The sequence below is a fragment of the Brienomyrus brachyistius genome, chromosome 22 (assembly GCF_023856365.1).
Source record: "Brienomyrus brachyistius isolate T26 chromosome 22, BBRACH_0.4, whole genome shotgun sequence".
NCBI classification, from domain to species: Eukaryota; Metazoa; Chordata; class Actinopteri; order Osteoglossiformes; family Mormyridae; genus Brienomyrus; species Brienomyrus brachyistius.
The window spans coordinates 8,536,527-8,591,648 of record NC_064554.1 but is presented as its reverse complement, the minus strand read 5'-3'; the positions used below and the strand labels follow the sequence as shown (position 1 = coordinate 8,591,648).

At 49.4% G+C, this 55,122-nt stretch overlaps 1 protein-coding gene across 1 annotated transcript; it reads left to right on the top strand.

Annotated features, from left to right (window-relative positions):
- The first annotated feature begins 5,516 nt into the window (after positions 1-5,516).
- On the top strand, positions 5,517-53,188 carry LOC125717464 (trinucleotide repeat-containing gene 18 protein-like). Its single transcript, XM_048990406.1, is given in 31 exon segments — positions 5,517-6,056; positions 7,267-7,604; positions 18,909-19,070; positions 21,484-21,612; positions 21,722-23,118; positions 23,120-23,189; positions 24,583-24,685; positions 26,282-26,487; positions 26,918-27,064; positions 27,140-27,327; positions 27,631-28,057; positions 28,606-29,436; positions 29,727-29,881; positions 30,462-30,595; positions 30,917-31,030; positions 31,164-31,338; positions 31,428-31,803; positions 32,394-32,651; positions 35,752-35,988; positions 36,641-37,029; positions 37,502-37,651; positions 37,733-37,877; positions 38,198-38,315; positions 43,291-43,366; positions 43,693-43,801; positions 44,792-44,908; positions 45,822-45,974; positions 46,194-47,485; positions 47,719-47,955; positions 48,107-48,181; positions 48,266-53,188. Coding segments are annotated over 30 exon segments (8,385 nt in total). The 5' UTR covers positions 5,517-6,056; positions 7,267-7,396; the 3' UTR covers positions 48,473-53,188.
- The last annotated feature ends 1,934 nt before the right edge of the window (positions 53,189-55,122 follow it).

The window sequence follows — 55,122 nt, the reverse complement described above, 5'->3', positions numbered from 1 at the left end:
AATTATGTTATAAGACACCAAAATTTAAATCGTTTAAAATAAATGATCATTTACGCTACATTATGCAGCTTGAATTCTATCTAATATTTTATTACAAGACAGTAAACATATGTTTCAGACAGAAAGAAGAACCTTCAATATGTATAATTCGAGTTTGATCTTGAAAGCTCCTATTCTCGTGGTTTGTGTAATAGGTTCTGTGTAGGAGACTGGGGATAACTTACTTTAAAAAATTAAAGTGAGCGATACAACACTTTACAGCAGACAGTTCATGACTTACGTTCATATTGAAATTTGTAATGTATAGGCCTACAACAAACAATGTTTACGTTATTGTACTCTATGGCCTTGAAAATGAAAAACAGATTTCATTTTACACTTGGGTGTATAATTAAATGTATTTTGTTCAGAAGAGATTTAATCATAATCCTAAATAGGTATAACGCCAAAACACGTCCGAATGTGCTGTTTGTCCTTTACGCACATACATGTGGACTGCATCGTGCGCGAGGCTTGTAACGTTTTCCACTTGCTATATCATTGGCCAATAGGAGTTTAAACAAAGTCTTGCAAAAGTCGCTGTAAAAAAAAATAACCACTGCTTTGCAAACAAGAATTAACTTGCTGGCCGATTCTTCGCGAAAACACTTGGTGTTGTGCATTTTAACACGTGCATATATAAATGCGGTATTGGCGTTCAGTTCATGATCGCGTAAACGTGGATGTAGTCTAACCTCCAAAAAGTGGTATAGTGACGAAAACAGGCGAAATAAACAAGATCGTTGAAAACCGAGCTGATTCAAACACATGCTGTTCTGAATTGCTCAGCCTCCCTTCGTTGGTAAAACATCTCGTTGTAGAGTTACGCAGCAACTCGACTTAATTCAATTTATGTCACGACATACTGCCAAGTAACCGTCAGCTGAAGTTTGACCGAAGTTCGACCGACCCTATACACTTTCTTTACACCAGCGCCTTCACTGGTTTTCTAGTGTTAATGGTCAGAATTACTGATGTACGTTAACACAGAATGCTTTACCAGGCAGTAATCAATCTATAACGAGTCCAGTTGTCAGTGCATGAAAACCGAGAATCATTGATGTTCAAAATCTGATTCTGATTTACATTTTTTTTTTGTTATAATTGCAGATATATGCTAAGGTGACATATGGAGTAATGGGTTAGGAGAGAGTTAAAATATTTTAGCATTCATTCGTACATGTCAGGCACGCTTAACTTTGATTTCCACTACATTTTTCAAACTGCTACAAAGTCGATTAATACTTTTCCATCTCTAAAATAGACACACATGCGTAATTTAGGCCTGGATATAGGCCTAATTTCGAATGTAAAAATCGCCGCAGTAAAAATGTTTCTAGCGAAAGCGACCATTAAAAACGTAGCATTTGATCAGAATTGCTTTGAAGGGCCGGTGTCTTGTCACCTCCTTTCCAAGTCGAGCGGTAATGTGCTGTATGACCAAACTGCTGTGTACATGCTGGTCTCATTCAATTACGTAGTGTAAAAAGCAGTGCATTCCAATAAGAATCCAATAAAATAGCTGTGTTTGTGCTTACGAATTTAAGCGCCTGTTCCGTCATATTTTTCTTATTAATACGAAATAGTCCAAATGCACCCTTTGAAATCAGTGAGCAAAGCTTAGAATTCATACCTACATGTGCTTGGAGTATAATATGCAACCAGAATGCATAGCATATCTATGCCTAACCAATTGTACCATGCGAGAGTAAACCACATCTATCATGCTTTCACGTTCCAGTAGGTTACAGAAAGAACAACTCGAGAATGTTTCATTAGAATGAATAAATTAAATGTAAATTTTCAAAAGTAACATTGCTATTCTAGAATGAAACGTAAGCTCCTAATATTACATCGGGAAAACAACAAATTGACCAATTAACAGTCTGCAGCGTACGTGGCTCAGATCGGTAAATATTGCTCTGTAATTTTTCAGTATCGGGGTCTGCCACGTGTCCTACAGTTTACACACGCTTAACAGAAGCGAACGGCGGACTGGGGGAAACTGGTTTCATCTCGATAACGTAATTTCCCTTTTTTCCCAAACACGTTAGACCTTATTTGTATGAGTTCTATCTAAATTTGTCCTATTTCGGTGATATGGTACTGTTGCACTGGAAACATTGTTGTTCATTGTGGATCTGAATTATATGGTAAATGTTGTGAGTGCGTTCTATTTAGGTTACTCTTGTACTTTTGGTGACGCGCTTAATGTGTGTGCTAATGCTTTCAGTTTGATGTAGTCCAATATTTCACACTGAGCAAACCAAAAAAGCCGTCACATCTTGGGGTTAATTCTTAAAGGGATTTTTAAAAATGCATGCCACGTTTTTCAGCTACAACGACGGTGTAATATGAAATTATATTTTATTTAATGCGGTTAGGTTATTCATACAGTACTCACTCCGATTATCTGTCAGGATAACTCACCACGGCCTGAATTTTTCGTCCGATTAAAGAAATATTTTCTTAGTTTTGGAGTCTTAGGTTTAACTTAGGTTATTACTTCCTAACCAGGGGAATTTCACTTCCACAAATAACCAAAAGCCGTTCTGTGTTCCTGTTCAAGTTAAGGAGGGCCGAATAGCATCTTATTTTATCAAGAAAAATATTGCGTTTAGATTTGTAGGTTAGCTCCTGATTTACCAGAATGCCAGGTAATCCTCACGGACTGATGCAATGTTAATTCCAACATGCACGTAGTTAATAAACCGGTTGTAAACTTTAACTTGGAAAAAGTGAAGCCATCACGGAATATTAAGATCATTCAGCGAATCAATACTAAATTAAAACGTGTTTGTCTGAGTATCTGCAGTGCCTTAGATTTTACACTGTCTTATAAAGATATTTTATTTGTTTTAATGAAGGTAATATCGTTTATTAAACGTATAATGTGCTTCTAAGGATCCCAAAACCTTCCCCCCATGTTGTGCTTTATACTTGAATGCTGAAACTATGAATTACGACATCTTTTCATGACGAGTGCTACGAAGGCATTCGGATTTATACGTATTGCCACACATAATTTATGTAGAATATTTATTGTTGTAAGGCTCTACTTTTCTGACGCAAATCCTGTCATTTAGAAACATCTAAACAATTCCTCCGCAGGTTAAATCAATACATAACCCCTCATACAAAAGCCTAGTTGTGCATAAACGGAATACGCAAAAGTCTGAAATGCAAGTCGTAAAAAGGTTTTCGCGCCACGCCCAAAAATGGCTTCACTTCATTTTTTACTACGTTTTAAATTTAATATACGTCTTTAATTAGGTACACTAGTATAACAGCAACACCGACACAGCTGTGAAGAAGCCAGGCTCTTATGTCATTTTGCGCGTATATGTGTGTGATGGATATCACACAATGCTTTTCAGATTAATTTATGTAAATAATGACTAAAATTTACTTAAAATGTATCTACCGTGAAACGCAAAGCAGATGAATACTACACAAGCGATCAACTCTTCCTTGAAATTCTCAATTCATAAAATGTCTAAATACTTTAGAAACCAGTAAAACTGGAAGTTTTGTCTAAGCTTTTGGTTCAATTTCCACGCAATCCGTTTAAACAAAGAAGATGTACGCATGTTGTTGCCAGGACATTTATTGTCATTGAAGCCATACATTTTATACATACCCATCTTAAACAGTGTCATCTGCGGGAAAAAGGCAATGCCCAGGTCGTGTTATGGATTCTGAAACCCGACGATATGAATCCAGTGTCTGGCTCCCCCGTAACGGCGCAGTCTTTGCGAAAAGGAAGGCGTCGGTGACGGCATAAATTTTTATTAAAAGCAACAAAAGGCATTTGTCACTTGCAGTGTTACGATAAAAACAACTGAAGTAAATAAAATATTCTTAAGAGAGGATGTCATTCAGTGCCGCTCCATTGATCATTCATATCTCCCCGCATTCTGCTCGGACAGCCATGGGCTTCACCGTTGCATTAATTTTCCTCAGCACAACAACCCACCCCCATCCTCGTATCTTTCTGTTCTTTCCCGCTGATCCTTTAGCCAAATTGGGAACAATCCAGCGTCCTCAAAAACCTACAATCCTTTCACCGAGGGTTGAAATGGCGCTCTGCTGATGTTCAGATGAGATCCACCTTTGCTATAACATTCAGATATTGCCTTTTTCCCTTGACTTGTTACTATTTTTGTCTGTTTTCCTTTTGCTTCCCGAAAGGGGCACCTTGAAACCGTTCAGCCAGGACTCGTGAAGGGTAGTTTGAAACCGCTCACGAAATGTTTTTTTTATGAACTATTTTTGTTAAATCGAAATATTTCACAAAGGGTTCAAAACATATGCATAGATTTAAAATATGCGTAGCTATAACTGCAAATCATTAATAAAACATCACAAATTTGTGTCTGTTCTTATTTTTGGTACAAACGTCACAGCCCAAGCAGGCCATTCCCAGCTTGTCTTCATTTTGGTAAAAAAAACACTTTTGCTTAATTTTATTCTATTAGACTTAATCTGAGGCCACTGTTTACGTAATGCATTTAATAGTATACGCTTGTAAATCGTGTTTATGGGAAGTTGATGATTGTCTTATAAGAATCATTTTCCTTATGAAATGTTTAGGAAATTTATTGAATTGCACGTATGAAAAAATGTAATAATGGCTATTAGATTATACGCGTCCAACACAGAGAGTGAGCCTTTTCAAGGAAATTTTTGAACGGCGTGAACACAGCAAGGAAATGCCTTTGGTGTAGGTTGGTAATCGAAATCGCGGAAAATCAACGCAGACATGTACGCCAATGAAAAATGCGACCATTCACTCCAGATGAAGACCGCAAATTCTAATATACGTTAGACTTGCATTTTTGCCGTTTTTGATATACAAAGAGCCTGCTTACTTATTTATAAACGTTTGGCCTACATTGGAATAAGAACATTCCTGCAAGATCGAGGCGTCTTCGTTTCAATTGTTTACTCGATAGTGTAGGTTGGCCACATACATTCTTGAAACGCTGTCAGGCGAAGCTTAATGTGATTAAACGAGTCTTTCAGAATGATAAGTACGTTTACCAAACATTTTGGTTAAATTATTCTCTTCTTGTGACGAATCATGTGTTACGGCTAATTATATGTTTCAGCAGCACGTCAGCGCTCTACGTTAAAAAATTAAAACATTTGTGAGTTTAAAAAAACAAGAAGCGACGACTGACAACAAAACCTTATTTAAAATGTACCCTCTATATATATATATATATATATATTTTTTTTTTTTTGATTAATCAAGTTTTTTGTCCGCTCGGAACAGCATCGAGAAGCGTAGCACTGAACTATGCCCAGGTTCGTATTCCTCTGTTTTGATCAGCCAAGCTTGAATAGAAGAGCTGCCTTGAAACTGTCTTCCTAAAATTTCTCACTGCTTGTTTTGCTCCCTCGGTCTATAAGGAAGGGTGCCTTGAAACAGTACAGCCTCCTTGGTCCATAATTGGTTTTATAGGGCTGGCGAGGAGCCAAAGTGTTTACATTGAAATGATCGGCACTTGAATTGGCCAATCGCCGGCGCTGTTGCAGAATTTGTCTGGCTGGGCTGAAAGAGGCGGAGCTTGTAAAACAATGCTTGTTTCATTGCCTAACAGTTTACCGAGATCTACAGAGAGGGACTTGCAAGGGTCTTTTTTATACTCAGTGCTGGGCTACATGTTATCTGCGGATGGTCTGTAAATGGAGTATCCAATTTTTTTCTTGCAGACTTGTGGATTTAACATAAGCAGTAGTTTTTTTTTGAAAAAGTGTGACTCGCCTCTTCAAGGAAGAACTCGGTGTTTTACGACAGTAAAACGCTCTCGTTTTGTGAAACAAAACCCTTGGATTAACCATTACTATAAATGCTTCACAGTATCTTAAAAAGGCGGGCAACTGTTTACAAAATGGAACGTGACTCTAAGAATCGTTTGCAAATTGCAAAATATATCATCAATATTCTTTGAGAAACAGGCCCTTTCAAGATGGGACGGCTCTTTTGAAGTTTTTTTTCCGTATATTCTTAGGTAAGTTTTAAAAGTTTCAAACAAGTCGCATACGAGCCGGCGTACTTGGGAGAACTGGGGTTTGGGATTCGCTTTGATTTGCAGTTTTTTATCGCTAGGTCGCGTTGATAGATCTTTAATAAGGGAAACCTTGAAAAAACAGTCACGTTTTGTGGTTAACTAGTTACTTTTAATTGTATCGAAATGTATCAATGAACCATTGCGAATTGTCTAAAAATGGACATCGATGAGTAGGAGGGAGTTTTTTTAGCGTGTATTTTGGGGAAAATACTAAACATTGATCTAGGATATTTTCTCTGTATTGCTTATTGGAAAGCACTAAAAGCTGACTATATGTCTAATAACAGCAGTATTTGACCGCTTATGTCCCGTTTTAATAAAAAGTAAAGCGAAATATTGGGTTTATTTCTGGCAAATATATCTGATTAGTTCTTTTGAACTGTTACGTATTTTAGTGCGTTTTGAGGAACTCCGCGCAGTTATCTTAACATAATAAATACCGCCTTCGGCGCTTTCTAAACAACTATACTGCTTAATTTATTGTATGCATGTGCTTTAGTCTCTCAGAATCATCAGTTAGCTATTTTGTTTGTGTGTCCGGAGGGGGGGGGGGTGCTTACAAAACACCGAAAAATACGAACTGGCGTAAACTGTAGTCCCCGAAATCTGCATTTACTAGCAGAGAATCCGGTTTCAAAATGCAGGGTTTCAAAATACATTTTATTTATACACAATATTATGTAATGTCGATTGCAGACGAACTGAGATCCCACCTTCTCATTGGAAAAAACAATTCGCGTGTACTTTAATGATGAAAACTCCACCATATATAATTTGCTTTTAAAATAGATTCTTGCTGCAGGTTTGGATTATATAAAACAAACGAATTCTCAATAGGTGAATTAAGCCTAGACTGGGTAAAAGGGAAAGGATCGCGTTATACGCGAAGCGCTTATTCTGTAACATTTAAAGGCTGGACCTTGGTTGAGAATATAGATTGCATAGTGTAAACATTTTGTTTTTGGGGGGGAAAATAATCCGCTTTCCATACATGACTCTTAATGCCGACGCTGACACGTATATTAAAATACTTAAAAATGTGTCTACCTACGCCTATTACGACTGTCGTGTTATATAACTGGAAATGCTTTTGTCGTCGTTTTTCGTTTATTGTGGAAAAATGTTAATTAGTTTTTCTTTTCTTTTTTAGGGCAGCAAAATGCCGGATACAGAGAGTGATGTACCGGGATATGTCGGGACTGTTTAACGGTGGATTTTTTTCTCTCTTGGGGAAATTCTGATCGGAATATTTCTTTTATCACGTTAGTCTGCTCTGTATAATGGATGGCCGAGATTTCGGACCCCCCAGATCAGTTCACGAACCCCCTCCTTTGCTCTCGGGGCTGGCTATGGAGTCGCATCGGCTCGGTGCGGCTGCTGGAGCCGGCAGAATACCTCCGTCCTCCGGCCACTTAGGCGCGGGGCACCCGGCGAATCTATATACTGGAAAATATTTGCCAACTGCCATTAACCTCCACTCTCATCACGGTAAGTATTTCTTTTTATTACTTATAATATACCAGCATACAACGCATTTTGATAAATTAAAGTATATCTACGGAATTGAAAGAGGAATCGATTGATAACTGCTTTTTCACAGTCACTAAAGAGAACGATATGTCTGGACTTCTTTTATGACCGTATATTTACTTTTGGTTGTATAGTTTACTGAATGGTGCGAAAGCATTTTATTTATAGCGAGCAAAACAAGTGGATTGGTGTAGAACTTATGTTTCTGCGCATTAAGTTAAAATGCAGGTATCTGCGTATTTGATTTTCCAGTTTTGTAGCCGACTTCCAGTGCTGTAAATTGCAATAAGTAATTAATTGTGAATTCTTTAATTTTTGTGTACTTAAAGGGAGGCTGACAGGGAGTATTATTTCCTTTAGTGAATCATTTTATGAATTGCATAATCCGCAACCCCAACCGAACTTGTGCGTCTGTGCTACATATGCAAAGAATAGAATTTATTCTGTTTGTATTCAAATCTTTTGAGAAACGAAAAGAAAATGTGGATGATTTGAAAAATGTCATCTATTTGTTAACGCGCACAGTTTTGTAATACAAATGTCTGTTGCGGCCGCATTTATTATAGTGTATCGTGGACAGTAGGTGCGATGTAAGTGCGGTTACGCGTACATATTCGAGGAAATGGCATAACGCATATCTTATTTGTTTTATCAGGAATACTTTCCCCGTCGTAGTCGATTGCGGTCATCTTTAAAATATAATTTAGAGAAAATCACTCTGGATACAGGGCAAACAGTTTGGCGTTTAAGTGATAAGCGTGGGCGTTATTGTAAGCACCATCTAAAATGGTCTGAAGTAATCTGACAGCCTTAATGCTGTGTTCCCGTCAGAAGAACCATGGATCGTTTAAGGGTCCGTGTTAAACATTTAGGAACAGTTAGTTTGGGCTATTCGAAGTTTCAAGCGGCCCACTGTGTCCCAAATCTGTCACTGCCGCTGATATATCTGCTTGAGAGTATCTCCAACCCCCTACCCCCCCCAAATGCCTGGTTTACGGGCAATCTCGTTTATATGGCTTTTAGCGTAAACCATCTGTTGGCTGGTGTTTAGAAATTTGTGTTACGCTATTCGGTCCAAAATTCACTGTTTAATGTTTGTTCGCTGCTGCCATGTGGATGGACTCTCCTGCTGCCACTTCTCCCGTACTTTTAGCTCAGGCTTTTTAAAATGCATTTAAAGGATGTTATAAGAAAAAGTGTGAAAATGACCCCAGTTGAATCTACGGTCAATAAAGGTTAAAATAGTGGCCGTATATTCAGCAGAGTCTGGGGGACAGGGGATATTAATGATAAACCTTTCCGGTATCCGATATATTTCTGTATATGTTTTTGGCCTGTATGGATACGACAGGGTAGCGCTTTAAGCTCTGCAGGAAGTTTAAGCGCTTATCTTTTCGGTATGTTTTGGGTTATTTGGAGATCGGAGACCTGGCTTTCAGAACTGATATGATTGCAATTGACTGTCACTAATTGGTGTGAAATTTCGGTTCCGGTAGTTCGTGCGTCACATGGCTGATTCTTTACCGTGGTTTTATTCTATATTAATACCGTTGGCGTTTCCACTAGTAGTATAGCTTCAAACGGCGTCGTCGACGTTTCATACTCCAGCCCATAAGTGTAAAGGAAAGGCTGCGGCTCCATAGAGGAGGGCGGTAATGGAGGAATACATAGTAATTTGTATTGAATGTTTCGTTGTGGGGAGAGAAAAAAAAACGAAAATAACCACGTAAGAGAATGTGGAAAAAATTGTTCTCACCCCAGTAGAAGCTTGTTCCATCAGGGGAAGAATGATGACCCGGTGTTTTGCTCTGGGGATATTTGTTTGCCTTTTAAAACCGCAGATTGACGCCTCTGAGCCGTGGTGACTGAGGTAACTCCACCGAGGAGTTGTGTAATTCTCAAAACTTAAAAAAATCGCAGTAACCGGGTCGCTCGCGCTGCCTAAGAGCGGGAAATGCTGCAGTAGAGTCCCGCTGCCGGGACACCTGGGGGGGGGGCTCCGCTCTGTGGATCGACCACAGCCACTCTGTCCACATGCAGTAATATACTATCTGTCCCCCAACCCCAGCTTCACGAAGTAATATACTATCGTGAAAACAGTTATTTATAGCTGTCACTGATGGAGAAGTTCAGAGTTCAGCATGTTACAGAGGTGGGCTCTACACTGCATGTTGGCCAATAAAAAAAAACGGATTTCCACTGAAGTAAGAGGGTCTGTGATGCTTCGGGAGGGGAGGGGGTGTATGGCTGGGGTGTGAGGCATGTCATTAACCTCACTGTTATTCCCTCACACCAGTAATACCACCCCACCCCCCATCACGTTTCACCCCGTCTGTTCGTACTGGTGTGGTTATAAGTCCCTATGAAGGGGTTGGGCTTCTTGCTTGAGGGTGTAAACCAGCATTTTTGTGACCCTTGTGGTTCCCTAGGACCCTGTGGTGCTTCATGCAGCCACGTGTAGACTGAACTTTCAAGACGGGCCTATGCAGGTTTCATCTCTGGTTCTGATGCTGCTTGATAGGGCGGCGGTCCCCTGTACTGTGCGAGGGGCTCTAGATTGCGGTGAGGATGTGGACCATCAGAAGTGCTTGTAGGTTATGCTCGATAAATAACTTTCCAGGTGTTTCTGACTGAAGTCTGCAGACGATCCGGAAAGCATGGTCAGAGTGATTAATCAAAATTGTACGGGACAGGTTGTGTTGGCATGGGTGCAGTGGTGGTGTCGTCAGTGCTGGTTCTTAGGCCTGTGTTGGGATTCATTGCAGTGTCGGACGCACTGGCCGCTCCCTTTAATGCAGGGGTCCCAGTACTGCTGCACAGACCCAACTCATGCCAAAGCTCCCTCTGTGCCTAATGCCCGCTTAGGATCAGCCATGCAATCTGCTGAAATTCCACTGCTAATCCGGTCTTTTTTTCCACTCTGAGTGCGTGTTGCAGACTCGGACCTTTGTTTCCAAGCCCGTTTGTGCACAAAGAACGTGTCTTTGAGTCGAACGGGCCGTTTTGAGATGGAAATAGAAGCAGGCGGAGTTACACGGTGAAAGAGTGAATCTCACTTTGATTTGGTTGTGTGAGGTGAGGGGAGCAGGTTGGGAATGGAAAGATGATTGCAGGTTTTTACTTTCCTTTAGGCTTAAAACGGGACCCGCCGATTAAAGCGGCAGGAGGAAGGGGGCTTCTGTAACTTAACATTTTTGTGCTGCCTTTAGTGTGATTTATTGTAGAATACCGTGGTAAACAGCAATACCTGACTTTCTCATGATGGAACTAAAACAAGATCAGTTGTCTTCATGTGCCAGGGGTGGTCTTTAGCGCGGCGCTGTCGTTGAATCACCACGCCTCACCGCGGTCCCAGGGCACGCGTTTGCTGAGCGCGTCCCGCAGTGCCGTCTTAATATGTTGCTGCGGCTGATTTAATTCCTGCACGGAGGAGAGGCTTAAACAGGCAAGCAGACACCCAGGGCTTGGGACGCGGCAAATAATCATGCCGCTCATGCGTCTGCCTGGCTGCCTTTCGGCGAAACGAGGCTCCAGGTTTAATGAATACGTTCCTAATTTGTCCCTTGTGCAACAGTGGTCAGTTTGAATAATTGTTTTTACTTAGAGAACCAGCCTCCTTTTTAAGTCTATGCCAGTGGATGACTGACTAATTTTCATATATATAATTAGGTCTCTCTTCACTTAGTAATGCCATTCCTATTTCTGTTTGAGCTTGCCCATTTTCTTTGTCATAAATACATTATCATTCTTATGTTCCCCCCCTTTTCTGGGTGGCTTTTACTCCTGACTGCATCTGCCCCCCCCCCCCCCCCCCCCAACACACATGATGGTTAACGTTCATCCAGAGGCCTTAAATGGTTGTTTTAGCATCCATGTTCTTATTGGCAGATGCCCCTGCTGTTATTGTGCTAAATGTGCGTTTGAGCATGTGTGTGTGTGTCCACACAGGCGTATCTGAAGCTCTGCATTGGGGAAGTGGACTTCATGCCCTGTAGGGTAGCTGCTGTGAATGGTTACCTGGCTGCTTGCTGATTTCAAAGGGAATAACACTATTTAATTAATTTTCCTTCAGATTTTCCAAAAACATGCTCCCCCTCCCCCCCGTTGCACTATAATGAATGGGACTACAAGTATTCCCCTCTGCGTACATGGGAAGGGTAAAGGTGGGGCTTGGTGCAGTGCATCCCGTAGGTGCGCTGCCCCCTGCTGGCTGTGCTCTGATGCGCACAGCAGCCTGATGATCAGAGGACACCTCTACAGACTGCCCCTTTGTCTGTGGAGATTGTGGCTTTCAGTTGTGGTTTGGCAAATCATTTAGGTGCTTTTTTTTTTAAAAACCTTTAGGTGGTTGCGGAGGGGCTGAAGAAAGTCCCCCACCCTCAGACCGCCATGCAAACTTGAGGTTTTATTGTTATTGCCCCCCCCCCGGAAGTTTTATCACACCACCTCATCCTCACAGCTGAGCCCCGCCCTCCCAGTGGGTGACGGATGCAGTTGCTGCCGCATGGCAGGCGACTGCTGTCGTAACCAGAGAGTTTTACCCCAGCTCACCCGCTCCACGCTTCTGCCAGAGAGGGGTGACCTGTAACTTGACGTCCCAACACAAAAAATTTCCAACCTGCACGTGTACAAATGTGTTCGCCCCTCCAAGAGAGAATTTAATAAAGGTGGTGGGGTTGGGTGTTTCTCTCAGTTCTGCCCTTTTTGGCCGGGAGTTGTGTCGGTGTAGCTTTCTCTGCGCCGTGTTCCTTCACGCTGCAGCTGGTGGTGAAACCCGCCCCCCTTTATGGGAGAGGAGAGATCAGCCTGTGAGGTAACTAGGTGAGGCTTGGACTCAGTGTCAAGGGCTCTGTCACGGTCTTCAGCTGCAAGCGATGACATCTCAAAAGAGCCACAATTAAAGGCTGACAATGGCTTTACCGTCCGGCGAGGATCACTGAACCACCCCCCACCCCACGCCACCCCACCCCGAGATATTTCCCTTGCGTGTTGTCCTAATTCGGCCCCCCTCCACCCACCCTACAGGCTCTATTATTGATGAGGACCTCAGGAGGCTGACTGTATTACTCATGCTGTTGCCTTTCTCAATGGCACACGGGTGTCTCGACCTTCCCGACGAGGGGGCCAGGCCTGGGCCCGCAGAACGGGGAGGGGGCTGTAAAGTGAACCCACAAGTTCTGTGGCTTGGTGGGGGAATGGGGGTGAGGCTTGGGGGGAAATACCCTGCCTGAATGGGGCATTGCGGTCGTGGCTGCTGGGGTGGGCGGTCGGTGGAAATGGTGATGGAGCGGCCTGGGAGGTAGAGGTAGGTAGGAAGGATGGACTCACCGGAGTGGATGCACAACGTGCACAGACACACACACACAGACACACACACACACACACACACACAGACACACACATAGACACCTCAGGCAGATTTCTTTCCTTCCTAATAGCTGATACTGCAATGCTGTGAGCTTTGCATGTTTTCCACTGACCTCACAGCATTTCACCGTGTGGGAAACGCTGGGGTTACTTCCCGAGACACTCCGGGCGTCATGTTGTGTACGCTGACACTGAGGCGGTGGCAGGGGGTTGTGGCGAAGTACCTCGCCAAGAGGCTGCCTGTGCCGCTGCCTAAGGGGCCTGCTTTAACTGCTCTGGCTGTGTGTGCTTTACTGACTGCTGCCTTTTTGAGAGGCTCTGTTTGGGGGTTAGGGAGGGACCTGCATACCAAACCCCCCCCCCCAACTACCGAACGGCAGTGCCCGTGGGCCTGTGCTGAAAGCTGGGCAGCTTCGATAAGCAGCTTTTAATGTGCTTCCCTTCATTTGCTTGTTATTATGCTAATTCTCTCTGGCCGCCCTGGTTGTGTCCTGCTCTGGGGGGGGGGGGGGGGTCACCGGTCTCGGCTTGCCAGATGTGACACACTGATTTAAATGTCGATTTTGATGGCTTGACAGTTGTTGGGGGTGCGGCTTGGCTTTATGCCGGAAAGGAGGCCTTGATCCTGATATCTCTCACGTCTGGAAGTACCCGCTTCGGGGTCCCCTCGAGGTCATTGAGTTATCTGTGGTGAGCTGGGGGCAGATGTAGCCCCTCCTATTGTCTGTGAGTGAGGATGCACTGTGACTACACCAGGGGTGGGGAGACAGGCCAGGGGTGGGGTTGGGGACAGTCCCTCCCACTGAATAAACATCCTACCAGGCAGGTTTCCGCTCAGAGCACCCTGCCAATAAACGCATTTTCCAGTACATATATATATATATATTTGTAATTGAATAATTGTTTAAGGTTTGCCCCCAATTTGGCGTTAATTGGGGACATCCCTGTCTTGTCACAGCTCGTTGCCGTGGTTTTGCTAATTGCCGTCTCCACTGTTGGTCATTAATGGCGAACATAAGTTGTGTTTCTGTGTGTCTGTCTGTCTGTGGTCTGCGTGTGTGAAACAGCCACAGCAGACAGACCCTCTCATCAGTAATTGCGGCATGGAGTGGATTAAATGGTGCACCTTGGTCCATCTGCTGGAAGAAGCTCACACACACACAGGCTTGTTGCACTGTAATTTCGCACCAAGCGTTTTAGGAAGCGTGAGTGTGGCAGGGCCTGGCGGGACAGTATCCTGCTGATGCCTCCTGAAGGCTTTGGGAGGTGTGTGCCTATGGGCTGGGATGTGGTTTGCGTCTGGAATCGGCACGGCAGCTGGCCGGCACCTGTCTGTGCGGGAGCTGTCTCACTGAACCACTCCTTTTTGGAGAAACTGCCTTGGCTCCCACACCGCCTCCCTCAGGCCGCTGTCTCTAGTGACAGCGTGGACCCCACGGCCTCTGATTGGGTGAGGGAGGCCGAGACTTATTAGTGCTTGTGGTTTTGCAGAACACGTGATCCATTTAATTATTGGGAAGCGGCGGCTGTGACATCGCACAGGTCTTTGTTAGGGTTTGTGACACTGGGATGTGGTGGGGGGGGCGTCCTTATTGTCCCCGGATGCTGATGTGATGTGACTGGTGTTGTGGGTGGTTGCCGCTTATAGAAAAGTGACTCTCTTATGGCTTTTGATGCATATTTAGGAAGCTGCGAACTGGGGACTAGCTGCCGGTGTGTTTAGGTCCCGATGCCATTGGCTGGTTTGTTTCTGGGCTTTTCAAAATGCCCCCCTATATACTTATAAAAAAGATCTCACTATGCATTGTTTAAATCTGCTGAAAATGCACCAAACGCATGCTTAGGATCCCTCTGGTATTTGAGAGAGAGTTTGTGCAAGTGTGTGTGTGTGTCGGGGGTGGGGGGGGTGTATGTATATATTACATTGTGGGGACTAAATGTCACAACACTGTGATAAAAGCCTGTTGTTTTAACATGGGGACATTTTCTTGTGTGGACTGAAACTTCATTTTATAAAAACCTCTGACTGCAATAAAAAAATCTAAAAATTATTAAAAAGTATTGTATTGTAATTGTATTTTGTTTGGTTACTTGCGTTTAAGGTTAGGGCTCGGTAGGGGTTACGGTGTTCATTGCTGGGTTTAAGGGTATGGCCATAGAAATGAATGGATGGATGGTTTCCACAGATATATATCTATATATAATGCCTGATTTGCATGTGTGTGTCTGTGAACCTGTGACTGAAATAAACTCGAGACACGACCTCACAGGCACTTAATCTAAAAGGAAAGGTGGTGGAGCCCCACCCCCCTGCAAGGCAAGAGGCTCTCTCCTGTGATGTAGGCACTCCTCCTAGGCTTGGGGGCGGAGAGGGGGGGCGTGTCGTGTTACGGGCTGGGTGCGCTGCCCGTGTCAAACTCGCTGACCACCGGGCTGAATCTGAGCCGTGACCAGCTGCATCTGAAGGCCGGCCTGCTGTTTTAGAGCTGGACCTTTCTGCTGGAACGCCGACTGCTCCGAGGCGGTCCTGACTCAGGCGCCATAGATGTGCAGCGTCATTTAGAAATCGCATTTCTACTAGAAAGGAAAGGCTCGGTGCCTGGAGAGGGTAGGATCCCACGGGCCCGCGGTAACACGTGCACTGAGGACGTGGGATTACCTGATGATCTGTGTGTGTGTGTGTGTGTGTGTGTGTGTGTGTGTGTGTGTGTGTGTGTGTGTGTGTGTGTGTGAGTAAGCATGCACGCGCTTTCTTTCCCTTTGCCTGCGGGGGGGGCTCGCAGGTTTCCCTATGACACGCTTTGTTTGTTATGATCCAGTATGTGAAGGATTTCCTCCTGTGGGATTTCCCCCGAATGGGGGGGGGGGGTGCATCATGGAAGGCGTAAGGGGACATCACATCTGACAGAATTGCTCGGCTCAAGCTGCAGCCCCTGCCCCCCGCCCCCCCCCCCCCGCCATGCAAGCCAGCCGTTTGCTTCAGCGAGAGCAATGAGAATTATTAGCTCCCTCTGACTCAACGCCTGATGGGAAGCAAATGTTTCTCTTCTTGGCTGTAACTTATTTTTCCCCGCCCCCCCCTTAAGGCGACCTAAGATGCTGTAAATCGAGGTTCCCCAGTTCTGGTGCTAGAGAGCCAGTCTGCAACACAGATTTCCCTACTCAGACACACCTTCCTGAGCTCACCACCCAATTAGGAGGCAGGGATTTCTGCAAACTGCAAGTTGCAGGGTGGTCCTCCCGGACTGGATTTGGGGAACTGATATGGACCTTTAAGTGTGAACGTAAACGAGCAGAGCAGGGGTGGCCACAGGAGAGCCCTTTCAGCAGGTGGCACCTCTGAGTGTCACCGCAAGTCCAGCCCCGCCCCTCCTGGCTTTGATTGCCGTCTCCAGCCATCGAGGAAAAGGCAATTGGATACATCCTGGACCTTAATCCCAGTTATAAGTGCGAGAAGCCGAGTGCCTGAGAGGGATGCGGCCTGCGCTCCCGGTTAATCCCCGCTCTGCTCACTGTCATCTGCAGAGCAGCTGCCACCCCATAATGTGACCCACCCCTCCTGCCTGCGTGACCCTGGAGATGCTGTACTTCAGCCGGAGCTGGACCGCGGTCCTACGCCACGCAGAGGATCGCACATTTTGGGTTACATGCACACGTATACATCAAACTATTGCGTTAGTCTGACTAAAACTGACTAGACTTTTACAGTACATGTAAACATGGTGGTCCGACTGAAATTGGACTTTAACCGAGTCAGGACGAAGACTCCCTGAATACTGCGATTGGGGGTCGATTTTACTCCTGCCTGAACACGTTCAAACTGGCCTAGGCGCTCTGCGAATGCTCCACAGTTTCCCCCCTTGGCTTTGACCTGGAAGTAACAGAAGAAGCACGGAGCATGGGGGGAGGGCCATGCAGTTCTGTAAAGCAGTCCAATTCACCGCTTGACTAAATGGTGCTTTTCCACTGCACAAGGTTCCGTACTTTTGGTACTTCAAGAAGTTAGGCGTGCGTGTAAATGTACTGACTGTGGGCCTTTTCTGACAGCGGGTGTCTGTGTGGGGACGGGGGATGGTCTTCCTGATGGGCCACTGATGGGTTACAGTGTGACCTGGGCACACATCCTGTGTTTTTAAGCAGGGGCAGAGGACACTCTACCTCCTGGATGGAGCGGATCATTCCACATCTCTGGGGTGTGAGGTTTCCTGCAGTGGGGGAATCGCCTCGCCCACATACTCGCACCATTCTCACTGGAACACCTCGTTCCAGTCTCGAAGACCTTGCTTGGTTAATTGCCTTAGACTGGTTAATTAGGTAAATGGCACATACAGGATGGGGGATCGGACATCTTCCGATCTTCGGAGGGCTGGCTCGGGTGGGATGACCAGGAACAGCAGAGCACCCATCTCTGATGGCCTGTAGATGTTATCGGGTTACGTGGTGCTCTAAGCGCCCTGCAGATGGGCTCGTCGGCGCCGAAAGCCAGAACAATGTTGTGGATTTGCTAGCAGTCGGCCTGTCTGCTTACAGCCTTTCAAAGAAAGCCTTCAGACGTTGTGCCGCATCGCGGCCGTTTGCGGAGCTCGCTGGGGGCGGCATTTGGGATTCGGGGCCCGCGCTGGCTGTCTGCATTTTCCATACAGATGAAGCCTGGTATCTCGTAGGCGTCTCGCCGCGGGGGGGGGTGGAGGGAGGGAGGACCCTGCCACCAGCGCCGCCTTATAAGGTTGTTTTTTTTTTTTTTTTGGATGGGAGGAGTGGGGTGGGGGCAGGCAAAAACCAAACTGTGTTAATAGGATTATGGGCGTGGGGGGGTTCATTGGTATTAGCAGTTTAGCATCTCAAAGCAGCCTGTGAGCCGACGTGATAAAAGCCCGCAAATCGCCGCGGTTCGTGTTTATTTTAAAGCCTGTTTGCTTTGAGTCTGCCTGAATCCGTCTGGACTCCATGATCTGCGTGCAGGGCTGCCCTCTGCCCTCCCGTGGCATTTCCTCCCACCCCAGCTTGTTTTATGAAGTGTACAGAGTCCTCTGCATCTGATTTTTAAATGCTGATGCTTCTGTGATGTCACAATGCTTCTCAAGGCTGTCTTTTTGACTGTGCCTTTCATTCTCTGGAATGTTCAGGTGGGGTGTAAATGCCCCCCCCCCCCGTGGGGAAATTATTGCACTGGCAGATTAGTTCAGCCCACAGTACCTGGGTGTGTTTAGTCACGCTCTCTCCGTTGTCGTGCTAATGCACCTTTTACGCATGCTAATGCCCTCCCTCCTTACCAGACTCTGGATTAGCCCATTTCGGGGGGGGCATGATGAAATGCTTTACATGTAGATGGTGGGGGGGGGATTTATCTGTGATGATGGGTAATGTCTAATAGATGGATTTTGTGGGATCCCTGTCATTGCCTGGGCCCTGTTACAGGGAGAGGTCGCGTTTCAAACGGAGAGTCACACAAGTTTATGACTCACCAAATACAGACGGAGAGACTGAACCTAATACTGCCCCCCCCCACTCGCACAGAAATGTCAAGGCCGCTGCATGGAGGAGCTGCTTTATTTAGCCTCTTGTTCCCGGACGGCCCATCTGGTGCCCATTGTCACGCCGGCCAGCATAACATTTAGCTTGGGCGGCAACCATTCGTGACTTGTTTACAAGTGGGGGGGGGATCCCCAAGTGTGAGTGGCCCCTTTGGCATAAGCGGTCCGCTTTGGAGCAGCCCAGACAGATGTGTGATTGGTGCTGATTACAGTCACTGGGGGGTTGGGGGTGCGATGTGATGTCATGTTTTTGTAGATGCGCCTGCTGTCATGAAAACACCACGTTTCTGAGCTTTTCCTCAACTCAATACTGGCTTACTATCCCCCCCCACCCCCACCCCCACCCCCCAATTGCCTCCAGGTGATGCCTTTCCAGGTGGCTCCACCTCTTTCCTCGGTGGCTATGTAAGCTCCACCCACCCACATGGGGCCCCCACCCCCTTGGCGTCAGAGTCCTCCTTCAGAGCCCCCAACCCCGCCGGTCTACCAATGACGCAGCTCTGGCCGTCCCACCCCCACGAAGGTAAGACCCCCCACCTTTATCCCGTTTGCTGTGAGCGTGCTGTCCCCCCGGGCACAGCACTGTTACTCCGGCCGAGAGCCAGGCTGTGGCTTGTCCCTTCTGATAGGCAGCTAACAAAATACAGATTGGGGGGGGGGGCAGCCCCTGAGTATTATGGGCTATACATGTGCAGTTGTGCAGCCTGTCGTGTGAATTCTGATTCAAGTCAAATTCGCACGTAAAGCCCTGCCGTAACAAAGCTCATGGGTTTACATCCCAGGGAGCCCCCCCCCCCCCCCCCCCAATGAATTGTAATCTTTCCCACTTCTGTAACTTGCTTTGGATGAAAGTCAGTCGAATGAATAAAATGTAAAACGAGTTCCTGAAAATGAGCTTTGTGTATTCCTGTTTTGGCCCCAGATGCTGGTTGTTAATTTTGATTTAATTTCTGCTGTTGTCATGTTTTGGCATGAACCTGAAGCCCCCCCCCCCACACACACACGCCGGTTGTGGGATTAAGCTAAGTGGATGCCAGGCGGCCCAGTCTCGGGGGTGGGAGGGGCTGGTTCCTGCAGCCTGTGCAGGTGCCCGTTGGGGAGTTCACTCGGCTGGCTCGTTCTGTCTGACGTCCAGCCTGCAGTGTGGAGCAGGAACTGGGTGACCGTCACTGCGTCACGCCCAGGGATCGGGACGCCCGCGTAATCTGACACGCCTGGATTGCCCGGGGGCAGAGTGTGCGGTGACCTGTCAGGGCCGCGGGGGCTCATGACACGTGTTTCTGGCCAGCAGTAGGGGTCCGTACACCCCCAGAAGACGCGGGGTGTCGTGTTGCTGTCGGGTCTCTGCCCTGAATAATGTCGTGAGCATGACAATGATCCAAAGGCCCATGGAGTCACTCTGGCTCTTTTTTTATAATTAGCAGACAATAATCATCTCTGGTCTGACGGTGTCTCCGGTCGGCGTGCGACCTGTGAACATGTTGCGGGGCTCAGACTTGCCCCCACTGAGGCAGATTTATGTCGTCGTTTGCATGCCTGCACTGAATGTTTCTCATCAGTGGGTAGAAGCTGGACCCAGGTGCTGGCTGAAGGGGGGGGGGGGGGTGGGGAGTGACCCTGCGGTCCAATCAGAGAGCTGAGCTGCAGCTGGCTTAGCAATTGGCCCAGGGGCCTGTTCAGTGGGTTGTTAAAGCTGTGCGGCTCTCCATCCCCTCCATTGCTTTGCTCCCGGGGGATATATCCCCAGTGCTGATCCAGGATCAGTGGGCTACTGCATTCCTCCCATCTTTTGGGAGCGGAGCAGTTGCATGTGGCAACGTGATGAGGCTCGCCCCCCCCTCTGCTTTTAACCTCCCAGACACAGAAAGCAGAGCCCCATCTGGAGCAGTTATACATTTGCTATGGTCCCCCCTAATTTTCAGTGGTTTCTCTATTAAATGAAGTCCAAATGTTCAAACCCTTTAAAGGTAATTGTCCCACTTGGAGAAGACTCTGGTACAGCCCCCTGCCTTATTGAAACCCTATTGTGCCCTCCTCAATTGCCCCCTGGGGAATTAACCGGTTAACTTGCCATCGTATATGCTGAGTTGGCCTCTGCCCAGTTCACAATCGCTGCTCTAGACTGTTAATCCATTTGATGGATTGCCCCCCCCCCCCTCCATTTTTCTTTGGGAGCTTCTTTTTCGGCCTGGCCTGTGACCGAAGCTCTGCCTCCTCGTCAGCAGACACCCCCGAGTCCTGGGTGCCGTGAGCTGAACGTCTCAGTCACACTGGTAGGGGTGTTTTTAGGAAGCCAGTGGCCAGACGACACAGCTCTGTCGGCCCCGCCTGCCCCTCTCTCCCCAGATCTCATTCTGACAGTTTATGGTTTATTCCTGCTGTTTAAAGCTATGGTGTAACTGCAGTGACGGGAAGCCGACCGTTTTGAAACACGTGCTCTTTACGCCTGCAGTCCGTGCGAAAACAACTTTTTCTTAGTAGTAATGTTCTTTAGATGTCACTGTTCGGCTTGAGTGCAGATCCCCTTCCCCCATCTCCGTGTCATGTCCCACTCCATTCAGGCCGACGGATGCATGTCCTCAATGTGACGAGTTGGTTGTGCCCCCCGCTCCACCCCCCAGCCATAGCACATTTCAGATGAGGAAGGCAGGCCTCAGTATGAGGCCCGCCAGCTTTAGGGATCCGTATCTCTGCTGCTCTGCTTATGGCTGTGTGTGTGTGTGTGTGTGTGTGTGTGTGTGTGTGTGTGTGTGTGTGTGTGTGTGTGTGTGTGTGTGTGTGTGTGTGTGTGTGTGTGTGTGTGTGTGTGTGTGTGTGTGTGTGTGTGTGTGTGTGTGCTTGCTTTGTAGCTTTTTGTGCAAGGAGGTGACTGTTTTGATCTCCAGTTGTTCCCTGCTGGCTGAATAAATGTTCAGTGATCTTCGTCCCCCTTGCAGGCTTCCCCCCCCTACCCAGTGGCCTCTACCCCAGTCCCTATCTCCCCCTGGCCCCCCTGGAGGCCCCTGGTAGCGTCAGCGTCCTGCACGCCCAACTGGGACCGCACATGCTCTTTGAATCGCAGAAAGGTGAGTGGTCCACCGGGGTGCATCAAGAGAGAATTTCTTGCCATGCAGGACTTTCCACCTGCTCTTGACTGGCAGCAGTTGAGGAAATGTCTGTTGTCTCTCCTTGCAGATGGCTTCTACCTGCCTGGGCACAGCACGCCGGCCACCCTGCACTCCCAGCCCTCCCTGTCCCGGACCCCTGCAGTACCCCTGTCCACATCGCTGTCCCGGGAGAAGGACGTCATCCTCCCAGGCAAAGGCTCCAAGGACGCAGGCAGGGAGAAGTCGCACAAGGGTGAGACGGGTGGGACTCTGCCACGCCGGGACAGGGAGAAGCCACGGGATGAGGGCCGGCCACTCAGCGTGGTGGACCTGACCCAGGACCGGCCCGAGGAGGAGCGCCGGCCCCCTCACTCCTCACCATTCTTCCCCGAGCCTGCCATTGAGCCCAAGCCCAGGATCCCCGCTCCACCACCTCCTTTGGTCGCCTGCAGGACTATTGTCCCCCCCTCCAAGTACCTGGGACCTGAGCCTGAGCGGTGTTCCAGGACCGCAGGTTCCGACGAAGATGACAAGCTGCGGAAATGCGAACTGGCAACACGCGTGCCCTGTGTCTGCCCCTCCCCCCACGGCACGCCTGCCCCGCCCCCTCCCCGGCTGCCGCCACCCGGCCTCTTCCCCCTACATGGCACCGCCAAAGAGCACAGAATCATCGCCCCCACGTTCGTGCCTTCTGTTGAGGTTTACGATGAGAGGAGTGGCCCCATTCAGATCGCCTCCCAGGCCCGGGACCGGTCCGGGGAGCGGGAGTGCAGCCGGTACGAGCTAGGGCGGCACCCCCATGCACCCGAGCCGCTGCGTGAGGAGGGCTCCGTCATCAGGGCCAACACTGCCGCCTTGAAGAGATTGGCAGCGCCGGAGGCGTACCCGAAGAAAGCAGGCCACAGCCCTGAAGGCAGTTTCAAGGAGGCGAGTAGAGTAGGGCCAGAGTCGGAGCCTTGGAACCCAGAGCGGGAGTGGCCACAGAGGGCACCGACGAGGGAGGCCAACAAGGTTGCCCATGGCGCGGAGCCGTCCCAGCAGAAGCCTTTCACCTCACCGGACCTCAAGTGGAAGCCCTTCGAGATGGGCAATTTCGCCTCAAGCCAGATGGCAGCGCTAATCGCCCAGCATGGGCATTCGGGACGGCCAGAGGAGGATGGAAAGAAGACCTACCTGGACCCTCCTGCGACGTCTCGGCCGGCCGGGTCCGGCTCCGAGGGCGAGGTGTCCGCCATGCAAAGCCTGATCAAGTACAGCGGCAGCTTCTCGCGGGACCCGGCCCGCCTGACCTCCGACTCCAAGAACCCCTTCGGGGGCCTGGGCAGCGTGAAGGTGGAGGCAGGGGCCCTGGGCTCCTCCAGGGTGCAGCACCTGCCACCCCAGCAGCCCGCCAAGCAGCTGCGCCGGGACCCTGAGCGCCCCGACAGCGCCAAGTCCTTTGGCCGCGAGAGCATCGGCCCCCAGGGTGAGGTGGAAGTGCGGCACCCCCCCCGTGGGCATCGCTGTGGCAGTGGCTCGGCAGAGAGACAGCAGCGGAAAGCCCGGCAGCATCAAAGGTGCACACTCGCCCTGTACCTCCACCCCGCCCATCCTCCTTCTAGATGTTTCCAGTGCCGGCATGCCCGTAGCCATGTAGTGATGGGCTCCAGTCCCGTAGCCATGTAGTGATGGGCTCCAGTCCCGTAGCCATGTAGTGATGGGCTCCAGTCCCGTAGCCATGTAGTGATGGGCTCCAGTCCCGTAGCCATGTAGTGATGGGCTCCAGTCCCGTAGCCATGTAGTGATGGGCTCTTTTCATTCCCAGTTTCCTAGCTCCTACCTGCCGCCTCTACAGCAGTGTCATGTGAATGCTCGTCTCCCACTGAGCATGCCCCGGATAGGCTGACCTGCTTGCCTGTCCAGTCTGGGTTTAATGCAGTGCAGGGGGCTGGGGGGGGAGAGAGAGAGAGAATCGGCCTCTGCCTGGGCTTCCCCAGCCTTGCAGGGCAGGCTGTTTTCATTCAGCCTTTTTTTTTTTTTTTTTCCCCAGACCGCGAAGCCGCTGTTCTGTGTTTAAATGAAATTTACTGAGCAGAACTAAAAGCTGAAAACAAGCCCCCGCATTGTGATAGGCCTTCGGGCTTGTTGCTAGGCGATGGACCCAGAGCGAGGAGAAAATCATTAATTTATTTCCTGCCCCGTGCCAGGGGATTGTAGTAATAACATTAGTCCGCTCGCATTGAGAGGAGAATGTTTGAATTTCGAGTATTTAAAAAAAAAAAAAAAAAAAAAAAAAAAAAAAAAGCAGAAAGCTGGTTTTTCAGTTCACTAATCTGTAGTGTTTGTGGGTTAAAAACAGTCCAGCGTTTGGCCTTTTGTAGCCTAGGGAACGGCCTGGAAGCCTGATCTTCTAAGAGCCTGAGATGCATAGCTCCATCTCTGGGGCACAGAATTTGATCGTTTAGTCAGTGAGAGGGAAGAACGGAGCATTTTATGACATTTCTGAAAGGTTAAATACACAAATGTAAACCCGTCTCCTCCACCGGCGTTTCTGTGGTTATTTGGTGAACCTTGAAGGAGTTTCCTGTGCCCCCAGTGAACAGGCATGGCTGTAAGTGTTTACGGTGTCTGAACTACACTGATGATTATGATGACGATAAGGTCATATTGTTTCTCCTCGTCGTCCATAGAGGGACCATTTCAGTTTCCAGAAAATCATATTACTTTGTAGGAGCAGCTGTCCCTCAGGGTCCTGGTGCAGTGCTGGGTTACCGTTTCGATTTGTGGGCACGGGGGCTCTGGGGGTTCAGTCAGCCATCCCATGCTTATCCAGATGTTCGGGAGTGCTCTGCGAATAGTCTTCCTCTCAGGCCGTGCTCTTCATCCTTAAGCTGCTGGTTGTTCTTCAAAATCGGTTTTTTGTGAAATTAATTTTAAAATACTCTGTATAAACCCCCCCCCCCCACCCAGCCTCGGGCCGCACGGAGGACGACAGGGCTGACGAGCGTGCCCGTCACCGTGACGACCGACTGCTGGCCGGCCGCCTGGAGAGAGAGCAGGAAAAGTTGCTACGGTAAAGGGTCCGCGGGGGGGGGGGTCACAGGCCGTATGTGTGCGCACCCCACATGTGGGTGCATAAACCGGAACGGAAGGAGGAGAAATATTTACACGGTTGGGATGCAAAATAGCTTTTGCCCAAAAATATGTCCTGAATTTCGCATGAGGGTGACTGGGATATAAGCATTAAACCAAAAACACAGATATGTGTTTATGGGACAAGAAACGACGCCGCGAGAACAAAAGAAAACGATCTTCTGCCTGTTAAGCTGAGTTATTGTTTGTGTTCAGCCCCCATCTGTTTTGTTACTATTGATTCTAATAATAACGGACCCCCCCCCCCCCCCCCACCGGGCCCAGAGAGGTGATGGAACAGTGAGGATGGCAGAAAACAGGAAGGAAAAGCCTTCCTGAGACAGTCTGATGGATTTTTGTCCTGCACCTGCAAGAGGGACAAAGGCGTGAAATGCGCGTTCCCTCGGTGGGAAAGATGCGGGGGGGCAGGATGCTGCCGGGATTGATGTCCACCCGCCGCCTCCTCCGTGCCGCATGCAAGCCGGCGATAAGGACTGATAAAAGTCGGGGGCGCGTCTGTCTTTTGAAGGTTACTTGTTAAAGGAGCGGCGTTTCAAAGTGCCTGATCAGGTCTGGGAGTGTCGACGTCCGGCTTTTCATTCCCAGGACGGAACGCTGGGCCTGGGAATGCCAGGAGAGGCTGGGCAGAGCTATCTGTTGGCATTAAGATGTATAATGACAAGGAGAAGCTGAGGTTGCCCAGCGAGGAGAACCCAGGCTGCTCGGTTTGTTCTAGTGGTAAAAATGGCCCTGATTATTGGAAGGGGGGGGGGGGGGTCGCCTGTGTGTGTTTTTTGCAGGCCAACTGGATTCTGCTCATGTCCTGCTTTTCCATCACCCTCTGCCTCCCTGGCTTGTAGACACATCTGTTCAAATTGTTGCACTAAAGGCATAGGAGAGTGGAGTGGGGGTGTATTTTGGGGGTGGAGGGCTTGGAAATCGCCCACTGCGGACAATCGCTTTTCTTTCAGGCTTTATGATCTTGTGCTGAGGCCAGTTTCCAAAGCTACCGCAGGCGTTTCTGATGTCTGGCAGTCGGTATGTGGTAGCGGCCGCACGGCAGTCTGCTAGACAGCCACGTTAGCGTAAAACGCAGGCTGTAGCCCTCTGTTAGCTGGGCGCAGCGTAGCCTGTCTGACAGCTGTATTGCTGCTTACACATGCACCAGGAGGGTAAGGCTGCCAGCGTTTGCAGACTCAGTCACAGAGCTGTGTCTCATAATCAGGCTCTGAAGCCTGGTCCTGTGGTTCTTGATCCCAAAGCAGAGCTCAGGCCCAGATCTGCCTTGACAGGGGCCCAAGGTAAAGCTCTACTTGGGAGGCCCCCCAGGTAGGAAAGCCGATGATGATGGTTTCACTTCCTCTGAAATAGAGGAGCCAGTGGCAAGTGCCTATTCTGCCTCTAGCTAAAGCCGGCCGCGTATATAATAATATTATATATGTAATATATATATTGACTTCACTCTTTCTGCCGCCGTGGGCCGACCCGATCGGTCCCAGAGACCCACCACTCACAGGCCCCTGCCTCTGGTCCACAGGGAGAGTAAGGAGCTTGCAGAATATACGCAGATGCCCCCCCCAGTGGCCTCTGCCAGCTCCCTGAACCCCAACCTCATGGTGACTGGCGGCCCAGCCCTCGTTGGTGCCGGCCGCTGGCCCGCGGACCCCTCCTCCCACTTGGCCACTCACCCCTGGGTGCCCCGTGCTGGCGCTCCCCCCATGTGGCTCCCCGGATCACACTACGGTAAGCACCACCATGCCTCATTTCCAGTGGGCCCTACAGAAAGGAAGCTGACCCAAACAGTGTCTATTAAACGTTACTTTTTCCTTTTCTGATACAGCGAAATTCGATCAACCCCATGCACACAGGCGGCTTCTAATAGAATCTCCCTCTTGGGTGTGGCGCCCCCCACCCCAGCCCCCTTTAGCCTGCCTCCAGGTTTTATCCTTGACCACAAGTGGATCGTGCTCCACCGGCCGTGCAAATCCAGCGTCCAAAAATAACCGCAAATGAGACCCGGCCATGTCCGACTGTAACCCCCACTTCCTTCCTGTCAGGCTGAAATCCCTGTCTAGACACTAGACAGAACTCTCCTCCCCAGCCCCTCCTCATTTGGGTGTTTGTTGGGATTGTTGACGGAGAGTTTAAGTGTGTGTTCCCTCTGCCTGGACAGGTCTGGGACCCCACTCCCTGCACCAGGGCCTGCCCCCCGCCTACTCACCCACCCTACCTGGCTCCATCCCGCCCCCGTACCAGTTCACCCGGGACCCCCAGTCGGGCCAGCTACTGGTCATCCCCACCGAACACCTGCCTCACTACGGTACCTCTCCACCTCCTGCCAATCGCCGCCCTCTGATTGGCCGCCGCCTCGCTCACCGGCTCCCATTCTCTGCAGCGGCCGAGCTTATGGAGCGGGCTCCCCCACTCTGGTCTGCCATGTACCCCCCGGCGGGCGGCGCCCTGCAGCACGCGCACCAGCTGCAGCTCCTCTCACAGCAGCAGCTGTTGCGGCAGCAGGAGCTCTACATGATGCAGCAGCAGGCGGCGCAGGTCATGCAGATGCAGCACAGCGCACACTTTGCGGTGGGTGCCCCCCCCCGGCTTTAATGGAAGCTGCCGCCGCAGATCCCGTTGCTGTTAACGTGATCCCTGTACTGCCACACAATCCGCGCTGGCACATGCCACCCGGCGCTTCAAAGGGGTCCGGGGCCTCTTTTAGGGGCGCTAAGCCACGCCTTTAGCACCTAAGACATTGCATCTCCAGGGTCTCCCTGAAGGGCCCCCGTGGGATTGGCTTGCATGTGCATCTGTGGGAGGGTTGCTGGCTGAAATGTCCTAACCCCCCCCCCCCCCCCCCCCCCCACCCTGATGTCTGTTCACCAACAGGAGAGATTAAAACCAAGTGAGCAGCAGGCTGACCTGGAAGACAAGCCAGCCAAGCGGAGCAGCGACGGGCCCAAGCAGGGTCTGGGTGCAGCCGCGGCGCCGGCCCTGAGCTCCCGGAAGCCTCCAGCCCCCCCCTGCTCCCCAACAGCCTCCACCTCGTATGCCAAGGCCCTGCTGCCACTGCCCGCCCTCCCCTCACCCATCTCCAGCCTCAAATCGGAGAGCCGGCCCAAAACGGAGAAACTCCTCCACCACCAAATGTACTCGCACGGCCCCACACCGGTCCCACACCCCCCCAGCCCCGGCTCCGCCTCACCCCCACCTGCTCCCCCCATACCCCCCAAGGAGGAGTCTGTGGAGGAGGCTGATAAAAAGGAGCTGGACCTTCAGAAACAAGCGTCAGCCCCATTCCAGACCCTCTACTCCGGTGAGCACCCCCCCCCCCCCCAAGCTATAGCCGAAGTCACAGGGACAATGAACACAGCACATATCACACAGTAATATCAGAGTTGGGTGCCTTTTATACATGTTAGTCGTCTTAACTGCTAATGCACTGAATTACTGTTTTTTTTTTCTCGTGTTGGAGCTCAGTTCGGTGGGTAATCGCCCCGTTATTCCTGTCTGGGTTTTAACGCCACCCTCACACTGGTCAGATCTTGATGATTTATGCAGATCTGTTTAGAGCGCCATGTTCAGGCCGCTCGCTGCTCGACGCCGCCCGTCAAATGGTTGTTAATGGTGGCTTCGGTCTGACATTGGCGTGTTTCCTTTGTTAATGTTTGGTTCGCTGCTCGAGGCGACTGGGGGAAAAGCGGATGTGGTGATGAATCCTGAGGTACAGCTCGGCTCTGCAGGAAGCCTCTGGAGCCTGGATGGAGTCGTGGGTTCAGCCTGCTTATGGCCCAAGGACTAATGAAGCCCTTTTCCTCTCTCCCTCTATCCCTCCCTTCTTCGTGTTGCTGTTTTTCCCCCCAGAAATCCGTCCCAGCTACCCCTACCAGCCCATAACCCCCCCATTTGGCAGCCATTACCCGTATGTGCTTCAGCCGGCTGCGGCCGCCGAGGCCGACGGCCTGGCCCCTGATGTGCCGCTGCAGGCCGGCGATGATGTCAAGCCCGCGAGGCTCTGCTCTCCGCAGATGGTGGAGCCCCGGCCGGCATCCCGGTGTGAGCCGGAGGAGGAGGAGCACGCAGCCCTCAAGCAGGAGCCGGGTATGGAGGACAGCGAGGAAGGGCTGGCCCAAGGGGCACTGGTGTCGCACTGTGACAGGACAGCCTCTCCGCCTGCTGATCGGGACATCTCGCCCTGCCTCGAGGGACTCCCCGTGGCTCCCATGATGCCAGACTGCGAGGAGGACCTGGGGAATGGGGGTGACATGAAGGTGGAGGATGTGGCCATCCTAAGTTGCAAGGCTCCAGCCTGCTCTTCCCCCCTGGACACCCCCCAGGGAGATGAATTGTTAGGCTGCTATACCAAGTCCCCGGCCTGCAGCCCCGCACTGCACATGCCAGCCCAGGTGGGCTCTCTTACCGAGGAGGCCAGTCTTGGGACCCTTGACGTGAACGCCCCCTTCTGTGACGGCCCACTCTCCCTGCACCACCAGCCATCCTCCGCTCCTCCTCTCGACATCACGGCCGAGGACCCAATGGCAGGCATGATCGCACTGGTGGCAGCCAGTGAGCTGCCCCAGGCGATGTCCTCCCAGGCTGGCGCCGCCCTGCTGGAGCCCGGTGCCCTGCAGGGGATGGCCCTCCTAAGCGACTTGGCTGCGCTGGAGCTGGAACGGCAGCGGGGAGATGACCTGGGTGAGGTTCACCTCCGCAGGGGTAGAGCTTAGAGGTTGGGGGTGTGGTTGGTGTGTGTGTGTGTGATGCATGTTGACGTGGTCACCAGGGGGCAAAATGAGCAGGCCTGAGCTACGGAAATCCAAATGGATGTTGTATCTCTTGTGTTCACACTAATTAGTGTGACCTTGGTGAGATGGATTAGAGCTGAGGTTGACGGCGATTCCCCCCCTGGTCCGAGTTCTGTGATTGTGGTGCTAGTGGCCTGTCTGCGTCCTGCTCTGTGTTGATTTATGGGCGTATCTGCGCAGGCATGACGGCACCCTCTGCTCTAGAGAGCCTCCTGGCGGCCAGCAGGCAGGTGCTGCTAGAGGCATTGGAGATGCCCCCTCCAGTGAGCCTCCGCCTCCCAAGAGAGCTTGACCCCAACAAGAAATACAGCTGGATGCAGAAAAAGGACGAGCCGGTAAGTCGCTGGTGGATCGGCCGGCTCCAGGCACCTGATCTCACCCTGATCTCGCTCTGTGTGTTAGTTTGGCTGATTTATGCCGTGTTGCAGGGCTTGCTCCCCGCCCATGGTGCCATGCTTGTTGGCGTGTGACGGGCTTTTCGGAGACACCTTTCCTAAAGCAAAATGTTTTCTGTTTGGCCTTTTTTTTTAGAGGTGTCAAAAATGCATTTGCTTTCAGGAAATGGGAAGAGGGATGGGCCATGGATTACTGGAGGAGTGTGGGGCCGCGAAAAAGGCGCCCTTATGCGGCCAGACCTCGTGTTTGTGCTGCTCTCGCTTTACATAAATATCGGTTTGCCTCAAAGTAGGCTTGGAGATTGCAGTCAAAATCCCACAGCAGGGCTGTGGAGGCCACAGAGCTTGCATTCAAATTGAAATGTATGGCTCCCAAATGCCCCCCCCCCAGGGCAGGAGAGGTGCCAGGACACATTTTACTGCAGTTGATGAAAGGTTCTTAAAGTTCTTTAAAGCCTTGTGTGTGATGCTTGCCCCCACCGTTCTGTTCATGTCATACCTACCCCTCCCCTCCCCAAAGCTGTTTTCCAAGTCTGGCTTGGAGGGCATAGATGCCATGGAGGTGGACTTCCGCATGAAGCTGGCCGAGCTGCAGAGGAGGTACAAGGACAAGCAGAGGGAGCTGGGGAAGCTGCAGAGACGCCGTGACAGCGAGTGAGTCCCCCCCTCCCCCAGCCCCCCACCTCAACCAGCGTCTCTTAGCACTCTGCTACTTAGTATTTCAGACACAGAGACTTCCTCAAAGAGCCGTCACCCGCCGATCCCCCGGTTGTCCCCCTGACCTTTTTCTTGGAAGGCTTTACCACCCCCCCTCACCGCCACTGCTGCTGGCTTATTTGTTATTCAATCCAGTAATTTTCATGGCCCATATTACCACACTGGAATGTGTCCATACAGTAACCGTGCTGCACATGGCGATGGGGTTGGGAGTTTCTGGGGGGTGTTTGACTCCCCGTTGGTGGGTGTCTGCCGCAGGGAGAAGCCGGATGAGAGGAGCAGGTGCCTGGCCAGGAGGGGCCCAGGGAGGCCCCGAAAGAGGAAACGCAGCCTGTCGTCATCCACTGGAAAGCCGGATGGCAAGTGTGGAAAGTGAGTGTGTCCTTCTCGGCCCTGTTGTTCCGTCTCGTTTTTCTCGTGCCCTGAGCTGCCGACCAAAACCCTCTTATGCAGACCCAGTCCGCAGACACCGGCAGTAAGGTGGGTGTCCCTTTCGTCCCCCCAGCTTTGGCCGTACCTCCCTCTTGTCTGAAGATTCGGAGACGGGGGAGATCCTGAGGAAACGCTTCCAGGGCACAGGTCGTGAGGAGGATGAGGAGCTGGAAGGTGGAGTCTTGAAGACGAAGAGGAAGAACAGGAGCTGGAATGATCCGGAGGTTTTGTTGAGCTGTTCTCAGGAGGTTGGTGTCGCCTGTGCCTGAAACGTGCCGTTGTCAGAAACGACGTGGCTGAGGTGCCTAATGACCCCAAAACATCTGTTCCCTGATAGATGCAGAGTAAAAGCTCAAAGAAAAGGAGACTTAGCGAGCAGGAGTTGGCGACCAAGCTGGACAAGGCCTTGTCACTGACCAAGCTCAGCAAGATCAACAAGCATCCGTTTAAGTTTCTTGAGTGCCCCTCAGGGAAACCCCGCATGAGCTCCAGTAGTTGTGGCAGGCTGCCTTCGCTCCAAGAAATGGACATGAAAGCGAGGGTGGGCAAGCAGGCGCTCTCAAAAGGCCTGGGCATCTACGAGAAGCCTTCCAAGGGAGGTAAAAACAAAATGGCTGCCAAAAGGAAGCACATTGGTGAAAGCCACAAGCTGAAAGGTCAGAGTAAAGCATCCTTCTCTCCGGCTCGCTCCGAAGTTAGCAGCTACTCCAACAGTAAGTAAACATTTGCATTTATTTATTTGGCGGGTGCCAAGTGTTCCACATTGTAAGCCTTTCGGGGAGCATTTAACCAGAGGTGGAAAGTTCTGGTCCACAAAGTACCAAACTTTTGTATCAACCAACCAGTTTAGTACTCGTATACCAAACTGGTTTGGGTGAAACAAAATCATCTTTTGGATTTTTACTTTCTGAGCCTGAACGTTCCATTTCCCAAACCCACAAATGAGCTTGATGTGAGTATGTCAAGTGTGCATCCAGTTGGCAAATGGTAGATTTGGGAAATGCAGCTTTTGCAGATGGGTAAAGTGGGTGTTGTGGGTATGAGTTTCAGTGGGGTCCTGGTTCTGCATTGATTTGCCTAAGCTCCTCCTGTCCTACTGAAGGCTAACAGATGGCGTTTATTTTCTGAACATGATTGAACCAAAGGCGTTGAATTCATTGTTCCCCTCGGTGTTCAAATTATAACGTTTTAAGACGGAGTCTGGTTCTGATCTTTCCCTCTAAAAATTCCCCTTTCGCCCCTCCCCCCCCGTGCCCCCCTCCCTCGAAACATGCACAAACACAGTCCGGTTTTCCCCCCACAGACACGGACTCGGAAGAAGAGGACAAGTCTATAAAAGCCGGGTGGCTGTCCCGGTCCGTTTTGGGCCGGCCTAACTCTCTGGCCCGGGGGTCCAGCCTGAGCAGCTCCGGGTCCCGCAAGAGTCACACGTCATGGAAGAGGGGCACATCGTCGGGGACTGTGAAGCCAAAACGGGAGTTGGGCAAGACGAAACACAAGCACTTTGCTTTGCTCCTGCGGGAGGCTGAGGCGTACTCCTCCGAGGACTCGTTCGACCAAGGTTACTAGAGCCGTCCTCTGTACAGAATTCAGATGGTAGCTCTCAGCCCTTCCCTGGCCAGCAAGGGAGCCCCCCCTCGTTTGGCCTGTTCCCGGCAGCAAAGCCTGCCTCCTGCGCTCTGACTGTGTGATTTATATTGGCTCTTTTTCGAGTCTCCCCTCACCCCCTCTTTTAATGACTTGATTTTTAATTTTTGTCGCGTTTTTAGAACTGTAATGGGAGTTTGTGTGGGAACTTTTTGCCTGATGATTGTACTGCAGTTTGGTACCCAAGCTTATTAAACATGCTGCTCTCGTTTTCATGGAAAGAAGTGAACTGTGTGCCTTTGTGTCCTGCCTCACCTCCATGTAGATGACTAGGCTGCTGCTTCACGCCATTCCTAAATACTGCTCTGTTCTTCAAATATCCCTTTCTGCACAACTGTAACCGAGGCTTACCAAAGAGAACATCTTATTTCTCCCCAAAAAGGCAAAACCGTCCCCAGATCTGACACTTGGGTTGGCTGCAAGGGGGGGAGGTTACCTGGAACAGGAGTATTGGGGGTTGGGCTGGTCAAACCAGTTTCAGTATCTCAGCAGGAGACCAGCATGGACATTTTTTACTGAATGAGAAAATACCCTAAGTGATTCATCGATCATAGGGCCACTAATACATTTTTTTTGGTTTTGTAAAGGGAAACGTAAATGATTTAACAAAGCACGATTTCTTTTTTTTTTTTTAGTGTAGATATGTAAACACCTATTTCATGCAGGTTTTTCTCTCTCTCTCTTTATGTGCACAAAAAAAGCCAAATTTGTTCTCGCTTGGTTTCATTCGCTGCTGACTTGGGGCCGCGGTTTCTCCAGCCAGCTCCGGCGGCTTTAGCTGCGTCTTTGCTCCGCCGCTTCTTGGCTGTCTCTGAGGGATATTTGGAAAATGGGGCGCGCCATGTGAACTAAACTACGAATAACCTAGCTGTGTTAGAATGCCTGCTTTCTCCCCGCAGCTGTCCAGCCATCTTTTCCCTCCTCTGACCCCCCCTCTCCTACCCATGATGCTTTTCACTGTCTTATCGGTCTTATGCGTTTGCTTGTCCCGCTACGCAAAAAAGAAGCGAAGCGATTGGCTGGGAGTAGGGCAGGCAGCTGGGCTGCGCGAGGTCACTTTCCATGTCACCTGAGCCATGAACATTGTCCTGTAAGTAGGAACGGCAGCCTTCTAATCTTATTTCTTTAATATAAAATATGGTCCTTTTGATTTGAGTTTCGACTAATCACTTGTCCTACATTTCAGCGAAGAACAAAGCTCAAACAAATCTGAAAAATCACCATTTGGAGGTTGATCCTGTTCAGATGTGACTTGAACACAGCAGAGTCTGTGCCCCAAAGCTGTGGTTATGCTTGACCTGGAGCATCCAAGACCACAACCCTTCTTTGAGGCAGATATTTCCTGACAGCACAGTTTGAGGTTTTAGTGCGTAAGGGGTTGATGCTGAAGTGAAGGGTAGAAGGTGGTATAGAAAACCAAGGATATAATTTCCTTAGAATTTATAGGGTAAGTTTAAATAGGTTGAACGTAGTGTGTCTGTTGCTTTAGTGTACATTCATATGGGAGGTTCTGGAATTTTTTTTGATAAGTAAGCTGGTGGTTGTTAAAAGTGGTCCTCAGAGAGATGGGCAGGGGCTTGGACCCACCTCAGTTATGCAGCAGATTATGGGTTTGCTATGGACATTTTATCCATAGGATGTAGTAACGATAATGATGATCATCATCATCATTATTACAGAACCAAGATGTTCTTTTGTACGTCACTATAGTTGCAGTGGGTTATAGGGGTAGGTGAGGTCATGAGGAAGACGATGCTGGACCAGGTTAAGCATAACCAAGGCTGGTGAGGCCCCCCTTTGACAGACGGGCCCCTGGGGCCTGTGAGCCATACAGGCCTGCCCACGCAATGCTCTTCATGTGCCCCCCAGGCTTGCTTCTTCTGCTCTCTGTTTAATTTTGATTGCTCAGGGTTACCCTGCCTTGTCTCTGTGTGTTATACCTGCATTCAGGGCCAAAGATGCACACTTTGGCTGCTTCAGAACCAGTGTTTCTCAACCTGGTCCATGAGGACCCCCCCTGGCAATCCACGTTTGGGAAAGGGAGGGAGCAGAAATGTGGACCCGGTTGGGAAACACTGTTCTAAACCCCTGCCTCCCTTTAACCCCTTCCTGCGTTTTTATATATAATTGTATGTGTTTGTGCCGACCTGGCTGACACGCAATGTCTCGTGTCCTCGTCCTTCTGTAACATCTGCCTGGTTTTTGAGAGCAGGGTTCCTGCTGTCTGATTAGACCTTTTTCCAGTCTCCTCCTTTCAGTTCCCGCCCTCAAACGCATCAAACACATGCAACTAACAAGTCTGTATTAGTAACCTTAAAAGAAAGCGGCATGCATGTCATAAAGCCCCCCAACCCATTTCCTTCTGGGAGTTCTGACTTCCCCGGTTAGATGTGTCTGGATTTGCCCGGCCCTCCAGCCTCAAGCTGGCTGGATCAATCTTCATTCTTTTTTAAATTTGGATGTGTGCAGATGCGGCGCCCCGGCCCGCTCAGGACGGCCCCGTTAAATCGGGCTTTGTTCCCCCGCTTAGTCTCGGGCCGCTGTGTCGTCACGGCAACACTCCCTCCTTGGTAAATTTAGGCCCCCAGACATCCGATCTTCGGTGGCAGTTGGTGACACGCTGCACGGTGCCGCCTCTGCGGGGGGACAGCAGATGCGTCCCAGAGGCTCAGTGGGGTGTCTTCGTTTACTTGCCCCCCCCTATTCCCCCCCCCAAGTCAAAATGAGGGAATGCCTCAGCAGATAGTGATCGTGTCATACACGCATGTGACTGTTTTACAGCAGCTGCTGTTGTAGACAGAGATGTGAGATCTGGATTTATCTATCCATCTTTTGCATGGTGAGCTCTGAAGGATTTTAGCTGCTTGATAGTCATGAGGTGTTTTGAGTGTAAAGTTGTTTTTGTGTATTGTGTTGAGGAGACATTTCAGACATTTGATCTGACTTCTCTTGGGTCTCCTTGCTGGGAAATCCAAATTTTGTTTTTTTTTTTTTTTTAATTTATTTTTTCTCAGATTACTTCTCGGATAAGGAGGACTATGACGAGGAAGAGGACGAGGAGGAGGATGAGTTTGGGCTGGACGGGAGCGATGGGCTCTGCTCGTCCTCGCTGGAGGAGAGCGGCCTGGGTATGCTCGCTCGCTTCGCTGCCAGTGCCATCCCCAGCCCTGTCACGCCCACGCCGCTCTCCATTATTCAGCTGGAGGCCAAGCAGAAGGCAAGGAAGAAGGAAGCAAGGCAGAGCCTTCTGGGTAATCCACAACACTGGGGCTGGTGGGATGGATGAAAGAATGTTATAGTCACGTATTGGGTGGGACAGCAACCTTGGGTTATTGAGGGACATTTCGTTGGGTGGAAAGCCGGCCAGTTCCATCGTCCAATCATGTGTGAGTAGTGAGCTCCTGACCATTCAGGTTAGGTGGAAACATTATGTCTGTGGCTTGCCATTGGTTACTTGTTTGGTGGTCACTAGGCAGGGAATGCCAGCGCGTCGTGCAGACCTTTGACCTTTTCTGCTCAGGTGTTTCTTGGGAAGGTTTACCAAAGTTGAACCGTCCTTAGGTGCCCTGCTTTGTTTGGTAGTCAGTGCCAGCTTCCTCTCACAATCTGATGACATAAAGGCATTTTCAGATACTTGCATGATACTAGCATTTCAGCCTAGGTTAGCAGTGGGCTAGCACAGTAACAGACAGGCCACAGGGCCCACGTGTCCCACGGGTGCAGTCGGGGAGCTGGAGAGCGTGTCGGCCATCGTGGATTAGCTCTGCTTTTGAAGTGCTTTCGGAAGCTTCTGGGCTTTTCTGTTGTCAGGCTTCTGCCCAGAAAGGGCCTGAAGGACCTACAGGCAACAGCGGTTAGTCAGCAGAATAATAAAGAGGTACCTGCCATGCGTCTTATCTTCAGGTACGGAGTTTGAGTACACAGACTCAGACAGCGATGTCAAGATCCGTAAGAACTTCCCCTCACTGCTTCACGGGAAGAGGGCACCCCCTGAGCTGCCCCTCCTGCCCCCTGCCAGCGCCCGGCGTGAGGATGCCAGCCCCTTCAGGCTGAAGGCGATCGGGGGGCGGGGCCGGCGGCCCAAGAGGCTGCGCTCGCCGCGGGAGTCCAGCCTGGAGCTGGGGCCGGACGCCAGCGACGAGGACCCCTGGGCGCGCCGGCGCAGCGAGCGCATCTTCCTCCACGATGCCACCTCCCCCCCGGCCAAAAGCCCCCCACCTCTTCTCCCCAAAGCCATGCGCTGTCCAAGGAAGGAGGCCGCCACGTCCCGTGAGCTCAAGGATGCAGGAAAGGTGCTTTCCTCCCCCGGCGCCCTTCCCTATAATATGACAGACCCGCCTCAGGTTGCAATCACAGAGAAGGGATTGTGGGTAATGCCAGAATGTGTCTTTGATACTTTTCATTGTATTTGAGCCAGTATGACCACTGGGAGTGTTTTGCTTTGTACGTATCCTTGCTTTCCTGTGAGACTGCCGGGGTCAGTGCGATGGCCTGACCATTTATCCAACAGCCCTGCAGCAGCTTTAAGGGTTAAGGGTCTCGCTCATGAGCCTGGCAGTGATGTAATCTCTCTGCTGGTCACGGGATTCAAACCAATGACCTTCCAGACACAGACCCAGACCCCTACCCTGCAGAGCTGCATTCCACGTTTACCACGTTGATGCAGTCATTCACATAAATTTCATTTGGGGTTGGGGGGGGGTGGTTCTCGTTTTCTGGACATGGTTTCCATGCTGAATCTATTCATCATTGTCTGTCTTTCAGAAAAAAAAGGACCCGGAGCGCCCCCTGAGCATGTCCCCCCCGCCGTTGAGCAGCACCCCCGTGGAACCCCTCCCTGCCACGCCTGGATCCCCCGTCTGCCTGGGTCGTAAGGGCAGGACCAAGTCCAAGCAGGGGGAGATCAAGAAGGAGGTGGGCAACACCCTTTGGTGAGCTTGGGGGGGGTGGGGGGCTATGGGTGAGACTAAAGCTCTGATTTCCTTCGTTTCCCAGCAGCCTCGGGGGAAAGGCGGGGCCGTCAGCAAGCTGATGGAGAGCATGGCTGCCGACGAGGACTTCGAACCCAGCCAGGACAGCAGCTTCTCAGAGGATGAGAACCTTCCGCAGGGGGCACCCTTGGACCGGCCTAGCACCCCCGGTGAGCCCTGTCACCATCAGGCAAATCAGCCAGCATCCGGCCAGTCTCATGGCATTGTGCCGACCCCCTTTACTGGTGACTCGGGATGGCCGGCCTCTCGCAATGGCCTGCAGTACAGTTTGCAAAAATCAGCTGCAAAGTGGCCTCTTGGTTATTGTCACGAAGGTTAGTGTTTTAATATGCGGGGAGCAGACCGACACGTACACATCCAGCGAATCAGAGCCGACCGGCCGATCAGACACTCGTGGTGCCTCAGCTGCCTGCCCCGCCTATGCTCCCTCCCTCTGAAGTGTGCATGTGTGTGTGCGTATGCCTTACAGCCCCCCAGAACTGCGTGATCGATAAGGATGGTCTAAAGGACGGCCTGAGGGTGCTCATCCCCATGGACGACAAGCTGTTGTACGCCGGCCACGTCAGCACTGTGCACTCACCAGACATGTGAGTGCACCCCCGGTCTGGAAAGCAGTGACACCTCCCCCCCATCATACTCTCTCTCTCTCTCTCTCTCTCTGTTTCTCTCTCTCTCTCTCTCTCTCTCTCTCTGTTTCTCTCTCTCTTCACGTTCCTGCAGCTGTGATTCACTAGCTTTTCCGCAGCATTGACAATGTAACAATAAGGTCGTTTACGTGGGACGTTGTCTGGGGGGGGGAGGGGGTGCCGGTTTTTGTTCATTTGCTAAATGGCCAGGCTGAGTGCTCGGATGCGTGTCTCCCTGCCCCCCCGCTTACCCCAGACGTCTCATATGGGATTAATTGTTTACGTCTCAGCCAGGGAGGTGTCTGCTCACAGTCCCCCCTTTTCAGGTCCTCCTCCCAGCCTGTACTGCGTCCATCATCAGAGAGGGTGGCTCCCTGTGTGCCCCCCCCTCCATGGGGATAGTTTTAAGGAACCTTAACCATCGCGGCTCGCTCGCTCGGGAAGCACTTTATTGCGCAGCGTGCTGCTGAGTTACTGCTCGCGTAAAACGGAATTCGTGCTTCGGATATAAACACAAACCCCAGGCCGTAAAACTGACAGATGCGTCTGAGCGCCGGCAGATCCCGTTTTATGACTCCGGGGTTTTTTTCCAAACTACCCGGAATGCTTCTGCGAGCACGAAGCGAGGGCGGCTTCTGCGGGATCCGGCCCCTCGAATGTTTCTCTCCCTTCACCGCGATGCAAATGAAATGACCCATAATTTAATTTCCCCGTAAGTGCAAAATGAGGCTTGTTATTCACTGGGAGAAGTCGCCATGCATTTATGTGGGGGGGGGAAGTATATTCTGAAATACGACCCCCCAGTAACACAGTGAACTCCTCCACTCTCTCACTTTCGACGGCTGGTTATGAGTGTTTGCTTTGTATATCGTGTGTAAGCCCGGAGGCTGCGATCCAGCCTGTAGTATTTATTTAGTCATGAACCGCTATGCAGGTCTGTGCTCGGATGTTCTTGTGTTTTTTCCTTTGCCTGTATGGGTCCAGCACTCCCAGTCGCTTTGACCGTACCTCTCCATGGCGGCTCAGCGGCAGAGGAGTAGGATGTACCGGCTGGGATTCCTGTCGACTGACTTTCCGCCCTGCGGGGCACTCTCATTTGCACTTAATTGCAATTCGACTGCGCGTGTGCCCGCCTTTGTCTGCGACGGGCCGAGTTATTGTTCTGTTTTGTGGAGAGATTAATGCATCCAGGGCTGGAAAGTGAATGTCTAAAAACCAGTTCCTGTGCCGACTCTAAAGGAGCAACCAGTATGACCAGTTTGTGAGTAGTAATCCAGAGTCCACAATAATATTAATAGTGGGGAAGCCCGGTAGCACAGTGGCACTGTTGCCTCACACCTGTGGGACCAGGATTCGCGTCTCTGCCAGGGTCCCATATGTGGGGAGTTTGCATGTTCTCCCTGTGTTCTCTGGTGTCCCCCTACCGACCACTGCGAGTGTGCGAGCACATGCATGCATGTCCTGTCTCGGGTTATTCCCTTGCATTGCTATCTTCCAGGATAGGCTCCAGACCCCCACAACTCCGCCTAGGACAAGCAGTTATAGGACATGGGTGGATAGAATTTTAATACCTTTCCCGAGTTCCCATGTTTCCCCAAGTTTAGGGAGGGGATGTTTAGGTCTGAAACTTAATGCATTTAAATTTGAAAAGGTGTGTTTTTGCGTCCATTGTTGATTCTGTGTAGACCAAATGTCCCGGAGTCTCTCTCCTTCCCTTTGGGATGTCGGAGGCTGTCTGGCGCCGCCCGACGCGTCAGTATTGCATGTCTGTGCTGTATCACACACAGCCTAATCACTTCAGAGATGCGGCTGCTGTGTTAAAATGGGAAGATTAACTATTTCTTGGCGGGGGGGACTTCTGGTAGTGTTATTCATCTCCTTTGAGCCCAAAGCGTCGTTTTGCTTAGCTGGACTTAGCACTGATACGGGGGGAGTGTATGCCTGCCGGGTCACTGCTGCTTCTCCTCCTTTAGTTAGTGCTTTTTTCAGTCTAATCGTGTTTCCCGTGACGGCCGGGTGCGTGTGTGGCCTGCGGGCGGATTTGGGCTCTGAATGAAGCCGTGCACATGAAGACAGCATGGAGAAGCGGCGCGATTCTCGTCGTCAGCTGCTGCCATCCCTGAGCTGGCCCTGCCCCGCCCCGCTGTGCATTCTGGGAAGATGGGGATTCTGGGCCATCGCCGCGCTCGTCTTCCTCCGGATCGGCCCACAGTAATGCTGCGAACATGCCTGGGACTTTGTGGGGATGAAACCAACCAGGCGCGTGGAAACGTCATGCTGCAAATCTGTCCTTGCCAGCAGGTGGCGTTGCTGGTTAGGACCTACAATAATCAATTTATCACCGGTCTTCCCATGATGTATCCAGTGAGCTTATCCAAACCAGCATAGGCTGCAAGACATGGAAGCATCAGGAATGAGATGTCAGTGCTTCAACAATAGCATAAAAATATTGGATCTTATTAATGCAAAATGCAAACATCAACTTGGCTCTTCCTTGCTTCTCATCTATGAAGGGCTTCTGCCTTGCTTTGTAGGACTGAACTCCTCTTATGAATGTCCTAGCAGTTCCCCATTGTTCCTGAAGGTCACTTGAGGTCATCCTCCGATTTATGTGACATAGCTAGATAAAGGTCATCTCTGCCATTAGAAAGTTGCTTCCACCCTCTGCCTGGCAGGTCTTTGGTCACTGCTAGTATCTCTGGTTTCACATTGTTGTAATATACTGCTGTCTTAGAAACGTTGAGCCTGGAAGCGGCCTGCCTGCCTGCCTCGCAGTGTAGCCGTCTGCCAGCAGAACCAGGGTTAAAGCAGCATTTAAAAATGCAAATCTGTTTTATAATATAACGTTGTCTTTTCATTTTATCCAGAGAGAAATGAATGGAGAAAACCCACAAAGATATTAAACAAGTGTGTGTGTGTGTGAGAGAGAGAAACCTGTTGTTTTGACGTTGTGGGGACCACCTTTTGGGTCCCCACAAGGGGAAACACCATTTTCCAAAAATCTGTGACTGCAATCATCCATCCATCCATCCATTTTCCAAACCACTTATCTTACTGGGTCGTGGGGGGTCCGGAGCCTATCCCGGAAGCAATGGGCATGTGGCAGGGAACAACCCAGGATGGGGGGCCAGCCCATCGCAGGGCACACTCACACACCATCCACTCTCACATGCACACCATACGGGCAATTTAGCAAGTCCAATTAGCCTCAGCATGTTTTTGGACTGTGGGGGGGAAACCGGAGTACCCGGAGGAAACCCCACGACGACATGGGGAGAGCATGCAAACTCCACACACATGTGACCAAGGCGGAGACTCAAATCCGGGTCCCAGAGGTGTGAGGCAACAGTGCTAACCACTGCACCACCATGCCTCCCCCTGACTGCAATCAAAAAATCAAAAAAGTGAAATTGCCAAAAGTCTTGTATTTTGTTTGTTTGTTTATGGTTAAGGTTAGGGTTCAATGTTTGGCATTAGTTTTCCCCCATAGAAATGAATGAACGGTCCCCAGAAAGATATGAATACAAATGTGTGTGTGTGTGTGTGTGTGTGTGTGTGTGTGTGTGTGTGTGTGTGTGTGTGTGTGTGTGTGTGTGTGTGTGTGTGTGTGTGCGTGTGTGTGCGCGCGTGTGTGTGGTGGGTAGGTGGGGGGGATTAGCTGGGAAATTTAATGATGTGATGTGTAATTTGACTAAGGGTGAGTAGAATCCATTTAAGATCTCTGGTTCTGAACTGAACTGACTCCCAATCTGTCCTGAGAGGGAAGCAGAATCTGCTCCTGATCTGGCCACGGTAATACACCCCCCCCCCCCATACATCAAAGCTTCATTTCAATGACGCCCTTTACTTTGCGCAGCGCGCATTGAGCATCGCCTGGCCGGAGTTCTGCAGACAGCCTGATCGCTTCACAAGGGTCCCGCTGGGAGCACATTTATGTTTAAAACAGCTGCAAAATATATAAAAATACGTGGCAGCTGATGCTGACAATCCCGAGTTGCCAGGGGCATTCCAAGCTGTTTGTCTTTAAGATTAAAGCCCGCGTTCCCTTTCCCTCTGAAAACGGCCTTTTAACAGAGTTCATTACTGTTATTGCAGCAGACAGCCTGAAATTAATTTACTCCCGGAATCGCTTAGATTTCTGTTATGTACTGGAAAAATGGCCACCCCCTTAATATAGAACATTCTGATGGCTGGTTGAAAGAACCAGGTCACGGTGATGTTCAGGGTGGGGTGGGGTGCAGGGAGCTGAGCTTCTAAAAACGCTACCGTAACTATGCAAGTGTCAGCTTGCGGTGATTCATGCCGACGGTTCCGGCGACATACATTATGAGCAGCTGGAGCAGCCTGCCTGTTCCGTCAGGTTCTGCACCCGGAACGCTCTCGTGACAATGACCGACTCCTCTCCTGTCTTCGGTGGCCATGGCTACAGCACAATGGGAACCGGGACGCTGTTCAACTTATCGGATAAACCCATCTCCCCATTGTAGATCACCACAAAGCCTCTCCTTTACGTCAGCCCCATGACCACCTCTGTGTCTCCCTCCCCAAAGCGTGAGAGTAGGGCATCAGCAAGCCTGCTGGAAGACGTCGGATTCCACAGGGCATATCTCTTTGAAAGGCTCTTCAAAGCATCGTTTGGTCCTCAAAGGCTTCTCTCCTCAAAGAGTCTGAGCGACCTCTGAAACTGCCTGAGCTCGGGGCTTATTTAGATGCTCCTAGGTCATACCTCTATCGATCAGGCGGGCGAGCGAGGATCAACCCTAAGACATGCAATTATGAACCAGCGCAGAAATATTGTTTTTGTTGGGGGTTAGGGTGGGGTGTGTAGTTTTAACGTGCGTGTGCATGTGGCTGCGAAGATCCGGTGGTTACTCTACAGAGCGGCCCACTTCCCGGAAGTTCTAACTCCAGGTTGTGGGGGGCTCGTATCTTGCAGATACAGGGTGATGGTGGAGGGCGAGCGGGGAAACCGACCCCACATCTACTGCCTGGAGCAGCTGCTGCAGGAAGCGGTGAGTACCCCCCCCCCCCCTCCCCAGACGCGGAAGGCCAGCCTCTCCCCTTGCCAAAAATACCCGGTGTTACCGCGGCCCCTCAGACAGATTTATGAATCCGTTTTCATCGCAGCTGATGATTCATGCCGTTTTCTGGAAAGGGAGCGACGCAACAGAATGATTTCATGTTCCCCAGATGCTTGATGAAGATAAACAGTATATAAACTTACCGCTGTCCCGCTCCCCCTCACCCAGCCCGGCTTTCCTAAACGCTGTTTAATCTGCTCTTCCCCTCGCTTCCCTTTACGTCAGAGCTGGGCCCACACGCTGATTTTCCCTTACAGATTATCGACGTGAAGCCTCCATCCGTGAGGTACCTCCCTGAAGGCACCCGCATCGCTGCTTACTGGAGCCAGCAGTACCGCTGCCTCTACCCGGGCACTGTTGTCAGGGGTAACACTGCCTTTTCCTTCTTGCTTACTGTGTTTTCCGGAAGACCTTCCGGTTGAAGGTCCTCTCGGCCCCATCTTTCCACGTCTGCTGCACCAGATTCATCCCTTGAAACTGAGCTCTTCTGCCCCTTTCTGTTTGTCCCATCCCAAAATAGGGGCAACCCCTAATCGCACCAGGAGGACAGATGTTGGTTGTCCCCTCAGGGTAGCTCACACCTTGGCTGGACAGCACATTTGTACAGGGAGTGGGGCACGTGTGATGTGAGAATGATTTTCTGTGAAAATTTGACCCCTGTCCATCTGCCTGCATGCTGCATATGGATGCAGACCCTCCTGTCAGATTGAGATAAGGGTGGAACAGCATCTGCTCCCATTAGAAGCTCATGCTCTGAGCAGAGGCCTGAGTTCTATGTGAAGGCTGCTAGGGAAAGTTCTGTAGCCCTTACCTCTAGAAGAAATTATTACCCCCCCCCCCAACTAGAATCACCACCTACAGAGGTATTGGATTTGGAAGATGAAACCACTTAGGCCAAAATCCAGGCTTCGGAATCTATGAATGTAGGAAATGCAAGGTCCACTCAGAGAATTTCATGATACAATGGCTGTTGTATTTTGGGAAGGCTGTGTTTAATGAAGGTGTACAATGAGCTCCCATTCATTTGGGGGAACACAGGCTGGGTTGGGGAGGCCACACTGATTGGTCCTGAAGCCTGTAGGATTCAAGGATACTGGGAGGCAGAGGAATCCCATCCAGTTATATGGCGTGACTGGGAGGGACGTCGACCTCATGAATATGCTTTTGTATTCTGTCCCTTTAAAAGCATGGGATTCTCCTCACCGGCGTCCTTGGTTTGCTTAAAGGGATGGGCGTTTTACACTTTCGTTCTTCAATTTGTTGGCATGTTCCAAGTGCCAGCCAGTCCTGTGCGACGTCTGGGCATGACGTTCGTGGGACTGCATCTCATGGCCTGTCCTGCTCTCATGCCGACAGGAAACCCGGACGGGGACGAGGACGACGACTTGATAACCGTGGAGTTTGATGACGGGGACACCGGGCGGATCCCTCTGTCTCACATCCGCCTCCTCCCCCCCGACTACAAGATCCAGTGTAGGTGTCTGGCGAAGCGGGAGGGGGCCGACATTTGAGGGGGCACATCTGAGTGTGGTGGGGCTCCTCACTAAGGGCCACATTTAGCTCTGCTACTGATATTCAAATAATATTTTTAAAGTAATGTAAACTTGGGGCCAGGGGGCTGTTTTATTTGGGTGAGGGTCAGCCTGCGATCTGTTGGTTTTGGCCTTTGAAGTTTAGCGATGAATGCTGCCGGGGAGATTTGTTTTGCTAGCACAGACAGAGATGTGTTTTAAATGGCCATCTCCCTGATTTATCAGCATGTCCGATATATTCCGCAAATGCGGTTCCCAGCCTCACTGGTTTTCCCCCAGTTAAAAGAGCACCAAACCTTTCCAAAAATAGTTTTTTTTTAGGGGGGAGAAATGAAAACATGGACAAAACACTTTATGAAAATATCCACATACATTGGGTCTATAGAAATATCTTGCAGGTCACGCAGAACGCTTGTATTTCATATCGGTTAAATTAGTTCTCTAGGCATAAATGTAATTTCGTTGCCTCCTCTTGAATGTTTCTGATTCATAGCCGTGTTATTTTGGGATAGTTTTATTCTGTGTGTTTTTTTAAATGATCCCTGACCTATAACACTAAGATGTCTGTAAAGTTTGATTGCGGGAGTAGCCACCTAATACCTTCCTTGCTATAAAAAGCCTGAATGGACACGGCTTGAGCATGGAGTGACATAGGCTATATTATTGGATGCTATATATAAGTTATCTCTACCATTTTGTTGAGGTAGCGTAAGTAATGTCTGTAGTGCCCCCTGTCTGATGTGATTTTTGTACTGCTTTTCAGTTAGTTTGTATTCTGAAACACACTCCACACTCCCCCCAACGCGTGTATGTCTGAGCCCCTCATAAATCCAGCTGCCTGGTCTGTCCCATAGGTGCGGAGCCATCTCCTGCTCTTCTGGTACCCAGCACGAAGAGGCGGGGCAGGAAGACCAGCAAGGACGTACCGGAGAGCAAAGAGGTTGAGTCGCGGGTCCCGGAGGAGGCTACCCCGAAAAGCCGGGGGAGAAAACCCAAGCCGAAGCCGGGTAATGCCACAAAAAAGCTACTGGATAGATAATTTAAAGCGCAGGTCACAAACTGCAAGGAAACTTTTCAATGCCTGTCTGTGAAAATTCTGTCTGTTTTCGTAAGGAAGACAATTTGGGAACTTTTAACTACATCTGGGCTTGGAGTGATGGGACAGTTTTACCCTTACCATGAACCGTGGTTAATGTTGGCCTGGTAATCCCGCTTCTCCTTCACAGAGCCAGAGACCATTCCGGAAGGGCAAGATAAAGCAGCGGGTTCCTCTTCCTCAGATACCCAGACGAAGCCCCAGGTCTCTGGAAGACCAGGACCTAGGCCGGGTCGAAAATGCCAGGAGGCTGGGACAGCCAGGTCCTCTGTCCTGATGTCTGGTGGACGACAGAAGAAAGCTGCAGGAGTGAAAGCTTGCACCAAAGCGTACTCCCATCTGCAGCCTGTCTACACTGCTCCTATGTATGGGAAGGTCCTGCCGGTCGATATATTTGCAGACTCTGCCGGTTCCCTCGGCTCCTTCGTACCAAATAACGAAGGCGGTGGAACGGGGAAAGTCAGATCGGTCAAGAGAGGAAAGAACAGTGAAGATCCCCCCGAGGGTGGGCTTGGAACAAAGCCGCAGAGGAAAGCGCCTCAGGCTGAGATTATGATCAAGCTGGACCACGAAGGCGTGATGTCTCCCAAAACCAAGAAGACCAAAGCCCTGATGATGATGGAAGACCAGAGCCTGTCCAAAAAAGAGCACAAGACCACGATGGGCATAGCGTACGGTGCCGTCCTTCCAGGGGAAACTCCTCAGAAATCGCCCAAGGCTAAAGCTTCAGATCTAGATGTTCCCAAGATGGGAAACGTTTCAGCCTATAACATTAGAGAGCTGGGAAGCGGGGGGGATGGGCAGGCAAAGGCCAAGGATGCCCAAGCGAACGAGGACGCAGAGTCTGAGAGCAGTAGCAGCAGCAGCAGCTCCAGCTCCAGCTCTGAGTCAGAAGGTGATGAAGAAGAGAGATCGCAGAAAAAGGAGACGCAGGAGGACGCAACTTCCAGCAGCTCCCGTGCCTCCAGTCCCGCCTCCAACTCGTCCAGCTCTTCTACCAGCAGCTCCTCATCATCATCCTCTGGCTCCACCTCCTGCTCATCATCCTCCTCTTCATCGTCGTCGTCGTCATCCTCCTCCTCATCCACGACCGACGAGGACTCTTCCTGCAGCTCCGACGAGGAGGCCCTAACCTCCCCCCAGACGTCTTCCATGGCACAGCAGGCGTCACCCCAAATGGGAGACCAGCAGTCCACAAAACCTCAGGCTGCTTCATCTCCCCCCACCTCTAAAGGTCCAAGGCAGCAAGCTCCACAGAAGCAGCAAGGCAGTGGAAGGGCCAAGAGGCGCGAAGGCATCCATCTCCCTACTACCAAGGAGCTAGCCAAGAGGCAACGTCTGCCCTCTGTGGAGAACAGACCCAAAATCTCTGCCTTTCTTCCAGCTAGACAGCTGTGGAAGTGGTTCGGTAAACCAACACAGGTGAGAATTCATTGTTCACAGATCCATTTTATGCAAAAATGCTCAGTCTGCCTTGTTTTGTGGTCTCAAGCATTAACGAGTAACTGCTGTGCTAGAGGGACTGTTTAGACTGAATGAAAATGACTGCCTTTGTTGACATTCATTACTGGCATCGTAAGCTGAGTGACAGCTTTATATTCGAGCGATTTGAAACACTTTCTCAAAGCCTGGTTTCTGTGTTAATTGCTCTGCAGAGGCGTGGAATGAAAGGAAAGGCAAAGAAGCTTTTTTACAAAGCTATCATGCGCGGGAAGGAGATGATCCGCATCGGAGATTGCGCGGTGTTTCTTTCTGCCGGAAGACCCAACCTGCCATATATTGGGCGCATCCAGAGCATGTGGGAGTCCTGGGGGAACAATATGGTGGTCCGAGTGAAGTGGTTCTACCATCCCGAGGAAACTAACCCTGGGAAAAAGCTTCACGAAGGAAAGGTGAGATCTGTTGCTTTCATATGTTCATAGATCTTTCCACAAAAGATTTAATCAGAGCTGACGTATACATCAGCCAGTGCCTCATTGTCTGCTCTGGAGACAACCACAGAGTAATGTTTGATTCTGCAATTCACTTGACGATTCTTGGTAGAACTGGGATCAGAAGTCCTCAAGGGGGCTCCCTGCAGCTCTGCAAGCCTCCAACCAGAGGAAGGACTTCATGGAGGTGAGAAGAACCGGGTGGAGATGACGTGTCATGCTTGTCTGCTAATTGTACAACCTTTCCTAACGTTCTGTCATTTGTCCACAGCGTGCTCTTTATCAGTCATCGCACATCGATGAAAATGATGTCCAGACGGTCTCTCACAAGTGTCTGGTAGTCAGCCTGGAGCAGTATGAGCAGATGATCAAGACAAAGAAGTACCAGGACAGTGAAGATCTTTACTACCTTGCTGGTACTTATGAACCCACCACAGGGATGATCTTCAACACAGATGGGGTGCCCATCATTTGCTGAGCTACCCATAAACCCTCTTATCACCTGTGACTCCTGAGAGCAGAGGTGTGGTGGTATCTGGAGGGAATGAAACCCATTTCATGAAAAATATTATTCTAAGTTGTCAAAATGTGTAGGAATGAATGTCCGGGAGCCACAGTGGAATGGAGTTTACTTCTGGAACTGAGAAGTGTGGCTGAGTGTTAAGACTGCGAAGCTGACCCTCTCAGGGACAAAGGACTTTGTGTCGACTTGCCGATTGAGTCAGAGGCTCCCTGATTATTTGCTCTCAGGGCATTGCAACACATCACACTGCGACTTGAAATGTTTTTGAGGAAGTGAGAATGAGGTCAATGGCAGCTCATTGCACGTATGTAAAGAAATAGTGTGCTCCTGGTGTTGTGGTGATATCCACAAGGAAAGTGGCTACCCGAGGGGAGGCTGATCAGTACCTGTCACGATTTCACGCCTAGTTTCCTTGATTTTTTTTCCTACTGGCTTTCATTGGTGATATCCATCCTCCGGGCTTGAGATCTCATAGGACACTATGACTCCAGCCTGACACCTGTAACGGCTTTGGGCCAGTGAAGGCCAATATCCTGGTAGACCCCCCACAGCTGAGGTCCGTTTGTCCCAGCAACCACCAGCAAACCTTGTCAGCATGCATCTGCAAGGCCCAGGGCCCCATCTGTACCTAACCACCTTGGACCACTACCACCGGATGAAAGGAACTGATCTGCTGCTCAACAAATAAGGTTGCAGTCTGGTTTGTTTCTCTGGCCTTTACCATATCAGGATTCTTCTGGAGGAGAAACTATGGACTGAAGCCTACATATCATCTTATACAGAAATGTACATTTGTATTCTTTCACAGACTGCAGTGTAACATCAATGGCCTTCTGAAGACACTAATCTGTGTTGTGAAAGGGGAACAATGCTGACCCAAGCACTTACGGAGCCATAGGAGAGTGATATTCCTCAACCCCCCACACACAAACCAGCCACGCCTGTTTTCAAATTTTGGGATTCTCTCAAACATCTGCTTGAGTTTCATGGGTGGTTACCTTACCGAAACGTAAACACTGATTCCTTCCAGCCAACCTGGGGCAGGTGGATGCAGCCGGACGGACTCCCCAGTGTCTTAACTGAGAGACGACAAATGCTCCCTTTCTGAACTCAAGTTAAACTGGGCTGGAGGGGAGCTCAGTATTTTGTGTGTATACATACATATATATATAAATATATATATATATATAAGTGTATTATATATTTACGTACAGATTCTTTTTTTAAAGAAAAGCTTTATAAAACTGTGAATATAATTTTAAAGGTATGGAAGCCTAAGGTAGAGGGTATTGCTTAATCAAGTTGCTGGATCCAGATTTGGCTGCACATTGCGGTAAGAAACTGTTGTCACAGAACACAATACAGGGTTCTGCTTCAGGAGTCCTTAACAGTATTTACTAGCTACTGTGGGTAATGAGTACCATTGTACCATAGTGAGCACTTAGCTGTACTTCTTGGCCTTCTGTAGATTTTTACATTTTTTTTTTGTTTAATGGACAATTCCGAGTGTAGGTGGCTTTGTGTTAACGACCAGTCTGTCACTCTTCCCGTTGGATCCAGATCCGCTGAGGGATTTGCACAATGCTGTTCACCCATATTATAACTTTTTTTTTTTCTTTTTCTTTTAACTATGGTGTGTAGTGTCGACCACAGTAGTACACCAGTGACAAAACTATTCTTGTAAATTGTTGTTATTTCTCTGGAATGCTATAATTTTGTTTTTTAATTAGGCCTTTCCGTTTTGACCTGCCTTTGGCCTCCCTGTTTTGGATAAAAGCACTTTGAATACAGTTGGATGTCTGAATGTTGCTAACCCATGCAAGGTTTTGGTATGCTTTAAACTTCTTGAGGAATGTAGAAAGTGGTCTTTATTTTTTTATTTTTTTCCCCCCCCGGGCTTAAAATTGAGGTGCACCTGCCTGATCAATTTGTCTTTTACTCAGTTCCTCTTTGCGGAGAATCAGCCAGGTTGTAATGAGAGTCTCTGCTTGCCTTAAACATGGTGTCCCAGTGCCCTCGCTGGCAAGAGACACAGGTCTTTCTCATCACAATCATACCCCTCCTTTGTCACTCGTCACCCAAATCTGTGGTTCCGGAGCCTTTTTCTTTGTGTACTACTGTGTGTAGCACAGATCCACTCATTAGGTGACACAGTCAGATGGCTAAGGTGTCCATCTTCTGAGGAGGCGCCAGCTTAGCATGTCGATTTTGCTTCTTTTTTTGATGGGATGTGCTGGCAGTCTTGCCTTGGGTGCCACATGGGCCTCAACCTGCACTCATGAGATTTACTTACCCAAAATGTACCGAGGGCAGGTTGAATAATGATTGGTTCAGAGAGAACCAATCAGATTGTAGATAGTGGGTCCAAGCAACTAGAGGAGGCAGGAACAAGGCATCCAATTGGTTGGTCCTGCCTCCTCCTCGTGCTTGGACCTACCTCCTCTACAATCTGATTGGTTATCTCTCTGAACCAATCATTTTTTTTCTCTGCCCTCCTACCCCTTTTGTGTAAGTGAAACTCCCATGAGCTCAGTGTGCACTGCTTTCATGCTGTACGTGATTGCTGCATTTCCAGTCAATCATCCTTTTTTGCCCTTGAATCGGTTTTTATAAAGTTGAGTGCATGTCCTAAATAATTTTGCCGTCTACATGCCTGATTTTGTCCCAGTTGATGATTAGCCCAGGGGATCCTGACGTGCATTAAATGTGTATTTGCAGCTCAAAAAAGTGTCAGACTCACGATCAAACAAACCCCAGTGGGGTGTTTGAGGTGGGGAGATGAATAAAGCCCAAGATGTAATCTGAGTATTAAACCTAATTGCCGTTGAGTTCCAAACTGGTACTGGCAGGTAGATTTGGCAAGCTAGACACGTGCAATTACTTCAATATAAAAATACATATAACTTTGTTTTGTCATGCCAGAATAAATGAATGTGTTGACTCGTATCCCAAAGGCGTTTACGCAAATGTTTACTTGCAGAAATACTTTAACCTGCATCACGAATCATCGGTGTCCTTGATTTTTAACACTATGCATATCCCATAAAGGCATTTCTGCCGAGTATTTTGGTTTTATTGTTCCATGTTAGTGGTAATCTAGTAAAGCCACTCAGTTTGTTAGTAGCCTTGCTGGTATTTGGTAGAAAGGCAGGTTAAGTCCTGTTGAGTATTTACAGGACTGTCAGTCAAGAAAAGAAGTATTTTTTAGAAACCCAATGCTTTAAAGACGTTAAGCTATTTTGTGATAAATCCAGTTGTAAAAGGAACCCGAAACCAGTTTTCATCAGTGCCAAATGATTGTGTCTGATTTGTTTTTCTTAGTGACTCCAGAGTACTTTGCAGTTGTTTACGTAAATATGCTTCTAAAAGTATTTGGGTCTCTTCTTTCTTAATCTATGTGATTTCTGCCCTTGAAGAATGTTTCCCAAAGCTCAATGCACTTTTACAATCTATTTGGATGACGAATGCTGCAGAAACGAATGATATGGAAGTGGAGAAACCATGAGTGAGTGAGGTACCTTTTAAATATTCTCAGCACTGTCCTTTCACCTGGACTTTTAATCCTTGGTGCGCCCTTCCACCTGTGAGTGAGACGGTCTGTCCTGGTCTGCTGGAGCCTTTGTCCAATCGGGAAGTGCTGCTCCTGTCATTGTCAATCTGTGATTGGCTGCTTGCAGATCAGGTGGCTGCAGGCCTCTGCTTAATTAATGTTAACCCTCTTGCTTCCTATGGACTTTCCCAGGGTGCCCTGGTGCACACTCATTTCAGATGTGTCAGCAGCTCCCCCCCCCACCACCTGACATCAGAGGCCTGGAGAGCGTCCTGCAGTGTGTGTGTGTGTGTGTGTGTGTGTGTGTGTGTGTGTGTGTCTATAACAAGGCTCTTCAAATCTAGCCCTTGAATCCAAATCCAGGCCTTGTGTTCAGTTCTACTAGGTAGTTAGTTTAATAATTACCGATTCTGATTGGCCAGAGGCTTCACACCTGGCTCACGGGAAGGAAGGCTGGAAAATCAGCTGGGCTCGGACCTCAAGGACTGTGATTTGAACAGCCTTGTTCTATTAAGAGCTGTTTTCTGTCACATCAGTGATGTTGGAAGGCTGAATTATAATTTTTTTTTTTTTGACATTTCCGTCTCGTACTCTGTCCTAAACACTAAACGTGCAATACTGCTGATTTGGGTTTCGTGTGGCTGCTAGGGAGGAGTGGCGCCTTCACTGAGGGATGAGTAAGCGAGAGAGAGCGAGCGAGCGAGCGATGGAGATAACCGTGGCGAGAGCAGGCTGGAGGCTGGACCTTGACCCCTTTTTATTTGCCGTTTCTTCACCGTTAATTAAGGTCCTGTTACAAAAAATAATAGTGAACCAATGTTTAAAGAATAAAAAAAAGATTATTTTGGAAATATAAAGCATCCGCATTTTATAAATTATCCTTTTTTGAGAGGAGTGATAAATATGAATATGCTACTTTGTATAAACATTTAATCATGTAAAAATGAATAAATAAAAAACATTAGAAAATATGAGATGAAATGTGGCTTGTGGTGTTTGTGTACATAAAATTTACTTACTTTTTTATTACAAGTACTTCGAACGTGCGTTTCCATTTTAATTTGAAACCTTTCTAGTAACGGGATTTTATAGTTTGTTCATCAATAAAGAAATGTAACAAAGTTTTGTGTAACCTGTCTTTATTTTCCCCAAACTCAGAGACGAACCCCTGCATGGTGCTTCAGCTGAAAGGAGGCTGCGCTGTTGGTGGCCTGTAGGGGGCAGTACTGAGTCATATTTAGAAAGTGACACAATCCATCCATCTCCTCGCTCACCACATTTAGCAGACAAGACAGATTCCTTAGATTTTGAGAATCTTTGGATCAGGTTTTGCTGCAGTCCTGGGATTTGTCCTGTGGCAGTTGGAAGAACCTGGACTTATGTTTGGTGCTATAGTGGGGGTTGGACCACATGCATCTGACTGTAGCTGATCATCTTGGATAGTAAATTACCATCAGCAGTTGAACATTCCTTCTGAGTGGCCCATACCTCTGATACGGACTATGTTCACTGCAGTTGATTTCAAAACTGCCATCAGACTGTCTTTGAGGGCACAGTGAGGAACCATTGTATTCATCCACCCATCCATTCATCATCCATACCTGTGTGTCCTATGCAGGGTGACTCGGGCCCATACTCTATTGTTTTCTAAAGTTATCTACACAAGGTTTAAGTGGTTTTATGTTAAGCCTGTTATACGGTGAATTAATCTTATTTAGGTTGTGCTTTATGTGGTGCTTAGTGCAAATTTGCCGTAAGTAGGAGAATCTTCTTTTAGCATAAGTGGGGCTTTATGTCCAACGTGGGAAGTGCTGGGCCCTCTGACCTTGTCCCGGTGCCTCTCAGCCGTCCCAAGTCGGGTGTGACCTGCTGAGCAGCAGCCGGACGCCCCCTCAGCTGTCCCCCGCATAGCCACTAGCCTGCAGTCCCTGTGACGGTGGGGCCATCTGCCCTGCAGTGATGATCGTACCCTCAAGCTAAGTCACACACTCACACCATCCATAAAATGGCTTGATATGGAAGCATTCTGGGAGGGGGGGAAGCGACAAGTACATTTTTATAGAATAACTGAAGTGCAACCTCCATCCAACTTGTTTTACCTACAGACCCTACACTCCGTTTCCCTCTTAATATGCTCTCTTGCATGAAATGCTTTCTTTGATGTTCAGTGTAGTACAGGACGGTGTTTTCCAACGTGTATATTCTCAGCAGTCAGTTTGTGTTGCTATTCATCCATCCATTTGGATTGCAGTTTGGGCTGAGGACTAAGAACTAAAAAGATTTATAATGGCTTTAATCAGTCTCGCATTAACTAATGTTAAATGTCACTGCTGAAATAATGTCTGCAGTTTTGTGTTTGTCTGGGTTAGGAAAAACAGGGTGTTATCCCAGCAATGCCGATCCATTGTTGTCTTTTAAAATTACCGGTATGTTTTCAGTACTTCATCTCTAAATAACTACCTCTTTGGAATGCTTGTAATAGCACCAATTTCACATAAAATATTTTATTAACAACGTCGTCATGAATTATGTTGGGGATCGTGAATTTCCCCCTAAAATGCAGTTAACCACAGGGATCGTGGTCTAAGCATAAATTATATTTGAAGGAATAATCTATAGCGGTTTTGGCAAACGGACTTGCTGGTTCATGTTTTCTTGGCCTCACAGGTATGTACATAATATTACCGTGACCAGAGCTGCTTTGCTGAGCAAAAAGACTGTAGTTCTTTTCAAGGAGACTTAATCCCTTATTTGCCCTCCAACACTGAACATGTTCCACATGGCATACCAGACTGTGGAAATGCCTGAAATGTATATCCGTGTATACACACAAGAAAGTAGCCACTTGGAAAACACGCTAGCATTGATTTTAATCTGACAAGGTCAATTTGTTTCAGGACAAACAAAATGGGTTTCCAGGGCAGGTATCTTGTGCTTTTCAAATGATTTTTTGGCTCTCTTTTAAGCAAGCCCCACCTATTAGTTGAGTATCAGTTATGTACTGTCCCAATTCATGACTGCAAACTCCTGTCATGAATTTTATTAATATACATTT